This window comes from Salvelinus fontinalis, chromosome 4 (genome assembly GCF_029448725.1).
Source record: "Salvelinus fontinalis isolate EN_2023a chromosome 4, ASM2944872v1, whole genome shotgun sequence".
Taxonomy (NCBI): Eukaryota; Metazoa; Chordata; class Actinopteri; order Salmoniformes; family Salmonidae; genus Salvelinus; species Salvelinus fontinalis.
The window spans coordinates 42,024,761-42,087,330 of NC_074668.1; the positions used below are offsets into that span (position 1 = coordinate 42,024,761).

Below are 62,570 nucleotides of genomic sequence, written 5' to 3' on the forward strand. Positions count from 1 at the left end.
CTACAAACAAAAGACAATATCTAAACATAATAGGCTGGTTCCCAGAGCCAGATTAAGCCTAGTCCTGGACTAAATGGCACAAATACATTTTGCAGGTCAGGACTAGGCTTTTAAGATGGTTTTTGTATGAGAACCATCTAATCAGCTTGGAGTGCTAAGGTGTAATTAAGGTTAAAAGGAAAACAGACAGTTTATTTCCATTTTGCAATTACTAGCCTACTGACTCAACATCAATTAGGCAATGCACTATGACATGACGTCAGTAAGAGAGACGTGGTTAGGTAGTAGGCCTAATCACACACGAAGAGTTTACTTCTAAAAGGCTAAAGCCACGTTTTTTTTCTCATCAGGAATGATTGCTTATGGGTACCTTCATGTGTGTGTGTAAAATATTACTCTTCTCAGATTTGATTTTTTTTTTGCAAAACTGTCACGTTCCTGACCTGTTTTCCTTTGTTTTGTATTCATTTTAGTTGGTCAGGGCGTGAGTTGGGTGGGTTTGTCTATGTTTTGTATTTCTATGTGGGGTTTTGTGTTCGGCCTGGTATGATTCTCAATTAGAGACAGGTGTGTATTGTTTGTCTCTAATTGAGAGTCATACAAAGGCAGCCAGGGTTTCACTGGTGTTTTGTGGGTGTTTGTTCCTGTGTCCTCACAGGACAGTTGAAGGTTAGTCACGTTTGTTGTTTTGTAGTTTGTAGTGTCTTGTTTGCTGTTTGTTCATTAAAAGATGGCTTATTTCCCTCAATCCGCATCTTGGTCCTATCCATGCTCCTCCTCGTTAAAGGGGGAGAACAACATTGACTGCCTTTACAGAAACACCCACCACAACAGGACCAAGCGGATTGAGGAGAGAGAGAAAGAACTAAAGCAATGGAGAGAAGAGGAATGGAGTTGGGAGCAAATTTTCAATGGAGAAGGACCCTGGGCTAAGGTGGGAGAGAATCGCCGCTCTCGGGAGGAGAAGAAGGCAGCCACAGCCCAGGAGCGCAGGTATGAGGGTACGCGGCTAGCACGGAAGCCCGAGAGGCTCACCCAAAAATTTCTTGGGGGGGGGGCTAAAGGGGAGTGTGGCGAAGCCGGGTTGGATACCTGAGCCAACTCCCCGGGCTTGCCGTGGAGTAAGAGGGCGTCGTACTGGTCAGACACCGTGTTATGCGGTAAAGCGCACGGTGTCCCCAGTACGCGTGCTTAGCCCAGTGCGGGCTATTCCACCTTGCCGCACTGGGAGGGCTAGGTTGGGCATCGAGCCGAGTGCCATGAAGCCGGCCCAACGTATCTGGTCTCCAGTACGTCTCCTCGGGCCGGTGTACATGGCACCAGCCTTACAGGTGGTGTCCCCGGTTCGCCTGCATAGCCCAGTGCGGGCTATTCCACCTCGCCGCACTGGCAGGGCTACGGGGTCCATTCAACCTGGTAAGGTTGGGGAGGCTCGGTGCTCAAGAGCACGTGTCCTCCTTCACGGTCCGGTATATCCGGCGCCACCTTCCCACCCCAGCTCAGTACCACCAGTGCCTACACCACGCACCAGGCTTCCAGTGCATCTCCAGAGCCCTGTTCCTCTTCCACGTACTCTCCCTATGGTGCGTGTCTCCAGCCCGGTGCCTCCAGTTCCGGCACCACGCACCAAGCCTCCTGTGCGTCTCCAGAGCCCTGGACGCACTGTTCCTTCTCCCCGCACTCGCCCTGAGGTGCGTGCCCTCAGCCCGGTACCTCCAGTTCCGGTACCACGCACCAGGCCTAGAGTGCGCCACGAGAGTCCAGTGTGCCCTGTTCCTTCTCCCCGCACTCGCCCTGAGGTGCGTGCCCTCAGCCCGGTACCTCCAGTTCCGGTACCACGCACCAGGCCTAGAGTGCGCCACGAGAGTCCAGTGTGCCCTGTTCCTGTTCCCCGCACTCGCCCTGAGGTGCGTGCCCTCAGCCCGGTACCTCCAGTTCCGGTACCACGCACCAGGCCTATAGTGCGTCTCAGCCGGCCAGAGTCTGCCGTCTGCCCAGCGGTGCCTGAACGGCCCGTCTGCCCAGCTCCGTCTGAGCCATCTGTCTGCCCAGCGCCGTCTGAGCCATCTGTCTGCCCAGCGCCGTCTGAGCCATCTGTCTGCCCAGCGCCGTCTGAGCCATCTGTCTGCCCAGCGCCGTCTGAGCCATCTGTCTGCCCAGCGCCATCTGAGTCATCCGTCTGCCACGAGCCATTAGAGCCGCCCGTCTGTCCCGAGCCAGTAGAGCCGTCCGTCAGTCAGGAGCCGCTAGAGCCGTCCGTCAGTCAGGAGCTGCCAGAGACGCCCGCCAGTCAGGAGCTGCCAGAGACGCCCGCCAGTCAGGAGCTGCCAGAGACGCCCGCCAGTCAGGAGCTGCCAGAGACGTCCGACAGTCCGGAGCTGCCGTACAGTCCGGAGCTGCCCTACAGTCCGGAGCTGCCCTACAGTCCGGAGCTGCCCTACAGTCCGGAGCTGCCCCACAGTCCGGAGCTGCCACTCAGCCCGGACCTGCCGGAGTCCCTCAGCCAGGACCTGCTGGAGTCCCTCAGCCAGGACCTGCTGCCCCTTATCCCGGTGTTGCCCCTTATCCCGGTGCTGCCCCTTGTCCCGGTGCTGCCCCTTGTCCCGGTGCTGCCCCTTGTCCCGGTGCTGCCCCTTGTCCCGGTGCTGCCCCTTGTCCCGGTGCTGCCCCTTGTCCCGGTGCTGCCCCTTGTCCCGGTGCTGCCCCTTGTCCCGGTGCTGCCCCTTATCCCGGTGCTGCCCCTTATCCCGGTGCTGCCCCTTCATTTAGGTGGGGTTAGTGGGAGGGTGGTCATTGGGAGGGGGATAAAGAAGCGGGGATTGATTATGGTGGGGTGGGGACCTCGTCCACCGCCAGAGCCGCCACCGTGGACAGACGCCCACCCAGACCCTCCCCTAGACTTTGTGCTGGTGCGCCCGGAGTTCGCACCTTAAGGGGGGGGTTCTGTCACGTTCCTGACCTGTTTTCCTTTGTTTTGTATTCATTTTAGTTGGTCAGGGCGTGAGTTGGGTGGGTTTGTCTATGTTTTGTATTTCTATGTGGGGTTTTGTGTTCGGCCTGGTATGATTCTCAATTAGAGACAGGTGTGTATTGTTTGTCTCTAATTGAGAGTCATACAAAGGCAGCCAGGGTTTCACTGGTGTTTTGTGGGTGTTTGTTCCTGTGTCCTCACAGGACAGTTGAAGGTTAGTCACGTTTGTTGTTTTGTAGTTTGTAGTGTCTTGTTTGCTGTTTGTTCATTAAAAGATGGCTTATTTCCCTCAATCCGCATCTTGGTCCTATCCATGCTCCTCCTCGTTAAAGGGGGAGAACAACATTGACTGCCTTTACAAAAACGCTATAGATTCATTGATTAGCTGGAATGGAATGTTCGTATCCTGTGTGTTTGACTGTGATATGTGGTTCTCTCACCTAGCTTTCTTAGGATGAATGCATATTAAGTGGCTCTGGACAAGAGCATCTGCTAAATGACTAAAATATCAAATGTACATGTTTTACAGATCTCATCTTAATGTATTGAATCAGGTGATAGCTTTGGAACAAATACAAATATGTCATTGAACAACCTCATGCCATGATTAGATCATGAAAAAACACATGCAATCTCTTTCACCAATTTTTCTGAAAATGGATATATAGCATTTTGGAATAAAACTCCTCTCACTCACCCACCACACACACAACACTGTGCTCCACATTGGGCCGGTGTTCCATTACTGCTGACTAACTTGTGTGTGTGGTGTGTGTGTGCGTGCGCGTGCACGTGGAAAGCGTGCGTGAGAGCTTATATGCTTTAGCGTGTGTGTGTGTGGTGTGTGTGTGTCAGCAGCAGAGAGCAGTTTCTCAGGTCATCTGGGACAGAGGAACCAGGGAAATCTGGGCCTGTTCAACATGCTCCCTGAAACAAAACCTGGTACTACAGTGCTGAGTGTTATACAGCTAGTAGCTAATCACCCACTGCGAATATTCACCACTCACCTCTCCACTGTCATAGGCCATGTGTGGTGTGGCTGAGCTGAGTACGTGCTCCACATCAGTGGTGGGTGTGTTACTTTTTTCCCTAAAGACCTGTGGTAATCGGTCCTATCCAATTTCATACTACAGCATGTAGACCAAACGGGAGGTATTTACATAGTCAAGTGCACATACTATATACAGCTGAGTCCTAATTGCACTTTTTCAGATGAATGACAACTTCAGTCCCAATTTCATTACATTAAAGCAGCAATCCGCAGTAGAAACAATAACAACACGTCCTCCCCGTCCCTGTTTCAGTAAAAAGTGACGGGGCTTGAGAAATGTAACCACTCTCAAATTCGTAGACATAGCATGTTTTGAGGCTATATAGTGTTTGTTTACATTTACTTTGTTGACAAACATTGGAGTAAAAAAAACAACACATTTTGGGTTCTGATGGGGTGCGACAGTTGAACTAAGCTCGTGAGGCATTTCTAAGTTATATTCTTCAAGAATCGAGGGGTACATATCATGAAGTTCAAAAATGGATGCCGCAACTTCTGATTTGCCTCTTTAAATTACTCCTTTATAGCATGCAAAGTCATTGCAGTAAATTATACTAGAAAATGCGCTGTGCCACAAAACACCTTAGTGAAACAGAAGAGTGGAGGAGCATGTCACATAACGTATCTGCTTACCTTACCAAGTATGACGCCAGTTTTGGTTGATCAGAGTAGCTGGTAGAGTGTTAATGCGTGACGGTTTGAGGATATTACCGCCATGTCTTCCTTCTCTTCATTTCCTCCTACAAAAGACATTTCCCACTACACTCACATTCAAGGCTGCGTCATCATCTGAGCTAACACCTAATGAGGATGTACTGCATGGGGAATAACAGTGAAAAGTAATGATACAATCTCGTTGGACATTCAAAGCAAAAATAAGTCCCACCACATGCTTCTTTCATCATTGCATTTATTGCTGAAGGCTTTTATGAAGACGATAGCATCTGTACACTATCATATCAACACAGTGGCCATCTTAACTGAGGCCTGAGAGGGATGACCAGCAACGCCTCATTCTCATTGGCCAGCCTAATAAAGGCGAGGAGCGCCACAGAATAGACATACAGCACCGGAGTAGGAGGAAGTTGCCCCTGGTCAGGTGTATGATTTCCCCTTAATGTTAAAGTTAGAATTTGAGGTGCGTAAGCTGATCCCAGATCTGTGCTTAAGGGAAACAACTGTTCAGAGCCACAGTACCCCCAAGAGCTCTGAGAACAAGAGCAATAAAAACACAATAACACAATACAAAAAACACTACAATTAAAAACATGAATCTTTATTGTACAGTCTACTATTTACCAAGTATTTTCTTAGAAGTGTCATAGTAAAATGTTCGTTACATAATAGTTACCTTATCATTAATAATTCGTTTTTTTGGGGGGGGGGGATTCATTAAATCCAGCACCATTAAAGTAAGCGCCAGAAAATAGCCATTGTCACCACATAATTTATGTGTAAATACCAGGCAAATACCAGCTGAAAGGGGGTGTTACTGGCTGTCACCGTCATTTCTGTATTAGTGGGGGAACGTGGAATAGAAAACAAAATGCACGCCAAACAGGCTTTTACACAGCTTGACATTCTGACTGACATTCAACCGTATTGGAAAGCAGGTGGGACATGGGTGAGAAGTTCACATAACTATGTCTTTAGAGGCTGTTGGAGGCCTGATACCCTGGGTTACACAGTATGAGCTAGGAAGGTGCAAGGCTAGGACAAACTGCATACAGCAGCAATATACAGTACTTTAGCTTCTCGAATTCCCACCCCATACAGGTAACGGTCTGTTGGGGGTTATGACGATGAGGATGATGAAGAAAAGGCTGTTTCCAGCTGATTGCACTAGAGATGAGATCCGCCAATGGGATCGCAGTGTGGATGCCCTGTATGTATGCGTTCGAGGTCCATGAGGCAGGTAGTGCGGGTCAGAGTTACCCTCTACAGGTCATACAGCACTGTTTCTGGATGGACCTGAGGGAGCATCGGCCCAGCAGCTTCAGCTTGTCACAGAACCGAGACGACATGCTATTCTTCCTACACAGCGGACCTACACAGTCACAACGCAGGAGAGGACAGGACAGACCACTGGCTTAGTTCAACTGCAATATACTGTACGTCGATCAACAGCATACATGTCAAACAAATATAGCTTCAGTATGAACTATTTCTTTATCTTATGGTGAAATATCCTTGCTAAATAGCCAACAGGGAGGGATGGGTGTTTGTCTTACCAGTGTTAGTCTGACACTCCTGCATGTGGCATTTCCTGAGTGTGTCAGGCCTGCTGCTCTGCTCACACAGACTGTTCTCCACAGAGTCGGAGTCCTCAACAACACAGCGCACCACACGATGCTGCAACCCCTCGCCACAACTCACAGAGCACTGACACACGCACGGAAGACGACAGACATTACTAACACACACAGACACACTAGTCCCCACTGACAAATCGCACCATGCAATGCACACTCTGAACATGCAACAGTCACAAAGTTTGCACATACTGTAGGTAAATCAATATGCTGCAAGTGATGAACTGTAAGTAAATATGTTCCCTGGAACCTTTACCTCCTCCCAGTCCTGTGGGTCCCAGTAGCTGCAGGGCTGCAGGTTGCAGGTCTCTGTGTCGTTTGGCCTCTGGGTGGCGCTACAGCGCTGCGGCTCAGGGCAGTATACCAGCCGCTCCCTCAATCCACCACTACAGCTACGAGAACACTGGCGATGAAAGGAGTTCATATTCACAATCATATTCAAACTCATTTAATTTTATTAATACTAGAAAATAGCATATGGACCAAAGCCAGTCAGCATGTGTCAATATATGTGTCTCTCTGTGTGTGTGTGTGTGTGTGCGCATGTGTGTGTATATGTACCTGTCCCCAGGGGGAGGTTCTCCAGGGCTGGCAGGGTTGGGGACGACAGGACAGGGTGCTGGGCGGCCTGGAGGACAGGACTTGGCAGTGGAACGGTCTCAGTGGACGTCCCTTCTGCTCGTCCACACACTGCACCTCACGCTGCCTCCTCCCCACCACCTCACACCCCTTCGGACACTACAGAGAGAGAGGGAGAGAGGGAGAGAGAACGAGAGGGGGAGAGAGAGAGCCAGTATAATACCTTGTCTGTCCTTCTTATTATGTGATTTGTAGGCTTTTATTTTAGAGTGGTCCTCGACTCGGCATGTAAAGGACATCGCATTTCATATGGCCATGCAACAATGTCACTACTACACTTGTTTCTGCTTTAGCTGACGTGTTTCTGTAGTTTTAACAAGGCAAGTTGTAGAAAAGTTGCAGAAACTTGCAGTTGCTAGAGCATGGTGTATGCAAGACCAAGATTGTGGGTAAAACTCCCCGGGACCAGCCATATGTAAAATGTATGCACACATGACTAAGCCCGCTTCGGATAAAAGCGTCTGCTACATGGCATATGTTATTATATTAGCTATAGAAAGCAGAGACAGTCAGGTACAGTGTGTCCAGGCTACTGACCTTGCTCCAGTTGCCACTCAGCCAGGTGACACAGGGGCGCAGGTGGCAGGTGCGAGCTGGTTCTGGTCTCTTCAGGTTGGCACAGTCCGCTTCCTGCTGGGAGCTACACAGCACTGGCCTCCACACTGCCCCCAGGCCACACGACGTTGAGCACTGGCCCAGACAACAGGCGAGAAGAGAGAGAGAGGAAGACGGAAAGCATGTAGTACAGCATAGGAATGTTTCTGCCTTGTGATTGTTCACTATAAGGGTTACAGACTGTTACATCAGTGATTCTAATAACCAAAATGCATTGTATGATTATAGCAGGAATGGGCAACTGGCGGTCCACCCCACCATCAAAGGCCCTCGGATCAATTCCCACTACCCCCAAAATAAACCAATAATACAAATAAAACAAATGTAGGAACTCAAGTCAGTGTCTCAACGTACTGTTGTGAGTTAGAATAGTAGAATACGTAAGGTGCAATTTAGAAACGTGTCAACAGTTTATCTCTTGTTATTGCCAGTCACTGATAGTCAGTCAATTATCCCATGTCAACTAAATATTTTTAGATAAGTGCTAAGTTAGCTGGCCGCGAAACTATCTAAACTGGTTATCAGGGTCGAATTACCGTCCGGGGGGCCCCCATTGATTTTATTAGCCAGTTTCACTCAGATATCATATTTAAAATGGCAACCTATAGCAAAATGTGTAGAATTGCATGAAATTTGTTATACAATTGCAAAATCTTCTTTCCGCCCCATGTAAAAATGTGTAGAATTGCAGCAAACTTGCTTTAAAACTGCAAACATTTTCTCTACAGCCCATGGCAAAATGTGTAGATTTGCACGAAATGAACTATGGTATGGACGTGGGTACGCAGATCCACCAGCAACTGCGGCCCCTCATGATGAGTTCAGATTTTTGTGTGACCCCCATCCCTATACAAGTTGCCCAACCCTGGCCTACAGGGTCATCAACAAGCTCATAAACACAGAGGGTTATTTTCTCCTGTACTCACCTCGCTCCAATTACCCACCAACCAGAACACCTCCATGCTGATTGGCTCTTGGGCGTTCAGGTAACCATAATCACTGGCGAAGGTCACTACGGTACTCCCTGGTCTCTGCTCCTGACCTTTGTCTTTTGAATGAGGGGAGGGGCTTTTAGAACCTGAGGCAGGCCCTTTAGAATGTGGTCCTGGCTTTATAGAACGGGGAGCAGCGCTGACACTCTTGGGGGTCTCAATGGGCTTCTTCCGTTTAATGATCCTCACAGTGGGGCCGGGGGCCTCTGGGGTTGGGCTGCTGACGTACGGGGCATCGCTAGTGTGGGAAATGCCTTCTGTAATGGGATACAGTCCTTGTGTAGTGTGGTAAGGGGCTATAAGTGTACTCCTCATCCCTGCTGTGTGTGCCCGGGGTATAGGGGTGGTGTGGGGCACCCTGGTTGTCCGTTTGGTGAAAGGGTTGATAGAAGGGGTGGTGTTGGGGGGAGTGAGGGTGTAGCGGCTGGTGTTCATAGCCCAGTGCGCAGTGCTGGTTTGTGGGGTTGAGGGGGAGGTAGTGAGGGGTACTCTGGTTGTGTGTTGGGTTGTACGTGATGTTGTTGGGACGCTTGTGTGTGGTGTGGATGTAGGGTGTAACCTGGTGGTGGTCACGGTGGGCGGTGATTGGATGGGGGTCCTGAGAGAGGATTCCGTGGTAAAAATGTCCAGATCTGTAAGCCCCTCCTCCTCTGTAGTCACATCCTCCACCACATAGTCATACCCCGGGGTGTACGTAACCCCCAAATCTGGAAACACAAAATCAGCTGCACTCCCCTCCTCCTTTTCCTCATCCTCCTCTTCTTTCTCTCTCATGTCCCTCTCCCCGTTCTCTGTTTCAGTAGTACTGGTCGTAATAAACGCCCGGTCCTTATCCTCCACACGCCCATTCTTCACCACATGGTTATCGACGTCAATGATATCAGTGGCTGTGGAGGACCGTTGGAGGGGCTTGGTGGTAGAGGTGGTGATGGGGGTTGCAGTTCTCTCAGTCACTGTAACAGTGCTGGTTCCGGGTGTAGCGGTGGTGCTGGTGATTTTGGGGCCCCGGGTGTGCGTAACTGGCTGCCTGGTTGGGGGTCTCTTGGGCAGGTAGACACGCCGGTATTTAGGGGGTGGTCCCGGGCGCCGTCGGAGGCCTGCGCTTGGGCAGCTCTGCAGGGCACACAGCGACTTGGAGCGAGGCATGGTTTTGATGTCACACTTTTTTGGGGGTGCGGTCAGGCAGGTGACCGTCCGGGTGCGCACACTACCACCACATGTCACTGGGCACTGAGAGAGAGAGAGATTAAATAGGTTAAAAACAGAGCAAGGAGAGAGAGAGATTAACTAGGTTATTAACAGAACAAGGAGAGAGATTAAATAGGTTATTAATAGAACAAGGAGAGAGATTAAATAGGTTATTGATAGAGCAAGGAGAGAGAGAGAGAGATAGATAGATTAAATAGGTTATTAACAGAACAAGGAGAGAGAGATTAAATAGGTTATTAACAGAACAAGGAGAGAGAGATTAAATAGGTTATTAACAGAACAAGGAGAGAGAGATGAAATAGGTTATTAACAGAACAAGGAGAGAGATTAAATAGGTTATTAATAGAGCAGAGAGAGAGAGAGAGAGAGAGAGATAGATAGATTAAATAGGTTATTAATAGAGAGAGAGAGAGAGAGATGCAATAGGTTATTAACCGAGTAAGGAGAGAGAGAGAGAGATATGAAATAGGTTATTAACAGAGTAAGGAGAGAGAGAGAGAGAGATATGAAATAGGTTATTAACAGAGTAAGGAGAGAGAGAGAGAGAGATATGAAATAGGTTATTAACAGAGTAAGGAGAGAGAGAGATATGAAATAGGTTATTAACAGAACAAGGAGAGAGAGATGAAATAGGTTATTAACAGAACAAGGAGAGAGATTAAATAGGTTATTAACAGAACAAGGAGAGGGAGATGAAATAGGTTATTAACAGAACAAGGAGAGAGAGATGAAATAGGTTATTAACAGAACAAGGAGAGATATATGAAATAGGTTATTAACAGAACAAGGAGAGATATATGAAATAGGTTATTAACAGAACAAGGAGAGAGATATGAAATAGGTTATTAACAGAACAAGGAGAGAGAGATGAAATAGGTTATTAACAGAACAAGGAGAGAGATATGAGATAGGTTATTAACAGAACAAGAAGAGAGAGATGAAATAGGTTATTAACAGAACAAGGAGAGAGAGATTAAATAGGTTATTAACAGAACAAGGAGAGAGAGAGAGATTAAATAGGTTATTAACAGAACAAGGAGAAATAGAGAGAGTGGCAGAGAATGGAAGAGAAAGGAGAAGAAGAGAATAGTACCATGCTCCAGTTGCCCGCGGCCCAGTCGGGTCCACAGAGCTGGTCTCTGTTGCAGGGAACCACAGGTTTGGGTTTGAGCAGCTGTTTACAGTCCCCAGAGTGGAGCACCCTCTCCTCCCCGGCCACCGTGCGCACACACAGCACTGTGCGCTTCCTCACCCCTCCCGAACCACAGGTGGCAGAGCACAGCTGCCAGCGCCCCACCCACCACCTACACAGGGGGAGAGGAGAGAGAGTGTGAGATAAGGGCCCTGAACAAATTTGTGTTGGTCTGATTTGCTTCTGAAATGAATAGGTGTCAAAAAACAACAGGGCCAACAGTCAACAGACACTAATAACACCTGTTGAGTTAATGCGCTTTATAACTGTATTTATATGAGATCAGCATTAATATTGCAGATAGATTGTGGGTTCCATCAATCTACGGTACCTGTAGTTAAATAATTATACATATATTCCTAATTTCTTCTTTCTTCAAGTGCTGGATTTTCACCCACAGCGGCCAATCCACCATTCTGATCTTAACTCCAACCCTCCGATGTTCACTGACAAACCCATCTTTCCCAGTATAATGTCATTTTGTTATTTCATTTTTAATACATTCCTCCATTTTACTATGATGTCTTATTAGGGTACTGAACCTCCTTATTTGTAACATTACCGATATTGCCCTAAAAAAAAACACCTTACCCAAGAGTATAATGATATTTCCCATTGACGGATCGTGGTTTTTCAGATCCCGTAACAATACAGTTTGCTGTTCCATCTGAACCCTGATATTATGTATTATGACATAACAACCATGCCTGGACCCGACTCTGCAGTCTGCACACGGCTGACTGTTCAATGCCCCATATATTGAACATTATTTTTGTAGCAAGCATTTTATATAATAGCGTAAATTAAAACAAATGGAATTGTGTCAATTGTTGTTTTATATGTCAGTTCATAGACCTGTTGCCAAGGTATGAGGACATCAAAGACCTGTTTCCAACTGACTTCAATTTTATACAGCATTGCTGTTAAACCTTTTAACGTTAAGTGATTTATGCTAATCATTTTTAGCCATTTATGATTTTTAATGGGTGTCAGAGAGACTAATTATTTAATTCCTTCTTTAAGTAACGGTCTCTTCCAATTTTGTGGCAGAGCAGCTACCAATCAATCAAATGTATTTATAAAGCCCCTTTTACATCAGCAGATGTCACAGTGTTTATACAGAAACTCAGCCTAAAACCCCAAAGAGCAAGCTATGCAGATGAGTTGATTATAATGTTGTATTGAGCATACACATCTAAACACTGTTGTTAGTTGCTTGTATGACATCATTTTACCGTCCTTTTTAAAATGTCCTTCATAAATATTATACTCTTCTTGTACAATTGTGTCCAATATATATATATTGCCATATTATTTGCTGTAATACTTTTAAACATAGGATGGGCCTCTCTTAGTAGCTTGCTTGAAATCCAGTTTGGATTTAGATACAATGGAGACTAAGAAAGAGGTTTAATGCCTTAATATTTAATAGTTTTAACTCTCCAAACCCTAATGTTCGTTACATAAATATGTTCGTTTAACTTTGTCTGATTTGCCATTCCAAAAAAAGTGAAATATTTTTTCCTGATTTGAAAAACTATTATTCTGGAGTTGGTAGAGCCATGAATAAATATATAAACTGTGATATCTCTTGAGAATGAATCAGTGTAATCTTCCCGGAAATGGATAGGTGTTTCCCTCTCCACGGTTTCAAAATTCGATCTATTTTGCTAAGTTCGCTAGTTGCAAGATCGCTCAACTTTTCCTGGATATGTACACCAAGTACATAGACTTTACTATCCACCCATTTCATCGGGAGACCACATGGCAATTTAAAAGTTTATATATTTTAAAGATACAACCCATAATATAGTACACTTATCATAGTTGGGTTTGAGTCCAGAGAAACTGGAGAAATTATCCAGGTCCTCAATGAGGCCCTTCAAGGTTGAAGACTGAGGACTCAAGAGAATCACTTGAATCATCGTACATTGAGCCTTTTGTCTCTAATCCATACATTTTTAGCCCCTTAATGTTATCATTCGATTTTTAATGCTAACAGTTCCTAATAAATAGGTATGTTGACAGAGGGCAACCTTGTTTTATGCCTCTTGACAATTCAAAGTTCTCAGAGAAGTAACCGTTATTTATTATTTTACATAAAGGATTGTTGTACATTACTTTTGCCCATGATAGATTATCCATAGTTATTAACAATGTAACTGAGTTACAGTGTTAAAAACATAGAACTATAGTAGAAATAAGACAGGTGTTATAGAGTATTCGTCATAGTAATCGGGAAACTAAGGAACCTGGCGGGGCAGTCCATGTTCTTGCACTTGCGATGTCGGTCCTCTGGGCGGCTCTCTGGGTCACAAAGAGCCTCATCGACCACGCCCACCTCCAACTCAAAACACCTGACAGGCTGCTGCTGCTCACCTGGACGTCACAGAACACAGGCAGGGAAAGGTTTCGGTAGATGCTACGTGGGATCCTTGGGATGACCCTAACTTAAACCCTAACCTTAATCCCTACCCTTACCTAACCCTAACTTTAACCTGTTAAATGTAAACTTCAATGGAGTTGGTTCGTCCCAAGCATCCCACTTAGCATATAATAAAAGGTGTCTGTCTGAATAATCACACTGTATGCTCTGACACTCAATACTGCTCACCTGTCTGATTACACTGTAATAAGTCCAGACCATCAGAATCCAAAATCCACATCTCTCAACATATGATAAGTTAACACAGGGACTACAAATAAAAAGCATATCATAAGTTGTTTAAAAGACAACCCCTCACCTAGCCCACAGGTGGTGCTACAGTCTGTCCAGGCCCCATGCCTCCACCTGTACTCTGACTTGATGACCTCATTTCCTGTCTGGCGGTTCCTCTTGATGGTGTACTCATACTTTATACCTGGATTCTTTTCCTGGTACAGCAACTGGACAACAGGAAACACACACTAAATGGTTAGGCTGTGTGTATCATATCTGAATCCTGATCTAGCTGGTCAATATCTAGCTGGATTTTTTTCATGTGTATGGTGTGTATGGTGTGTATACCTGGATCATGACCGGTTGTTTGGTGGGTCCAGGGGAGGTAAGGTTCTCCAGGTTCCCGCTGCGCTCGTAGTAGAAGGTGGTTCCGCCTGCCTTGTACTCTCCATTCCATTGGATGATGTACTCGCCATTCAGGAAATACTCCTCTGACCCCTGACCCCGCAGAGCCAGAAAGTTCCCCGCCTCCTCCATTTCCTGGACCACAATGTCACGTGCCCCCTCTGGGATTACTCCCACGTCCACGTAGCCTGTGACAGGATGAAGGAGAAGAAGGCGAATCAGCTGTGTTAGTGCTGGGCTGGAACAAAAGCCTGAAAACCCTGTGGGACCCTAAACCTACAATGGTATCAAAGCTAAAGAAATGAAATGCAAGCAGAGGCATGACAAAGACACTGTTACACACAGAATGAATCATGGTTGCAGGTTGCAACGTGGGAGAGGCCAGAGCTTACAGAGGCCACCATGGCAGCCAGCTATATGGTTACACCACCATCCAGACTTCCAGACTCTCTGTGATCTTTAATAGAGGGTGGGAGAGTGGCGTGTGTGTGTGTGTGTGTGCCTTGGGTGGCGGGGTGGGTAACCCTGTCTCTCGTCTGTAACAGTGTGTGTGGGAGGGCACTGCTCTGGTAGGGTCTCTGGTTTTTAATAGTGTGTGGATGTGTGGGGGAGGTGTTGGTGTGTGTCTGTTTGTGAGGGTAAATGAGGGGGGGTAAGCATTACTTTGGATCTCAGCTCTGCCCTTTGAAGTTTCATACATCTGAGCCGGAGGGTGTCCGTAAAAGGGCACTGGAGACACACACAGACACAGACACACACACACACAGTGGATGTCTGGGAGGTAAGGTTGAGATCTGGGTCTGCATTCCAAACATAAAGCTCACTCCCTTCTCCCAGTCCTGGATGACTTGTCCTACCATATATGAAGGGATCATGCAGCCAGCACTGGAATGCATCTACCTACTACCTGCAGTTTGAAAGCTTATTTCCTGCAATTCTACACTTTTTGCCGTGGGTCAGAGAGAAAAAAATTGCTGTTTTATAGCTCATCTAATGCTATTCTTCACATTTTGCCATGAGGCTGAGAGAACATTTTGCTGTTTTAAAGCTAATTTCATGCAATTATACACAATTCTATATGCTATCTGGGGGGCCCACAATCCAAACCCCCCTCTCCCCCCCAAGAAAAAACATTTGGTTAGGGGCCCCGGGGCACCTGCCCTGGGTGCCCGTTTGGTAATCCAACCCTGTGCTCCGGAACTTCTTATAGTGAGTGGAGTTGTTGCCATATATTCAAGGCTTGAATGCAACATCTGAATGTGATATGTGAGGAACAGCTGCTTGGAGATTTATTATAAATAAAAACTGTGACTTCAGGTGAAGGGCGCAGATCAAGAATCTTTGTTGGAATGTGGCCCTCACAATCAACTAAAATAAATAGAGCAAATAATCAGGGAATGATTCTATTCTGTCATGGATGATAATAATTAATACTGACATTTGGTGGTGTGCAAACATATGATCATAATCCTTTTTCAGTTATTTTATTCTATAATATGGGATGGAATCAATGTTGATTTTATCTTTTGCAAACATTATGTCATAAATCAGTTAATCTATTCATTTCATACCTGCTCCCAAAAAGGCTCTTAAATTTGCATCTTCATTTACAAATCAAAACAAATTGCATGGATGGACATTTACAGGAATAAAACCTAATACTGACGCGGTTGTACAATTCTAATGCACCCTAACACGACAACTTTGATCCGCATAGATACTATAATCATCTAGGCCACAGGGATTGGTGGAAGTCACCCCCCCCCCCCCGCATTCATGTAATGATGGCACTGAAGCGGACACATTGAGCACACATTTGGCATGCCAAAGCTTGTTGTACTAATTACATACACCACCAACAAAGGTGATGGACACAATTTTGGATTTGAACTTTCCTGACCGGAACAGTCACTCAATACTGGAATATATTCAGTAACTGAAAGTATGGGGTGCACGTCTGTCACGTTCCTGACCTATTTCTGTTAGTTTATGTGTGTTAGTTGGTCAGGACGTGAGGTTGGGTGGGCATTCTATGTTTTCTGTTTCTGTGTTGGTTTTTGGGTTGCCTGGTATGGCTCTTAATTAGAGGCAGGTGTTTGGCGTTCCTCTAATTAAGAGTCATATTTAGGTAGGCGTTGTCACAGTGTTCGTTGTGGGTGATTGTCATCTGTGTCTGTGTCTTACACCACGCGGGACTGTTTACGGTTTGTTCGGTTTGTGTAGCCTATGTTCCTATTCGTGCGTTTTCTTGTTTTATGTAAGTACGACGTCTAGGTCTGTCTACACCGTTTGTTGTTTTTTTGTTAGTTTATCAAGTTCGTGTTTTCGTTAAATAAATATGTCTTTTCACTACGCTGCGCCTTGGTTCCCTCAATACTCCTCCTCTTCCGAAGATGAAGAGGAGGAGGAATGCCGTTACAGAATCACCCACCAAGAATCCAGAACCAAGCAGCGTAATTTGGAGCAACGGGGAAGTATACAGGACTTGTGGAGTTGGGAGCAAATATTTAACGGAGAAGGACCATGGGCTAAAGTGAATCACCGTCCATGGGAACAGCTGGAGGCAGCTCGGAGAGTGGAGGAAAAGAGAGAGAGGAACCGGAGTTATGAGGGAACGCGTCTTGCACGGAAGCCCAAAAAGCCCGTGAGTAACACCCAAAAATTTCTTGGGGGGGGGTAAGAGGTAGTGGGCCAAGGGCAGGTAGGAGACCTGCGCCCACTTCCCAGGCTTACCGTGGAGAGCGGGAGTACGGGCAGGCGCCGTGTTACGCAGTAGAGCGCACGGTGTCTCCTGTACGAGTGCATAGCCCAGTGCGGGTTATTCCACCTCCCCGCACTGGTAGGGCTAGATTGGGTATTGAGCCAGGTGTCATGAGGCCGGCTCAACGCGTCTGGTCTCCAGTGCGTCTCCTCGGGCCGGCATACATGGCACCTGCCTTACGCATGGTTTCCCCGGTTCGCCTACATAGGCCGGTGCGGGTTATTCCACCTCCCCGCACTGGTCGGGCGACCGGGAGCATTCAACCAGGTAAGGTTGGGCAGGCTCAATGCTCTAGAGAGCCAGTACGCCTCCACGGTCCGGTATTTCCGGCGCCACCTCCCCGCCCCAGCCTAGTACCTACAGTGCCTACACTACGCACTAGGCTACCAGTGCGTCTCCTGAGCCCTGTTCTTCCTCCACGCACGCTCCCTGTAGTGCGTGTATCCAGTTCGGTGCCTCCAGTTCCGGCACCACGCACTAAGCCTCCTGTGCGTCTCCAGAGCCCTGTACACACTGTTTCTTCTCCCCCTACTAATCCTGATGTGCTTGTCCTCAGCCCGGTGTCACCAGTGCCGGTACCACGCACCAGGTATAGAGTGGGCTTTGAGAGTCCAGTGTGCCCTGTCCCTGCTCCCCGCACTAGTATGAAGGTGCGTGTCCTTAGCCCGGTGCCTCCAGTTCCGGCACCACGCACCAGGTCTACAGTGCACCTTATCCGGCCAGAGCCATCCGTCTCCCCAGCGCCATCTGAGCCATCTGTCTCCCCAGCGCCATCTGAGCCATCCGTCTCCCCAGCGCCATCTGAGCCATCCGTCTCCCCAGCGCCGTCTGAGCCATCCGTCTGCAATGAGCCTGCAAAGCCGCCCGTCTGCCATGAGCCTACAGAGCCGTCAGCCAGACAGGAGCCGCTAGAGCCGCCCGCCAGACAGGAGCCGCTAGAGCCGCCCGCCAGACAGGATCTGCCAGAGCCGCCAACCAGACAAGATCTGCCAGAGCCGTCCGTCAGACAGGATCTGCCAGAGCCGTCCGTCAGACAGGATCTGCCAGAGCCGCCAACCAGACAGGATCTGCCAGAGCCGCCAGCCAGACAGGATCTGCCAGAGCCGCCAGCGAGCCATGAGCAGCCAGAGCCGCCAGCGAGCCATGAGCGTCCAGAGCCGTCAGCCTGCCATGAGCGTCGAGAGCCGTCAGCCTGCCATGAGCGTCGAGAGCCGTCAGCCAGCCATGAGCGTCGAGAGCCGTCAGCCAGCCATGAGCGTCGAGAGCCGTCAGCCAGCCATGAGCGTCGAGAGCCGTCAGCCAGCCATGAGCGTCGAGAGCCGTCAGCCAGCCATGAGCGTCGAGAGCCGTCAGCCAGCCATGAGCGCCGAGAGCCGTCAGCCAGCCATGAGCGCCGAGAGCCGTCAGCCAGCCATGAGCGTCGAGAGCCGTCAGCCTGCCATGAGCGTCCAGATTCGTCAGTCAGCCATGAGCTGCCCTTCAGCCAGAAACGGCTATATACCCAGAACTGCCCCTCAGTCCAGAGCTGTCTCTCTGTCCGGAGCTGCCTTTCAGTCCGGAGTTGCCCCTCCATCATGATCTCCCTCTCTATCTTGATCTACCTCTATATTCTGATCTATCCTTCTGTCTGGTGCTATCCCTCTGTCTTGATTTATCCCTCTGTCCCGGTGCTGTCCCTGTCATGGATGTTACTAAGAGGATTTTGTGGAGGTAAGATATGGGTGGACATTTTTAGGGGTAGATGGAGGCTAGGATTGATTATGGTGGGGTGGGGACCTCGCCCGGAGCCTGAGCCACCACCGTGGTCAGATGCCCACCCAGACCCTCCCCTAGACTTTGTGCTGGTGCGCCCGGTGTTCGCACCTTATGGGGGGGGTTATGTCACGTTCCTGACCTATTTCTGTTAGTTTATGTGTGTTAGTTGGTCAGGACGTGAGGTTGGGTGGGCATTCTATGTTTTCTGTTTCTGTGTTGGTTTTTGGGTTGCCTGGTATGGCTCTTAATTAGAGGCAGGTGTTTGGCGTTCCTCTAATTAAGAGTCATATTTAGGTAGGCGTTGTCACAGTGTTCGTTGTGGGTGATTGTCTTCCGTGTCTGTGTCTTACACCACGCGGGACTGTTTACGGTTTGTTCGGTTTGTGTAGCCTATGTTCCTATTCGTGCGTTTTCTTGTTTTATGTAAGTACGACGTCTAGGTCAACAAACACCGTTTGTTGTTTTTTTGTTAGTTTATCAAGTTCGTGTTTTCGTTAAATAAATATGTCTTTTCACTACGCTGTGCCTTGGTTCCCTCAATACTCCTCCTCTTCCGAAGATGAATAGGAGGAGGAATGCCGTTACAACGTCCAACTGACGTGAGATCGTGTGTGTGGTGTAACGTTATTCAAATAACCCCATGGAATGTCATAATAAAATGATAGGGATTATATTAATTATAAGGATAATAGATTGAAGATAGTATAAACTGCTGATCGCCTCATATGGGAGCAGGTAGCACAAATCTATTGATTTGTGCTAATGCTAGCTAGGTAGGTTTTGACATTTTGGTAGGGCCGTGCTAGTTCTAGCTAAATCTCAGAATATAATTCATTATAGGGCTAATAGATTGAAATTGGTATTAATTGCGGATCTCCTCTCATGGGAGCAGGTAGCATTATTAGTCTATGTTCACTAGCTAGTTAGTGTCATACAGGTTCAATTGTATCACTTTCCAAAAAGAATGATATGATACCAAGGTAAAAGGCAGTAAATGCTCCATTTACCTTGGTTTTCACAGTAACTACTGCTAATATGACCCCCATTTTCTCCAAAACACAATACAGGCAGGATACTAGTCCAAATGATTAAGCATGTATTTTATGTAGCGAAAATGACAACAACTAATGTTTTGACCATATGAGCAGTTACTGCCTTTAATGTCCTGCTCTGAAGAGAACCTATCAATCTATCGTCCTCTCTGGCTGTGAGGTCACGGAGGTCACTAGTGAGTCATTCTCTCAAAAATGCAGATGTACTGGAGTCAGACAGACAAATATGCCAAAGACAGCAAGACAAATAACTGTATACACACACACACACACACACACACACACACACACACACACACACACACACACACACACACACACACACACACACACACACACACACACACACACAGATGGAGGGTAGCTGCCAAAAACAGCAGAATAAACAGCTGTATACTCCCATACAGAGCGCTGCCATGACAACCACATGGCAACAACCCAATGACAATCCTGTAACCAGTGCGTGAAGACGTTGTGGGAGATGTTTTGGGGGTATGGGAGGAGAGATGAGACATCAGGGAGATATTTAGGAAGGAGATAGGAGACTCACCGAAGCCATCCCCCCCATCAAAGGTCATCTGGACAGTCTCACAGGAGGAACCATCGCCCAGACACACTCCACAACGATCCTCTACAGCGTTAGAGTCTATACCATAGTCACAGCCCACCTCCTACACACACAGGTCAAGAATTATGCACACACACACACACACACACACACACACACACACACACACACACACACACACACACACACACACACACACACACACACACACACACACACACACACACAGACACAGACACAGACACAGACACAGACACACACACACACGGATAAGGTAAAGATTCAAGGTAATCAGATCAGGTACACACAGAGATACACAGACGGAAGGAAAACAACGAACAGATTCCCTCTCAACTCCAACAGGCATAGACCCTATCTTAAATCTATCTCAGGCCCCATGCTCTCTTCTTGCAGAGACAGGACTTATGCTGCGGTCATAACATCTCGTAAATTGGTCAATATGAGCATACGACTGGGGAAAAAATCCCTCCAAATCGTAAATACTAGTAGAAAACTCATCTATCATCCCTGAGCGCCGACTTCTCCCACACGCTGACCTCTGACGTCACCTACTAAGGAAATGACCTCAGCAGTTAAATGCAACAACAAAACATTATTTATAAAAAGCATACTATTAATATGGTTTAAAACACTATCATTTGTTTACAAGCATGATAGCTGTACTTCTAGTTTATGGTTGAAGAGGCGTGTTTGCCATTAGCCAATCGGCACTTCTCAACGTGTTCAAAGAATGTGAATGCATCCAACTTGTATTTACGACTTCACAACTGGTAATTACCACATTACCACATGGTTATGAACGCAGCATAATACCTGCTTTCTTCCACCCTCCCCCTTCCCCCCTTCCCTCTGTCTCACTCTCTTACCCAGCCACACTACCTTGCACACTCCGTTGACACAGAGGCTTCTGGAGTTGTTGTTCATGAAGCAGGGAGTTCCATCTGTCACAGCATCCAGCATCTTCTCAGAGAAATGCTCATCCACAGGACGACAATGCAGCTCACACGGACTCGCTGGGCAAGGCACGGAAGAGATGAGGGATGGAACCGGGGGGAGGGGGGGGGGGGGGGGGGGGGGGGTTGGATCAGTGGAAGTATTGAAACATTTGATTCCCTTTTCAGTTTTGGAATAGTATTGGAAATGCATGTATATGCTGCCCCCTGCTGCTAGATACATATAATCACAACTCTTAGAATGATGAGGCCTGTGTATATATACACGTGTGTGTCTCGGTGTGTTTACTGTGGTATGTGTGTGTGATGATTTTAGCTCTTACATAGGCTGGCCACAGGGACCCACTCGTAGAGTTCGTTCTGGTAGGGCACTGTGTCAAATTCACTACACAGCATTTCTCTGAAGGTGGGTTTGGCCTTTTGGCATGGTTTGGTGTTACAGATATGGTAACGCCTCCTCTCGCCTGTACAGTACTTCCCACCAAACTCTGGTCTGAGGGAAACAAAGGACCACACATTTTAATCAAATATGGAAAGAGGGGAGGTGGAAAAAGGAAAAGAGGGAAGAGGAGATGGAGGAGAGAATAAGCGAGGATAGGAAAGGAGGCAGATGTGGGATCAGTTCTTACTTGGGGTGGTTACACTCCCTGTGAGCAGACTGCACCCCGGCCCCACATGTCCTGGAACAGTGAGACCAGCTACTCCACTGTCCCCAGTTCCCATTCACTGTCTCCGGTAGCTTCCCTACGATAACACACTCCCCTGAGATACACCACTGACAGAGAGAACACATACACACATAAGAGAGGACATTCTAAACACCATCGCAAACTTGCCAGTGAAACAGTGCCCCGCAACACACACACACACGTACAAACACACAGATACCCACAGCCTCAACCTACCTTCTCAGGGCCACAGCTAGTGCCATCTATGGGGGAGTCCAGTTTAGAACGACAGGACCCATTCACTGAACACCACAGGATCTGGCACACATTCTAGAAGGAAGACAAACCCAGGCTAAGTAAGTTCCCATCCAGACTAGGAACTGGTGGTGGTGTGTATGTGTGTGTGTAACTCACGTTGATTTCGTGGCAGTAGGTGGCATTGGGGCCGTACTGTAGTTGACACTGGTGCTGTGTGGTGTAGCGGACCCCCAGACGGGCCAGTGGGGTGGTCAGACCCTTCTTTGAGGGACGGTCGTCCAGACAGAAGCCCCAACCACGACTAGGGAATCAGAGAGAATCACCTCATCCACGTTAGCATCAAACAATTACACAGAAGTGAGAGGGTGAGACAAAGAGAAGGAGAGAGAGGAAGAGAGAAAGATAGAGAGAGACAGACACACAGACAGCAGACAGGGAGAGAGACAGACAGACAAACAGCAGACAGGGAGAGATACAGACACACAGATAGCAGACAGGGAGAGAGACAGACAGACAGCAGACAGGGAGAGAGAAAGACACACAGACAGCAGACAGGGAGAGAGAAAGACACACAGACAGCAGACAGGGAGAGAGACAGACACACATACAGCAGACAGGGAGAGAGACAGACACACAGACAGCAGACAGGGAGAGAGACAGACAGACAGCAGACAGGAAGAGAGACAGACAGACAGCAGACAGGGAGGGAGACAGAGACTCACTCTAGGAAGCGTGTGATGTAGTCTTTGGAGCAGGAGGACCAGGTAAGTGGGGAGGTGTCGTACATTAGTTGTCTGGACATGATGAAGGGGTGTCTGCCGTCCAGCTCACAGTCATTCCCCTGACCATCATGGTGGATCCCAAAGCTGAGGAAAACAAAGAAGAGATGGTCCTTTAGAATTTGATCTATCGAAGCAATAGGCTTAGATAAGAATTGTTAGATAGTCTTGACTTAGATCGAAGTAGAAATCGGTGAGACACACACACACAGCCACAAACCTGTGTCCCAGCTCGTGTGCGATGGTGAAGGCTACAGGTAGTCCTGAGTCTTCGTTGATGTTGCAGCTACGGTGAGGCTGGCACATCCCTGACAGATGGGACAGACCAAGGGTCTCACACGGCTCGTTGAGCCCTGCACAGATGTCCTTCCTGGTGGTCGAAATTCACACACACACACACACACACACACACACACACACACACACACACACACACACACACACACACACACACACACACACACACACACACACACACACACACACACGGACCTTAGCATCGTCATACACAATCCACAGTTGTACAGTGTAGTATATGGGTGTTCATGTGCGTACGGCTGCAGTCTTGCCTGGTGACCAGCACTGCCACGTCGTGGTGAGCAGGGTGTGTGTCACTTAGTGGGTTGAGTTTCTTCTGCCAGGCACAGAAACTGGCCAGAGAAGTGTCTGCATGGTGGATGATCTTCAGCCCTTTCTAAAGTAGACAACATGAACAACACCATCATCATAGAGGCACAGATAAAAGGCAACACGACACATCAGCTGAAGACTTGTATGTTTGAGTTGTTTTGATATTGTGCATTTCCATTTTAGTCATTCAGCAGACACTCTTGTCCAGAGCGGCTTACAAGCGCAATTAGGGTTAAGTGCCTTGCTTAAGGGCACATCAACATCATTTTTTCTAGTCAGTTCATGGATTTGAACCAGCGACCTTTCGGTTTACTGGCCCAAAGCTCTTAAACGCTAGGCTACCTGCCGCCCAGGTGCACTCCTCTTATATGAATTATGTCAATCCTAGAAGTTTAGGATTATATGTCAACAGACATCATATGCTGGGCTCTAATTTGCTAACTGGCTAGCAAACCTAGCTGGCTAAAAATCTGTTAACTTGCCCAGTATGGTTTAAGAAAGCACTGGAAGAAAGAAAAGGGACTGGATAGCTAGCTCAAAAGATGGGATTCCAAAAGGCCTAATACATTTATCTGGTGCTCCTATAGACTACTGTTTGGTGCTCCTAACTTGTTTTTGCCAATGAAAAAGTTCATTAAGAGCCTTCATCGTATGTCTGGGTTAACGTGAAGTGTTGATTACCTCCTCGCCCTGCAGGAGGATCAGGCGGACCAAGGTGATATGGATGGCATTTCCTATACTGGCATCATGGAATATCCCTGCCACCTGACACAGACACACACACACACTGCTGTCATGACATGACACTGTTGCTGTGTATATGTCTTGTGTGGACGGAGTGTCAGGTAAAGGGTTGATCCTCCCTACTCACCATGTTCATGATGGTGAAGATGTAAGACTCAACGTTGTCACTGCCGTGGTAGTCGATCAGTTTAGTGTCTGCCACCACCATGGTCTCTACCCACCTTCAAACAGGACAGAGAAACACAAAGAAAGAGATGTCAATTTCAGTTACAGACGATGATCAAATCAAATCTAACAACAGGTGTAGACCTTACAGTGAAATGCTTACTTACAAGCCATTAACCAAAAAAATACCTAAAAAAATACCTAAAATTATAATAAATAAAAGTAACAAATAATTAAAGAGCAGCAGTAAAATAACAATAGCAAGTCTATATACAGGGTAGAGGTCGACCGATTAATCAGAATGGCAGATTAATTAGGGCCGATTTCAAGTTTTCATAACAATCGGAAATCGTTATTATTATTTTTTTACACCTTTATTTAATCTTTATTTAACTAGGCAAGTCAGTTAAATTCTTATTTTCAATGACGGCCTAGGAACGGTGGGTTAACTGCTTCGTTCAGGGGCAGAACGACAGATTTTTACCTTGTCAGCTCGGGGGATTCAATCTTGCAACCTTACAGTTAACTAGTCCAACGCTCTAACCACCTGATTACATTGCACTCCACAAGGAGACTGCCTGTTACGCAAATGCAGTAAGCCAAGGTAAGTTGCTAGCTATCATTAAACTTATCTTGTAAAAAACAATCAATCAATCAATCATAATTACTAGTTAACTACACATGGTTGATGATATTACTAGTTTATCTAGCGTGTCCTGCGTTGCATATAATCGATACGGTGCGTATCGTTGCTCCAATGTGTACCTAACCATAAACATCAATGCCTTTCTTAAAATCAATACACAGAAGTATATATTTTTAAACCTGCATATTTAGCTAAAAGAAATCCAGGTTAGCAGGCAATATTAACCAGGTGAAATTGTATCACTTCTCTTGCGTTCATTGCACGCAGAGTCAGGGTATATGCAACAGTTTGGGCCGCCTAATTTGCCAGAATTTTACGTAATTATGACATAAAATAGAAGGTTGTGCAATGTAACAGGAATATTTAGACTTATGGATGCCACCCGTTAGATAAAATACGGAACGGTTCCGTATTTCACTGAAAGAATAAACGTCTTGTTTTCGAGATGATAGTTTCCGGATTCGGCCATATTAACTTCTTCTGGCTGCAGAGGCAGTATTGAGTAGCTCTGATAAAAGGTGCCCATTTCAAACGGCCTCGTACTCAATTCTTGCTCGTACAATATGCATATTATTATTACTATTGGATAGAAAACACTCTCTAGTTTCTAAAACAGTTATCATGTTATAACTAAGTCTATGATTTGATAGAGCAGTCTGACTGAGTGATGGTAGGCAGCAGCAGGCTCGTAAGCATTCATTCAAACAGCACTTTCGTGCGTTTGCCAGCAGCTGTTTATGACTTCAAGCCTATCAACTCCCGAGATTAGGCTGGTGTAACCGATGTGAAATGGCTAGCTAGATAGCGGTGTGTGCGCTAATAGCGTTTCAAATGTCACTCGCTCTGAGACTTGGAGTAGTTATTCCCCTTGCTCTGCATGGGTAACGCTGCTTCGAGGGTGGCTGTTGTCGTTGTGTTCCTGGTTCGAGCCCAGGTAGGAGCGACGAGAGGGACGGAAGCTATACTGTTACACTGGCAATACTAAAGTGCCTATAAGAACATCCAATAGTCAAAGGTTAATGAAATACAAATGGTATAGAGAGAAATAGTCCTATAATTGCTATAATAACTACAACCTAAAACCTCTTACCTGGGAATATTGAAGACTCATGTTAAAACGAACCACCAGCTTTCACATGTTCTCATGTTCTGAGCAAGGAACTTAAACGTTAGCTTTCCTACATGGCACATATTGCACTTTTACTTTCTTCTCCAACACTTTGTTTTTGCATTATTTAAACCAAATTGAACATGTTTCATTATTTATTTGAGGCTAAATTGATTTTATTGATGTATTATATTAAGTTAAAATAAGTGTTTATTCAGTATTGTTGTAATTGTCATTATTACAAATAAATAAATACAAATCGGCCGATTAATCGGCATCGGCTTTTTTTGGGTCCTCCAATAATCGGTATCGGCGTTGAAAAATCATAATCGGTCGACCTCTAATACAGGGGGTACTGGTACAGAGTCAATGTGCGGAGGCACCGGTTAGTCGAGGTAATTGAGGTAATATATACATATGGGTAGAGTTATTAAAGTGACTTATGCATAGATAATAACAGAGAGTAGATGCAGCATAAAAGGAGTAAGGGGGGCAATGCAAATAGTCTGGTTAGCCATTTGATTAGATGTTCAGTGGTCTTATGGCTTGGTGGTGGAAGCTGTTAAGAAGCCTCTTGGACCTAGACTTGGCGCTCCGGTACTGCTTGCTGTGCGGTAGCAGAGAGAACACTCTATGACTATGGCTGAAGTCTTTGACAATTTTTAGGGCCTTCCTCTGACACTGCCTGGTATAGAGGTCCTGGATGGCAGGAAGGTTGGCCCCAGTGATGTACTTGGCACTTGTTGTGCCTTGCGGTCGGAAGCCGTGCAGTTGCCATACCAGGCAGTTATCTTCTTATGGCTGCAGGGGGCGTATTGAAAAACTGGAAAATATGTGCACATTTTCAAACGGCCTCTTAATCAATTTTTGCTCTTACAATATGCATATATTTTCTACTATTGGATAGAAAACAGTCTCTAGTTTCTAAAAACGTTTGAATTATTTCTCTAAGTGGAACAGAACTATTTTTACAGCCCATTTCTTATCCGGAATTGAGATTTCCAAATGCGAGGTCTCTCTTCAAGACCTTGTCTATAAAAGGGCATGTCACTTAGGACTGTAGAAACACGTCATACGCCTTCCTCTGGGTGTCATGCGGAAGTGAGAGCAGAAAGGACTTGAATATCTCGTCCAGGGACTGAACACAACCTCTTGGAGTGAGACCTGCGCACTTTATTTTTTTTTCTGGGCACGAAGTAGAACCTGGACTCGGCTCCTGGAATGCGCTCGTTAAAGGTGAATATGATCTCTGGCTTCGATATTATTTGATACATGTCACAATATCATCCTAAAGTACACTGCTCAAAAAAATAAAGGGAACACTTAAACAACACAATGTAACTCCAAGTCAATCACACTTTTCTGAAATCAAACTGTCCACTTAGGAAGCAACACTGATTGACAATAAATTTCACATGCTGTTGTGCAAATGGAATAGACAAAAGGTGGAAATTATAGGCAATTAGCAAGACACCCCCCAAAACAGGAGTGATTCTGCAGGTGGTGACCACAGACCACTTCTCAGTTCCTATGCTTCCTGGCTGATGTTTTGGTCACTTTTGAATGCTGGCGGTGCTCTCACTCTAGTGGTAGCATGAGACGGAGTCTACAACCCACACAAGTGGCTCAGGTAGTGCAGTTCATCCAGGATGGCACATCAATGCGAACTGTGGCAAAAAGGTTTGCTGTGTCTGTCAGCGTAGTGTCCAGAGCATGCAGGAGCTACCAGGAGACAGGCCAGTACATCAGGAGACGTGGAGGAGGCCGTAGGAGGGCAAAAATGCCTCATTTTCAAAGAATTCCAGGGGGAAAAAAGATGCACCAGTCGCCTAGTTTGATTCCTACTGGCATAAAATGTGTCAATAGAAGCCAAACTCATTTCTGCCACCCGACCCGCCTATATAATGGTAGGAGAAACAATGCTGTGCACCTATCTCTGCTGACGGAGCGTTGGGAGCGATGTTGAGCCGTCTCCTCCTCTCTCTCCCTCTCTTCCTCCTGCTGTTCCCTCTCCCAGTCCTCTCTTTCCCTCTCCACCACTAGGGAATCACCTGGTGCGTCTGCAGGATGGACAGCAGCACAGAGATATGAGGTAAAACAATCTAGTGTATTAGACAAGCGGAAAAATAGGACCTTGAGCACTCCTCATGCTCATACAAAACATTTACAAAAGCCAAACCAATCTAACAAAACAAACTCTATTCGATTATATTATATTTAATTGTGTTCAAGTCTATTTAATTGAGTTATGTTCTAATATATTCTACTCACCTCTGACCCCACAGGGGCTGTGTGTGTCCCGGGCCTCAGAGCTGCGTCGGTATCTCTGTGGTGCCGTGGTTACGCTGGGATAGACCACATGGGGCTCGGGTCCCTCTCTTTTGACAGCCCCATCAGTGGACCCCTGGACTGGCTGAATGAAGTGGGGTCCTTCAGGCAAGGTAAAGAGACCTTTCTGTGGGGGGGAAACACCCACAAACGGTATACAGTATATGTACACTGCGTGTGTGTGGACAAGCTAAACACCTTCTCCGGACAAGCTAAACACCTTCTTCGCCCACTTTGAGGATAACACAGTGCCACCGACGCAGCCCGCTACCAAGGACTGTGGGCTCTCCTTCTCTGTGGCCGACGTGAGTAAGACATTTATTCGTGTTAACCCTTGCAAGGCTGCCGGCCCAGACGGTATCCCTAGCCGCGTCCTCAGAGCATGCGCAGACCAGCTGGCTGGAGTGTTTACGGACATATTAAATCTCTCCCTATCCCAGTCTGCTGTCCCCACATGCTTCAAGATGGCCACCATTGTTCCTGCAGCCAAGAAGGCAAAGGTAACTGAACTAAATGACTATCGCCCTGTAGCACTCACTTCTGTCATCATGAAGTGCTTTGAGAGACAAGTCAAGGATCGTATCACCTCTACCTTACCTATCACCCTAGACCCACTTCAAATTGCATACCGCCCCAATATATCCACAGAAGATGAAATCACCATCGCACTGCACACTACCCTATACCATCTGGGAAAGAGGAATACCTATGTAAGAAGGTTATAGTCAACCTGTTCATTGACTATAGCTTAGCTTTCAACACCATAGTACCCTCCAAGCTCATCGTTAAACTCGAGGCCCTGGGTCTGAACCCCGCCCTGTGCAACTGGGTCCTGGACTTCCTGACGAGCCGCCCCCAGGTGGTGAAGGAGGGAAACAACACCTCCACTTCGCTGATCCTCAACACTGGGGCCCCACAGGAGTGCGTGCTCATCTCCCTCCTGTACTCCCTGTTCACCCATGACTGCGTGGCCACGCACGCCTCCAACTCAATCATCAAGTTTGCAGACGACACAACAGTAGGCGTACACGTCACGGACAAACTGAAATGGTCCACCCACATAGACAGTGTGGTGAAGAAGGCGCTACAGCACCTTTTCAACATCAGGAGGCTGAAGAAATTTGTCTTGGCACCTAAAACCCTCACAAACTTTTACAGATGCACAATTGAGAGCATCCTGTCAGGTTGTATCACCGTCTGGAACGGCAACTGCACTGCCCGCAACTGCAGGGCTCTCCAGAGGGTGGTGCGGTCTGCCCAACGCATCACCGTGGGCAAACTACCTGCCCTCCAGGACACCTACAGCACCCGATGTCACAGGAAGGCCAAAAAGTTAATCAAGGACAACAACCACCCGAGCCACTGCCTATTCACCCCGCTATCATCCAGAAGGCGAGGTCAGTACATTGCATCAAAGCTGGGATCGATAGACTGAAAAATAGCTTCTATCTCAAGGCCATCAGCCTGTTAAATAGCCCTCACTATCACCTTAGAGGCTGCTGCTCTATATACATAATCTTGAAATCACTGGCCACTTTAATAAATGGAACACAAGCCACTTTAATAATGTTTACATATTTTGCATTTAAAAATGTAAATAAAGGAGAGCCACACACTCTAGGAGCTCAGATGCAAAGATATTTATATCCAACGTTTCGACAGATAAGCTGTCTTCATCAGGGTATAATGACAAACACTACAGTATGACTCATTTATATAGTGTCAAAAGACACACACAGGTGTCTGTGATAATGGCCGGGTGTGGCCTGATATCATTGGTTAATTCTCATGTCTTAAAATAGCATACAAAAAACTCTGCTAGCCAGCACCTCGCCTAAATAGGTGTGCGTTTCTTTCGCCTCTACATATTTTGCATTACCCATCTCATATGTATATACTGTATTCTATACTATCTACTGTATCTTAGTCTATGCCGCTCTGACATTTCTCGTCCATATATTTATATGTTCTTAATTCCATTCCTTTACTTAGATTTGTGTGTTTTATTTATTTATTTCACCTTTATTTAACCAGGTAGGCTAGTTGATAACAAGTTCTCATTTGCAACTGCGACCTGGCCAAGATAAAGCATAGCAGTGTGAACAGACAACAACACAGAGTTACACATGGAGTAAACAATAAACAAGTCAATAACATGGTAGAAAAAAGAGAATCTATATACAATGTGTGCAAAAGGCATGAGTTAGGCAATAAATCGAGTAATTACAATTTAGCAGATTAACACTGGAGTGATAAATCATCAGATGATCATGTGCAAGAAGAGATACTGGTGTGCAAAAGAGCAGAAAAGTAAATAAATAAAAGCAGTATGGGGGGTGAGGTAGGTAAATTGGGTGGGTAGTTTACAGATGGACTATGTACAGCTGCAGCGATCGGTTAGCTGCTCGGATAGCAGATTTTTAAAGTTGTTGAGGGAGATAAAAGTCTCCAACTTCAGAGATTTTTGCAATTCGTTCCAGTCGCAGGCAGCAGAGAACTGTAAGGAAAGGCGTCCAAATGAGGGTTTGGCTTTAGGGATGATCAGTGAGATACACCTGCTGGAGCGCGTGCTACGGGTGGGTGTAGCCATCGTGACCAGTGAACTGAGATAAGGCGGCACTTTACCTAGCATAGCCTTGTAGATGACCTGGAGCCAGTGGGTCTGACGACGAACATGTAGCGAGGGCCAGCCGACTAGGGCATACAGGTCGCAGTGGTGGGTCGTATAAGGTGCTTTAGTAACAAAACGGATGGCACTGTGATAAACTGCATCCAGTTTGCTGAGTAGAGTATTGGAAGCTATTTTGTAGATGACATCGCCGAAGTCGTGTATTGGGTATATGTTGTGAAATTGTTAGATGTTACTTGTTATTACTGAACTGTCGGAGCTAGAAACACAAACATTTCGCTACACCCGCAATAATATCTGCCAAACACGTGTATGTGACCAATAACATTTTATTTGATGTGTGTGTGTGTGTGTGTGTGTGTGTGTGTGTGTGTGTGTGTGTGTGTGTGTGTGTGTGTGTGTGTGTGTGTGTGTGTGTGTGTGTGTAGAGACAAAGTACCAATCCAACATATTGTAACTTGCTATGACTAAAAAGGAAAATGTGAGGTACAACATTCCTACAACTCTGACATATAATTTCTGAGCCATGAAAGTCAGTAAAGAAGCTAATGATGCAGTTCTGTATCTTCATCTGTATTCTTTACGTCCGTTCATTAAACAGCTACGGTCAGGGCAGAGTTAATTACTTGAGGGAGGCATCCACCACTGCCCTGGGGCACATTCCCTCATGCAGAGAGTGCAAAGTGTCAAATGTATGTACTAACAAGCCCAAACTGAACATGGGTGTGCCCTTCTCTGCATCTCCAAATCAACATGCAAAAAAGAAAATGAGGGAGCGAGAGAGAGAGGGGGGGGGGGGGGGGGGGGGGGGTGCAAGCGTTGCCATCCACTCAAGTCCACTCATCCAAGTGCTGTTGCTGTTCTGCTCTTACGCATCCTGCAGTCTACTGCACGTCTCTGACTAGAAAATCTGCTATTCTCTCCAGCCAAGTTTATGTCTCAGGAGGCTAGGTTTGAGTTTCTAGTTACTGTGCGCTGAGGGTTCAGCGAGTGCAAAATACTTTAGGCAATAGTCCCTCAGCAACCACTATGTCAGAGCACCTGGCTCTGTGCTCTGACAAACACAATCACAGGTGAACCATGGTCAGAGAATCGTATAAAGCAATAGCAATCCATTCACCCATTCATAATGACTGTTTCAAATGTATTTCTGATTCTAGCGGTTCAGGTTGTCAGTTCGGTTGCCAATTCTGTGAACTGCTATTGGTCAAAGTTAACTAGAAAGGATGCAGCCTGGTCACCTGTGATACAAGTCAGTATTAGACATCCATCCATGTCCGAGGACGTAGGGAGATGACGTGGAAACCGGCCACTAGGGGCAAGCGCTGTTACCTTCAAATAGGGTTCCCTTTAGCTAGGGTGTTGTGGACAGGGATTATTATTTCATCCATTATTTTACCAGGTAAGTTGACTGAGAACACATTCTCATTTACAGCAACAACCTGGGGAATAGTTAAAGGAGAGAGGAGGGGGATGAATGAGCCAATTGTAAACTGGGGATTATTAAGTGACCAGGATGGTTTGAGGGCCAGATTGGGAATTTAACACCCCTACTCTTACAATAAGTGCAATGGGATCTTTAATGACCTCAGAGAGTCAGGACTTCTGTTTAACATCCCATCTGAAAGACTGCACCCTACACAGGGCATTGGGTTATTTTTTAAACCAGAGGAAAGAGTGCCTCCTACTGGCCCTCCAATACCACTTCCAGCAGCATCTGGTCTCCCATCCAGGGACTGACCAGGACCAACCCTGCTTAGCTTCAGAAGCAAGCCAGCAGTGGTATTCAGGGTGGTAATGCTGCTGGCATACCAGCAGATGGGATGGCGGATGGGAGTAAGCATCTGTCTCTGGTGCTAAAGGTTGCATGTGTGTTTTAAGCCTATCCCAGACCTTAACCCTTACCTTAACCATTCAGAGTTAATGCCTAACCTTAAGATTTCAGAGTTAGGCCTCCCGAGTGGCACAATGGTCTAAGTGCTAGCTGTGTCACTAGAGATTCTGGGTTCGAGTCCAGGCTCTGGCGCAGCCGGCCGCGACCGGGATACCCATGGGGCGGTGCACAATTGGCCCAGTGTCGTCTGGGTTAGGGGAGAGTTTGGCCGGCAGGGATGTCCTTGTCCCATTCTGACTCGTGTGGCGGGCCGGGCACAGTGCAAGCTGACACAGGCGCCAGGTGTATGGTGTTTCCTCTGACACATTGGTGCGGCTGGCTTCCGGGTTAAGCGAGCGTTGTGTCAAGAAGCAGTGCGGCTTGGTTGGGTTGTGTTTTGGAGGATGCACGGCTCTCGACCTTCGCCTCTCCCGAGTCTGTACGGTAGTTGCACAGATGAGACAAGACTGTAACTACCAATTGGGGTATAAATAAAAGATTTCAGAGTTAATGCCTAAACTTCACTTTGAAATTTGACCCTTTGAACAACTTTGAATTTTGATATTTGTGAAACATGGATGATTGTCTAATTCTGACGTGAGTCTGTGAGAGCTTGTTGAGGCACGGACATGGCTCTCACAGAATTGTGTCATCTGGCACCATGACACTTTTTGATTGGAATCACAATGGTCAAACCATAGATACCTTAATCTTTATTAATTTCTCTGGGCCAAACTCTCCATGTATATATGGCTCTGACTGTGTTCTCTCTGATTAGTGGTTAGATCAGCGTTTCCCAAACTTGGCCCTGGGGATCCCAAAGAGGTGCACATCGTTTTTTGCCCTAGCATCACACAGACGATAAAAAAAAAAAAACTAGTCATCAAGCTCAAAAATCAACTAACCCCACTTCTTGGAGTCCCCAGGACCGAGTTTGGGAAACGCTGTAATGGTTAGACCATGGGAGTGATTCAGTTCTACCCAGGACTCTGCAACACTGAGCCAAAGAGAGTGGAAGCAAGCCAGGGCTCTCACAGCTCAGTGGACTCATTGAGAAAGCATGCAGAGACTCACTCGGTCATTGTTACATGGTCAGTTACGAAGCCCAGATGACTGCTGGTGTTTTGACTGTTTCTCTGTGTTGTATCTATTTCTATAGATACCAAAATAAACACTTTATAGACTAATACATGCTTGTTTTTTTTTACCTCCTTCCAACAAGAAGATGTGGAGTGCACTCCATATCTATCTGGGTTATGGATTGGAGGCTGTTTCCTCTCGATGTTTTCCTCAGTCAGTTATTATTTCAGTCCCAAAAGAAAAAACTAGATGGAGGGTTGCAGATCAGCTGGTAAGGAATCAAGAGAGGCCCATCCAAACATTCACCCTGACTCAGAAGTGATCTGCATAGGGATCAATGCATGATACTACCTGTAATCCTTAAACTACCATCCACAAGCTGTCAAGGCATCTATTACTCCACTAACATTCAACAACACAGAACACGAAAGGAAGAAAGAAAGAAAAGCTATGTTCCTCATTCAAAGTGCCTTCAATATACTTTCAGAGAATTTCAGGAAACAAACATGGATATTGAGAACAAACAAACAAAGAGATCACCTCAGAAAGTCCTAAACTAATTAGGACAGACTGGGAGTCCTAAATTGCTCATTGTAAGTTCTGCCAACTGACCCAGCCTGCCTTCTCTAAGCGTCCCCATTTCCTCCTCCTCTTCCCCCTCCTCCCCCTAATCCTCCTCCTCCCATTTGAGTGTCTGAGAGGAAGTGTGTGTGTTAGTGTGAGGTGCCAGAGCCAGGGAAGCTGTAATACAGTAGCCATGTGGAACTGTTTTAGCTCTGTTTCCTGCTTCTGCTGGGCTTTGGAGTGCAGGCCAAGAGGGCCAGGCGGCCAGGGGTAAGCTGCCTCCTGCCTGGCTGGCTGCTTGACTGCTGTAACAGAGTGTGTCTGTGGCCTTCCACTCCTTACTGGGACACATGGGGAGGGGAGGTGGGAACAGAGGAGGGAAGGTATGGACGATGAATAAACACACAACTTTTCTTTCCAGCTCACCATACCCAGCTAGCACATGAAGTTCTGAGAACTATATGTTTCTTAGAGCTTGGCGAGAGCATGGTTGTCCTATGGTTATTTTACATACCACCTTCCCACAACTTTCTGGGAATGGTGCAGGATAGTTGCTTGACAAAAAAACTTTTCGTATTTCCTATTGTCCTTACTTTAACAGAACGTTTCCTAAAAGTTCAAACATTTAATTTTGGTAATGTTCTAGGAACGTTCTCCAACTGGTTTGACATTGGGAATGTTGTCTGTCACACCATGATCGGTTTCACCTGTCTTTGTGCTTGTCTCCACCCCTCTCCAGGTGTCGCCCATCTTCCCCATTATTCCCTGTGCATTTATACCTGTGTTCTCTGTTTGTCTGTTGCCAGTTCGTCTTGTCTCATCAATCCTACCAGCGTGGTTTTCTTACTCCTGTTTCCTTGAGCCCAATTTCTAGTTTTCCGGGTTTTTGATCATTCTGCCTGCCCTGAGCCTGTCTGCCGCTCTGTACCTTTAGCCACTGCCCTGGATTACTGACCTCTGCCAGCCGCCGACCCTGAGCCTGCCTGCCGCTCTGTACCTTTCGGACTCTGCCCTGGACTACTGACCCCTACCTGCCCTTGACCTGTCCTTTGCCTGCCCCGTTTATATAATAAATGTCCGTTATTCGAACTGTCTGCATTTGGATCTCTTCCTGAGCCGTTTCACTCATACCCATTTAGAGGGTAAAAATTGCATATTTGGACACTGATAAGCACCTACATTTGAATGCTGTAACAGAGTGTGTACTTGAAGACTCATGAGACCATAGACTTACTGGTAAAATGCACATAGGGGTACTACAGGGGTGCTCCGGGCAGTACTCCGCGTACTCTGGTTGGGAACCACTGCTATACATGACATCAGAGCTTAGTGTCTCCACGCTCTATATGGGTTTTGACTGATAGCCGTTCTGAACTTGAGCACAACGCGTGACAAGAAGTTGCCCTCATCCCTCCGCTAATTGGACTTTTGCAAATGTTTTGTTGTCCAAGTGAGGGAAATGCTGTAAATTACAACGATTGTAATAAATACCACTTTGATGTCATACAAGCAAGCCAAGCACCCATAAGTTCAAATGTGCACTTCACATTTCCATATCATAAAACTCATGTATTATAGAGTGTTAATGTTTATGATAACTATGTTTGATGTACAGTTACAACATGACATGGCATTATACCCTGGGTTGTCCTGAACAGAATGAGCCACGCATCTGAATGTACTCATGACTCCATTTTATGCGCACCAAAATGATGATCTGCTTCTCTTCTCTGCCTTGTGAAAGTCTAACACTATAAGATCATATTTTATAAATGTCGCTAGTCATGTTGGCAATAGAACAAGCTTTCAAATTATGCCCACCTGACCCAGATTGCAATTTATAATGGACCGTTTTGTGGATCGCATAAACAACAGTAATTGTGTAAAAGCGTTAAAACAACTCCAAGTGTGCTTTCTCTAGTTCCTCAATAGCACAACTATGGGAGCTCAAAAAAGCACCTTATAGTTGAAGACTCTAAGGGAACAACAATGACCCCCCCCCCCCCCCCCCCCCCCCCCCCCCCCCCAGATGATCCCACAAGTGAAGAAGCCGGATATGGATGTTCTGGCCCGGTGAAGTTACACGTGTTCTGCAGTTGTGAGGCCAGTCATTCTCTAAAATGACATTGGAGGCAGCTTATGGTAGAGAAATTAACATTAACACAATGACACAGACATCTGTGTCATTGTGTTGTGTTACAAAACTGCACATATTAAAGTGGCATTTTTTTCCCCCAGCACAAGGTGCACCTGTGTAATGATCATGTTGTTGAATCAGCTTCTTGATATGCCACACCAGTCAGATGGATGGATTATCTTGGCAAAGGAGAAATGCTCACTAGAAAACAAACTTTTTGTGCGTATGGAACATTTCTGGTGTTTTTTTTTCAGCTCATGAAACATGGGCCAACACTTTACATGTTGAGATTACATTTTTGTTCTGTGTAGTTTCTACCATGGTTATGCATATGCATTCCATATTTCTTCTGTAAGAAATATTTCAATTTAACCCTATCCATATAGTCCAATTCGCCAATTCCCACGAGTGTCAATAAGCTCTAAATTCCATTCTCAGAACTTGAAGAAAACCTTCCATTAAAACCACAAGAAAACTTTAACATTCAGAGAATGTTCTAAGAATGTCATTAAAAAACATATATTCCATTCTCAGAATGTGAATAAACACAGACCTAGTAAGCAACAATAGATGCTATACGAACTGATTACACCATTGAAACAAAAAACTAAGAAAATAAATAGAAAATAAAAATATATGTTGAAATTCGGGTTGGAGATTTTGAGGTGAAAATTCAAAACTTCAGAGGACTTTAAACCTGGAATACATTGCAAATTTGCCCTTGCAGTGCCACCATCAGATCGTTCATTTAGATAGGTTTAAAGTCATAGGCTAACCCTAACCTTAACCACACTGCTAACCTTATGCCTAACACTAAATTCAGCACATTTTTGTTTTCATGAATTTTTACAATAGCCAATTTTGATTTTGCGACTGTGGTAACTAGTGACAACCGTGAGAAAGGGAGGATGATTTTGATAGTTGGCACTGGTCTGAATGACTCGACTGCCCCTGCATGGAGAAAAAGATAACTTTTCAATTAACATATCTAAATCAAAAGGCTCATTTGAATTTCCTGATGTGCAGGATCTTTGTCTGTGACAAAAGAGTGATCAAATTAAGATCCGACATCTGTAGCTCCATCCTGGTGGCGCAGTAGACTAATTCCATGGATAGAGAACACAAGATCATACGTTCGAATCTCACTGATGCCTTGTCACAATAAAAAATAAATGTGTTTGCATGATTAATATCTAAGGAAATTAATTTCCATGTGTACTATATGTGCTTAGAGTTGAAAAAAGTTTCCCAAAATAATCTAGCAGTGTAATTAAGTCTTATTTGAAGATTCAGTTAAAGTATTAAGGAAGTTATTCAAAAACCTCCAAAGAACCTATAATTTCCAATCTCAGAGCGTTAATAAAACCTCCTTGCAACCTAAAAATAAACATTCCCAGAACAGGTGTAATTTTCACTTCTGTTCTTTGAACGTTTAAAAAACGTTCCGTTTTACCGGTCAGGAAATGTATGGCTTCATTCCAACATCCAATGTCAAACCAAAAACATACATTCCCTACAATGTCCAAGGAACAAAATGCGCTAGCTGGGGAATTAATATGTGGCGTTAGACAGCATGAGGAGCAAAAGACAGCATTTCACAAAAGATAATGTACTGAAATAATGGCACTGAACATGCAAATACTTGTTCCTTGTTGTGCCTTGGGGCGACCAACACCTCCATTGAAAAAGCATTGGGTTTGGTTTGACAGCAGAGCTGGAACACAATTTTTTTTTTTCAACGGCTATGTCCTATGAATGTTTCTATATGACATTGCCTGCCTTTACAGAGACAGTCCAATTCTGGTCTTTTGCCAAATTATTGGTCTTTTGACTAATCAGATCTGATCTTTTCCAATAAATGGGCAAAAAGATCAGAATAATTTTTCAATTAAGGAGTTGGTCGCCAGGGTTCGTTTATTTTTTAGGTTGCAGGGAGGTTCTGAGAAAATGTAACTCTGGTTCCTTCATAGTTTTCCTGAGAAGTTTTATTAACACTCTGAAAACAGAAATTATAGTTTGAGCTTTTTTAAAACTTCAATATGACTTTTAATAACACTGCCAGCGTACAATTTTTTTCAACTTTAAGCACAGATAGGACACATGGAAATTAATTTCCTTAGATATTAATCATGTTATACTAAAACCCCTTCAACTGCTAGTTCAAGTTGGTTGTGCCCATTTGACCAGCCTGGCCTCAGAGCCATACAGAACATATTTTACGTATTTCTGAGCACCGCCAAGAAGTATGATCCCTACAGAAACGAAAGTAGGGAGGTTTGACAGGGAGGATGGGTGGGTGTTTTCTGCGACTCTCTAGCAATAAAAGGTTGCATGTTCAAGTCGTGTCGGGGACAACTGTAGCATTTTACACTGCCACTTATCCCGAACGCTACAGCCTGCCTGGTTTTCAACCTTCCCAAGTTCTCTCATGTCATCACGCTCCTCCGCAACACAGCACTGGCTTCCAGTCGAAGCTTGCATCCTCTACAAGACCATGGTGCTTACAGAACAGCAGTCTCTACACATCTTCCGAATACATCTGAAACCCTATCTCTTCAAACAGTATCTTAAATAATCCTCCTCCTCACCTTGACCCCCCCCCCCAAATAAAATACAAACTAACCCTAACCCTTATTCTAAACTTAACCCAATTCACCTAACCTGCTACGTAAAATATCCTAACCTTTGTCATTAGTTCACCTAACCACCAACATAATCAAGCAAGCTGGTCTCATCCAAGATGTATGATAACTTACATCATCCAATTCGTATGTTATTGTACGACCGCTATTCATAATGTAACATAACCTAACATATCATTATAAATGGAGTGTCCGAATTACATACAGAAAAATACAAATTGCCCTGAGACCATGTGGATTTGACTTCATCTGGTCATTATTTGCTCTACCAAAAGAAGTGGGCTGGAATCAGAGGTTGCAGGGTGTTCATTTAGTAACCACGCTGTATCTTTTTTGCATTCCAGAGGCATGTATGTCCCTGTGCTGTCGCCTGGGCTGACGCCTAGTCCATGCCAAGCTACACGCATTCCATTCAGTTCACCAATCACAACTAACCCTCAAAAGCATTACAACCAATAAGCATAAAGAAAAACCAGGCCTTCTCTTACTGTAGATCAAGGCAGGTATGTAGCTATTTCCTAGGCAGTTGTGTTATGCAAACATAGCTCAGGGTGATGTGTTTTACCATGATGGAAGTGCACACTATGAGCACATTAACATTACATGCCGACTACACCAGCCACACGCGTGCCTCCGCCATCATGCACATGTTGATTTTGTCTGTACCCACTAGACGTGATAATGACACGAAGGTTTAAATACCAAAATCAACTGTGAATCAATGATAATAAATTTGGGGCAGTTCGAAACACACATGAAGAATTCATGGACATTTAGCTAGCTAGTTTGTCCTGGGAGATGAGCATTGGTTTGTTACTTTACCTGACATGCACATGGTCCTCTTTTTAGCTGGTTCTTTGTAGAATTTTAAACCGGAGTCATACAAAATCGTGTGTTTGTCTACTCTGACGATTAATCCACAGATAGAAATGGAAACTTAGACAGTTTTCAGTAACATCTTTAATACATCTCTCCTCGTTTGTTTTTCCAGCATCCACATGGGTTTGTGTCATCCTGATATCCAATATTGAGGGGACTTGTAGAGCGTCTCAAATAGAAGTTATATTTTAGTGCTGGATTAAGCAGTTGTGCGAGCAGTGTAAGTGAAATGATTGAATAACATGTATGTGTACATTTATTTTGCAAGGCTCGCACATTCACCGTGGCCGGTGTGGTTTCCTTGAGACTTTCTTGATAAAACTGTTTCATTGTTTTCTTTCCTGAAAACAGAAAATTGGAAAGTGGAGCAACCGCTTGTTAAATCTGGCCCATCATTTCATACTTGGAGAAGTGGCTCTAGTGCCTCAGTGTCTCTCTGGAGAGTGCTCATAGCCACTACTGCAGCTTGGACCTGGCAGTGTTTCCTCCCACAGCTGGCTGCCTGCCCTGTGGTCTAGTCATTCCCTGACCTCCTTCCTTACTAAGGAACACTATAGTAGATTAGCCCTGAGGATTAAAATGGTGGCTGAAGACTAGCTGTAAAAAAAAATGATTAAAGTTGCACACCCTATATTACTAGTTTATTTGTTCACTTAAACATTTTGGCCAAACAAAAACCACTGATTTCAACATTTTTTAATATTACCCCCTTTTCTTCGTGGTATCCAATCGCTAGTAATTACTATCTTGTCTCATCGCTACAACTCCCGTACGGGCTCGGGAGAGACGAAGGTCGAAAGCCATGCGTCCTCCGAAGCACAACCCAACCAAGCCGCAGTGCTTCTTAACACAGCGCGCCTCCAACCCGGAAGCCAGCCGCACCAATGTGTCGGAGGAAACACCGTGCACCCGCCCACCTCGGTTAGCGCGCACTGCGCCCAGCCCGCCACAGGAGTCGCTGGAGCGCGATGAGACAAGGATATCCCTACCGGCCAAACCCTCCCTAACCCGGACGACGCTATGCCAATTGTGCGTCGCCCCACGGACATCCCGGTCGCAGCCGGCTGCGACAGAGCCTGGGCGCGAACCCAGAGACTCTGGTGGCGCAGCTCTAGACCACTGTGCCACCTGGGAGGCCCCAACATTTAACAAACTAATCTCTATGTCTCTATGTACAAGGACTACTTTGAACAATTTACACAGACCATTTCACAAAACCACATTTACTGGAAGAACTGTGCAGACGCAAAGTTTGGTAACAGAATTCCGGCAAAATCTCCCTCTGTTTTTTATTGGGAACACATATTCCCAAAACGCTGTTAAATATCTTCTCCGAATTAAAGGCCAGGTTGCACGATATATTACCACAAACCTAAAAACGTAGATTGATGATATTCAATCGAAATGGTCTTTATGCTAAAGTAAAAATGTTATTATACACTTCTATTTTCTCAATTTGAATTACATTTATCAAAAAACTCTTATATACGAACAATACATTGTGGCTTTGATGTCCGGAGAGGAACGGCCTGGTGGTTCAGGATATCATGGTAGCCAATGTTTGTGTTAGCCATTATCTGGAACTACTCCTGTTAGTAGTAGGACTCATGTTAGCATGTGGCTAGCTACAGTTGAAATCAGAAGATTACATACACCTTACATTTAAACTCAGTTTTTCACAATTCCTGACATTTAATCCTAGTAAAAATTCCCTGTCTTAGGTCAGTTAGGATCACCACTTTATTTTAAGAATGTGAAATGTCAGAATAATAGCAGAGAGAATGATTTATTTCAGCTTTTATTTCTTTCATTACATTTCCAGTGGGTCAGAAGTGTACATACACTCAATTAGTATTTGGTAGCATTGCCTTTAAATTGTTTAACTTGGGTCAAACGTTTTGGGTAGCCTTCCACAAGCTTCCCACAATAAGTTGGGTGAATTTTCGCCCATTCCTCCTGACAGAGCTGATGTAACTGAGTCAGGTTTGTAGGCCTCCTTGCTCGCAAAAGTTTTTTTCAGTTCTGCCCACAAATTTTCTATAGGATTGAGGTCAGGGCTTTGTGATGGCCACTCCAATACCTTGACTTTGTTGTCCTTAAGCCATTTTGCCACAACTTTGGAAGTATGCTTGGGGTCATTGTCCATTTGGAAGACCCATTTGCAACCAAGCTTTAACCTCCGACTGATGCCCTTGAGATGTTGCTTCAATATATCCACATAATTTTCCTGCCTCATGATCCCATCTATTTTGTGAAGTGCACCAGTCCCTCCTGCAGCAAAGCACCCCCACAACATGATGCTGCCACCCCTGTGCTTCACGGTTGGGATGGTGTTCTTCTGCTTGCAAGCCTCCCCCTTTTTTCTCCAAACATAGCAATGGTCAATATGGCCAAACAGTTATATTTTTGTTTCATCAGACCAGAAGACATTTCTCCAAAAAGTGTGATCTTTGTCCCCATGTGCAGTTGCAAACTGTAGTTTGGCTTTTTTATGGCGGTTTTGGAGCAGTGGCTTCTTCCTTGCTGAGCGGCCTTTCAGGTTATGTCGATATAGGACTAGTTTTTCTGTGGATATAGATACTTTTGTACATGTTTCCTCCAGCATCTTCACAAGGTCCTTTGCTGTTGTTCTGGGATTGATTTGCACTTTTCGCACCAAAGTAAGTTCATCTCTAGGAGACAGAAAGCGTCTCCTTCCTGAGCGGCATGACGGCTGCGTGGTCCCATGGTGTTTATACTTGCGTACTATTGTTTGTACAGGTGAACGTGGTACCTTCAGGCGTTTGGAAATTGCTCCCAAGGATGAACCAGACTTGTGGAGGTCTACAATTTTTTTCTGAGGTCTTGGCTGATTTCTTTTGATTTTCCCATGATGTCAAGCAAAGAGGCACTGAGTTTGAAGGTAGACCTTGAAATACATCTACAGGTACACCTCCAATTGACTCAAATTATGTCAATTAACCTATCAGAAGCTTCTAAAGCCATGACATCATTTTCTGGATTTTTCCAAGCTGTTTAAAGGCACAGTCAACTTAGTGTATGACAACTTCTGACCCACTGGACTTGTGATCCAGTGAATTATAAGTGAAATAATCTGTCTGTAAACAATTGTTGGAAAAATGACTTGTGTCATGCACAAAGTAGATGTCCTAACCGACTTGCCAAAACTATAGTTTGTTAACAAGACATTTGTGGAGTGGTTGAAAAACAAGTTTTAATGACTCCAACCTGTCCAAAGTGTATGTAAACTTCCGACTTCAACTGTATATCTAACATTGGCCAACAGAGTTTAGTCAGTTTTGTTACAGACAATCAATGTCTACTATGATGGAAAAGGTTTATCTTGATTTTTGTGTAACAGTACAAGAAATGCTGATGTGCTGAACTGCTAATAAGTGATGTGTTTCAAGGCGGTTATCTAGTCCCCGCAGCAATGTTCCAACATTGCTGCGGGGACTTGCTTCCATTCAGCCACAAGAGCATTAGTAAGGTCGGGAACTGATGTTGGGCGATTAGGCCTGGCTCTCAGACAGCGTACCAATTCATCCCAAAAGTGCTCGATGGGGTTGAGGTTTTGTGATCTGTGCAGGCCAGTACTTCCACACCGATCTCAACAAACCATTTCTGTATGGACCTCGCTTTGTGCAGGAAAGGGACTTCCCCAAACTGTTGCCACAAAGTTGGAAGGACAGAATCATTTAGAATGTCATTGTATGCTGTAGGGTTAAGATTTCCCTTCACTGGAACTAAGGGGCCGAGTCAGGACAATGAAAAACAGCACCAGACCATTATTCCTCCTCCACCAAACTTTACAGTTGGCACTATGCAATCGGGCAGGTCGCGTTCTCCTGACATCCTCCAAAACCAGATTTGTCCGTCGGACTGCCAGATGGTGAAGCGTGATTCCTCACTCCAGAGAATGCGTTTCCACAGCTCCAGAATCCAATGATGGCAAGCTTTAAACCACTCAAGCTTACGCTTGGCATTGCGCGTTGGTGATCTTAGGCTAGTGTGCGGCTGCTCGTCCATGGAAACTTATTTCATGAGGCTCCAGATTAACAGTTATTGTGCTGACGTTGCTTCCAGAGGCAGTTTGGAACTCGGTAGTGAGTGTTGCAACCGAGGACAGACTATTTTTTACGCGTTACACGTTTCAGCACTTGGCGGTCCCGTTCTGTGAGTTTGTGTGGCCTACCACTTCGCGGCTGATCCATTGCTGCTTCTAGATGTTTCCACTTCACAATAACAGCACTTACAGTTGACCAGGGCAGCTCTAGCAGGGCGGAAATTCGATTAACTGACTTGTTGGAAAGGTGGCATCCATTGACGGTGCCACATTGAAAGTCACTGAGCTCTTCAGTAAGGCCATTCTAATGCCAATGTTTGTCTATGGAGATTGCATGGCTTTGTGCTCGATTTTATACACCTGTCAGCAACGGGTGTGGCTGGAATAGCCAAATCCACTAGTTTGAAGCGGTGTCCACATACTTTTCTGTATATATAGTGTATATGGTTATTATTCTACACACAGGCTTATATTCTATGCACACACACTGGTCTCTACCTACACACTCACACATACTTACACTGACAGACACACTACATACATAAATACATACATAAATAAGCTGCTGCTACAGCTCAGTCTATTATCTGTTATCTGTCCTGTTGCCTAGTCACTTTACCCCTACCTATACGTACATACTGTAGCTATCTCAATGACCTCGTACCCCTGCACATCGACTTGGTAATGTTTTTTTCCCCCTGTATATAGCCATGTTATTTTTTACTCGTTATTGTTTTTCACTGTGTACTTATTCCTCCTGTTACTATTTTTATTTCATCTTTAACTCTACATTGTTGGAAAATGACACTTAAGTAAGCACCGGACCAAAAATCGACAAACATTTTTAACTACTTTTCAACGTCCATGGACGTTTGGTGCTCAGTGGGTGCGGATACTGGTTACAGTAAATGGAAAGAGAGGGGGCTTATATGGGTAGGTGCCAGTAAGCCGGGACAGGTAACATTAACTGGAGAGAGAGAAAAGAGAGAGGAGGGAGGGAGGGGTTGTCCAGACTGTTTTCACACTCTCGCTTTGACCACCAGATGACAGAAAGAGAAAGAAAACATTTATGAGCTGAACATAACATTATGCCAGTGGAAGGGAGGACAGTAGCAGGAGACCCTATGAGATTAACATAACAGTATGCCAGTGGAAGGGAGGACAGTAGCAGGAGACCCTATGAGATGAACATAACAGTATGCCAGTGGAAGGGAGGACAGTAGCAGGAGACCCTATGAGCTAAACATAACAGTATGCCAGTGGAAGGGAGGAAAGTAGCAGGAGACCCTATGAGATGAACATAACAGTATATCAGTGGAAGGGAGAACAGTAGCGGGAGACCCTATGAGATGAACATAACAGTATGTCAGTGGAAGGGAGGACAGTAGCAGGAGACCCTATGAGATGAACATAACAGTATGCCGGTGGAAGGGAGGACAGTAGCAGGTGACCCAACTGTGGTTTGTGACTACTATGAATTCCCATTGTAGCCAATTAATTGCAGTAATTCCGTTACTTGTAATTATGTTGCCGAATTACGAGTTTTAATCACTTAATAACACATAAACAAAAACGGATATCAGTAAAAACACTATTTGGTAGGTCTACCTGAACTTGCATTATCCTCCCTCCTCATGAGGGAGAGAAATGAGAAAATATCTTAAAGATATGTGGGTTTTGGTAACGGAATTACAAGGCACAAGCAAATGTTTCTTAAACTTACAGAAGGTAAATAATTTATTCAAATTATTCAAGTGTTGATATTAGTTGGCAGGGGTCTTTACTTCAACATTATTGTGTTTTGATGTATTTCTAAAACCTTTTTAGACTTTTTCTGGTAGACGTTTTCTATGACCCCTTTTCCATCAGTTTGACCAGAAATCCAAGCCATTACTTTTAAGCCTAATGTTTAAGAAGGAAAATGGTTGAAAAATGTATCTATGCCTTCATTTCCCAGAAATATATACTCTTAGCTTTCATTAAACACACAATTGAATATGCTTCTGTAACCGATGTGAAATGGCTGAACATTCCCCTTGCTCTGCAAGGGCCGCGGCTTTTGTGGCGCGATGGATAACGATGCTTCGTGGGTGTCAGTTGTTGATGTGTGCAGAGGGTCCCTGGTTCAAGCCATTGACCCGGATCACTGGTTGCTGCGGAAAAGGAGGAGGTCAATTGGGGGGTGAAATGGCTAGCTAGTTAGCGGTGGCGCGCGCTAATAGCGTTGGGTAACGATGCTTCGAGCGTGGCTGTTGTCGATGTGTGCAGAGGGTCCCTGGTTCGAGCCCAGGTAGGGGCGAGGAGAGGGACGGAAGCAATACTGTTACACTTCTATGAACTTCACATATTGGTTCTCATGGGTCCTTTACATGGAAATGAGTAAAAATGTCTATGAAGTGAAAGTAGGTAAGGGTTAAGGTTGTTAAAACAGAAAAAAGTTGACGGTTATGCATAAAAAAACGTAACGGTTAAGTTTAAGTAATGGTTAAGGTATGGGATAAGGTTAAAACAGGAAGAAAAAACATTACGATTACCCGGCACCGGGATTGAACCTGCGATCCTCAAAGCTGACGCACATGGTTCAAGCCCATCCTCTATCCCCATCCACAACACTGTAGCAAGCCGCGAGCCTACTAGATGGTCCCACGGGGGGACCAGGGTTCAATTCCCACGGGGGGACCAGGATGAATATGTATGAACTTTCCAATTTGTAAGTCGCTCTGGATAAGACCGTCTGCTAAATGACTTAAATGTAAATGTAATGTAATACGCGCTCACATTGCCCCTAGTGGACAGCATTGATGGCATCTCCTAACGTCCTGGGGACCTGGAGAAACGTTGAATAGTGAAGTCTATCTGGTGTGATCTCACTGGGGTCACAGCCCAGGAACCCTTTAGGAGCAACTGGATAACAAATGCAGGGAGGTCTTTGCACACTCCCTGTCTATTTGCTCTAACCCAAACGCATTCACAATCACAACAGCTGTATATACTCAATGACATGTATTTACAAGGTTTGGCTTACTGAGCGACTGCAAACCAAACATGACTGACAGACACTGAGACAAGACCTTGCAGCAGTGGCATTCCTGATGTGACGAGAGTAAACACTGAGAGACATCCATCACAGGCCATTTACTGACAAGTCTGATCAAATACAGAGGGAAGTTCCTCCTCTTCCATATCCTCTTTGTAATTCCACTACAGTAAATAAATCAGGGACAATACGGAAGTCTCCCCTTTGTCGCTCTCTGCTGTGCAGCTGTTTTCTGGTCAGCAGACAGAGAGAAAAACTCAACTGTCATTGTGATAAAAATATAAGTCTTCCTTTCCTTTGTAGATAAAAGTAGGTTTCTTATAAGAAACATACAAGAATTCTAAAAATACTGCCGCCTTGTTTGTGTGTGACACTAATCCAAGTTTTACTTCCGCCTCTTTGTAAGTAGTAGCCATAGAAGCCACATTCTCAAACGTACTCTCTGTGGTCAAACAAAGAGAAACATAACACTGTAGATCCAGGGAGAGAGAGAGAGAGCTGAGAGTAGAAGACACATTTGGGAGAAGAAGGGTGAGACGGGAGAGAAGGAGGAGAGAAAGAGCATGCAAGAGAGCCAGAGTCTCCCAGTAGACCGAGGAGAGGCGGCAGATGCGGACGTTTGGGGGCTATGAAGCTAAAGTCTTTCTGCAAACAGTCAGGAAATCTTTGAAGGCCGGACCAACAGACAAAGTACTGTCAGTCTGAAGGGTTGCTCAACTGTGACCAGCCAGACCACATCCTCTTCTGCATATTTTAGTACTTCTCTGAAGTCTCTCTCCTGTATATTTTAAAGAAGTTAGTCTGACCTTGGGGAGGCAGCCGCTTCTATAATATGTGAATGGTAAACAGGGCAAGAAATTACACATACGAAAAGTCCTATCTAAGCTAAATCAATGTGGCTAAATCATAATGAGGGTACATATCTCCTTATTTCAGTTATCTTTACCTGCTTCTCAATGTGGTTAATTTGTGAAGCCTTATATTGATCACTGAATCACAGAGAAAAGTATAAGGATGCATTGGAGAAGGATTACACTGGCCTAACTACTCAGACAGTGCACATACACCTCCCCGATGTCGGCCTGGCAGCGGTATATTGTTAGTGGATTGCGTTCCATTTAGAAGGTTGGCGGGAGGGCGGCTGTGAGTGTAGGAGGTCGAAATGCATTCGCGCTGCACCGTCACATGGCCTCTCAGCATCACAGAGTTGGCCGTAGATCTTGTAGACATCAGAATTGGGACCCAGATAGCACACATACAGTACCAGTCAAAAGTTTGGACACACCTACTCATTCCATGGTTTTTCTTTATTTGTACTATTTTCTACATTGTAGAATAATAGTGAAGACATCAAAACGATGAAATAACACATATGGAATCATGTAGTAACCAAAAAAACGTTAAACAAATCAAAATATATTTTATATTTGGGATTCTTCAAAGTAGCCACCATTTGTCTTGATGACAGCTTTGCACACTCTTGGCATTGTCTCAACCAGCTTCATGAGGTAGTCACCTGGAATGCATTTCAATTAACAGGTGTGCCTTGTTAAAATTTAAGTTGTGGAATTTCTTTCCTTCTTAATGCGTTTGAACCAATCAGTTTAGTTGTGACAAGGTAGGGTTGGTATACAGAATATAGCCCTATTTGGTAAAAGGCCAAGTCCATATTATGGCAAGAACAGTTCAAATAAGCAGACAAACGATTCCAAATTTGATATTTTTGGTTCCAACTGCTGTGTCTTTGTGAGACGCAGAGTAGGTGAATGGATGATCTCCACATGCATAGTTCCCACCGTGACGCATGGAGGAGGTGTGATGGTGCTTCGTGACACTGTCAGTGATTATTTAGAATTCAAGGCACACTTCACCAGCATGGCTACCACAGCATTCTGCAGTGATACACCATCTCATCTGGTTTGCGCTTCGTGAGACTATCATTTATTTTTCAACAAGACAATGACCTAAAACACACCTCCAGGCTGTTTAAGGGCTATTTGGCCAAGAAGGAGAGTGATGGAGCGCTGCATCAGATGACCTGGCCTCCACAGTCACCCAACTTCAACCCAATTGAGATGATTTGGGAGGAGTAAAACCGCAGAGTGAAGGAAAAGTATCCAAAAAGTGCTCAGAATATGTGGGAACTCCTTCAAGACAGTTGGAAAAGCATTCCAGGTGACTACCTCGTGAAGCTCATTGAGAGAATGCTAAGGGTGTTCAAAGCTGTCATCAATGCAAAGGGTGGCTACTTTGAATAATCTAAAATATATTTACATTTGTTTAACAATTTTTGGGTTACTACATGATTCCATATGTGTTATTTCATAGTTTTGATGTCTTCACTATTACTCTACAATGTAGAAAATAGTAAAAATAGAGAAAAACCCTTGAATGAGTAGGTGTATCCAAACTTTTGACTGGTATTGTACGTCTGCCCAAAGTAGTCACGATGTATACATGATACATAAGGAAGATGTAGTATGGAGAGCGTTAGCACATTGACAAGATGTCTTGCAGATGTTTATATGTCGGCCAGGCTTCAACATTCTATTCGAATGTCTTGGGTGTTGTCTTGACAATGTGCAAAAACGCTCTCTAAACGATATATTCCCTACGCATTTTGATACGCCGGCCAAAAGAGTGCGTGCTGACAGGGGAGGAGTGTCACAAAAGAACAGTTGGTTTTTTCTTTGTATTATCTTTTACCAGATCTATTGTGTTATATTCTCCTACATTCAGTTCACATTTCCACAAACTTCAAAGTGTTTCCTTTCAAATGGTACCAAGAATATGCATATCCTTGCTTCAGGGCCTGAGCTACAGGCAGTTAGATTTGAGTATGTCATTTCAGGTGAAATTGGAAAAAAAGGGGCGGATCCTTAAGAGTTTTAACATGGTATAGCAATAGCCTAATAAACTTGAATCTTCTCTCTTCAGTTTACCCCCAAACAAAATCACTTATAGTCCCCATGTAGCTCAGTTGGTAGAGCATGGTGCTTGTGGGTTCGATTCCACGGGGATAAGTATGAAAAATACAAAAATGTATGCACTCACTAGTAAGTTGGGTCGGCTAAATGACTAAAATATAAAGCTTATTGTTTTCATTATTGCTAGTATAATTTAACAGCTTTGACATGCATCCTCCAAACAGCGCCTGAAGGGCAAATGCGATCTAATGCCGCCATCTTGCCAATGTGCAAACGCTCTCCATACTCCATACTCCATTCCTACGCTGGTTTGTACTTGGGTAAATGGGAAAATTACTTCATTTTGGATCCTTCTAATAACCATTTCTTTGACCGGATGATATGGTGGCGACGCTATATTGATGATGTTTGCCTGTTTTGGTCCGGCTCAGAAGATGAACTTATTTCCTTCCACCAATACCTTAACAGCATTAACCCTAACATCAAACTAACTATGGAACACAGCAAGGATAACATTCATTTTTTGGACCTCGACATTAGTAAAAATGACAAAGGTTGTTTGCACACATCAATCTTTAGGAAGCCTACAGATGGGAATACCATTCTGAGGGCAGACAGCTTTCACCCCAAAAGGCTGAAAGAGAATATTCCATATGGCCAATTCCAAAGAGTCTGCAGAATTTGCAATCAGGAAACAGACTACAGTGTCAAATCTGCTGAATTGGAGAATCGCTTTTTGAATCGGGGCTACAGCGTTCAGGTCCTGAAAGATGCAGGTATAAGGGCTGGATTACTTGACAGAGAGAACTTGTTACGAAGGGGAGTGCCTCGTGATACATCAGAGAGTGTGTATTTTGTTACAAAATACAGCACTGAAGCAGAGAACATCAAAAGAATCATTAAAAATAATTGGGGAATCATCCAAAGTGATACGCTACTACGCCAAGTCTTTCCTGAGCCACCAGTCATAAGCTATAAGAGATGTCCTTCCCTAAATGACAAATTAGTCCACAGTTATCTTCCGGGTGACTCTCAAAAAACTTGGCTTGACCACAAACCCAAGGGCTCTTTTAAATGTAACCATTGCAACCATTGCAGGAATATTGCACAGAATAAGTATTTTGTTGACACAGCTTCAAAAATTGAGTATTACGTCAAGCATTTCATTAACTGCAAAACCACTCATGTCATCTATAGATTGGAATGTCCACAGTGCAAGGTGTTCTACATTGGACGGACAAAGAGACGCCTTCAAGACCGCTTGGCGGAACACAAGTACGCCATACGGGTAGGCAATGAAGACTACCCCATGGCAAGGCACTACAAGTCCTTACACCATGGCAACCCTGCCTCCCTACAAGCTATGGGTATTGATCATATTCCGGCCTCTATTAGAAAAGGGGACCGTCTTAAACAGTTAAACCAAAGGGAAAGTTTGGGGATTTACAAACTACAGGCCATTAAATACCCTGGTTTAAATGAAGAGATATGGATTTCTCACCCTTCCTGTAGGGTCGTGATAGATCCATTTGCTGTCATCTAGTGGACATTTTGCTCAATTGCCCTCAGCTATGTTTAGACTGTTGTTCATGTTTTGCTGTGTTCTAGTGTACTATGGAATATATTGCTTTCTTATTCTTGACACTTCTCCCAGTCATATTTAAGGTTAGAACTACCTTTCTAAGTGTTCTGACACTTCTAGCTTGGAGTTGTATGTTTATGATAACATAGCTACAGTATTTCACCTTTTAATGTGTATATTATTGCTTACTAGGTGTGTCCAATCAATTTTGTAACCACTTTCACTTCCAATTAGGGCTAATTGGAAAAGCTGTTCAAAAGAGGACATTCTATTCTCTTTTTTTTTGTTTTTGTACTCCCTGATGAAGGCCATGCAGCCGAAACGCATCGGTTTTTAAAAACTTTGTTTCTATTGAACATGCCATACTAATAAAGGCATTTTAATTAATTATATGAAGAGTGCCTTGGTCCTCATTTCTTTTTGATGACCAATTTACCCCTTTTACCAAAGAGCACCTTCTATCTACCAAAATGTACTATTGTGTACCTTAGTAGCTCTTCCCTTCCTCCTCTTTCTACTAGCTCTCCATACTACATTTGATTTTTATTTATTTATGTAACGTTTATTTTACATCAGCCCGATGTATCATGTTACATCGTGCCGACGTCGGCGAGACGTATAAATCCTGTCTGGGGTATGTCTTAAAATCAGTGAAAATAATTAAAGATGACATGGAGTTAAATTCCAATCATGGTCAGTATCCTGGTTTCTTACCAAGCCTTCACAGGTGCTGATGGCGGCTGTCCCGCGCGCATTAGTAGGATCCGTCACGGTGCCGATCAGGTGGCACGCATTCTCCCCTGTGGTACGGTGCTCAGTCCGGTTCAGACTTCCGTTTCGCCGCTCCAGAACATATTTGTTCGACACCAAATAGTTGTTGACTGTTAAATTAAAAACCAAATTGCGACCTTTGTAGGTCACCTTATAATAAACGCGTCCCTCCAAAGGCCCCAAGTCTCGCTTGTGCCGCACGCGCTCAAAGCCGTGTGCTAGAGAGTGGGAGAGAAACTGTCCATCACTGTCAACTTTGACTGGATGGACAATGGACACATCCGACTGGGACTGGAGAAAGCGACCTGAGGATAACATGGAAAAGTAAGAACATTAGGCCAGTTGGATACACATATCCACTACACTGAATTGATCCAATACTTACAATATAATTCCCAGATCAATCAGTTAATCATTTATCAAATTATAAATTAATTGATCAACCTGCCACTTGGCTAAAATGATGCACAAATGCATGCACTAACCTTGTAATGGCTAACTACGATGTGTGCCGTTGCATTGAATCTATGCATGTAAGTGAAATTGCTAAAGTAAAATCGCAACATTGTTGCAGCAATTATAACCTAGGCTAGTTGTAACAACTAAGACACACTGACCTTGTTCTTCGTCTGGAGAGAGGAGGCTGCCAGGCAGCGAGAACTCGACATGGCTGGCAGCCAAAAACAAAACAGAATGTAGCAGAAAAAGAACCCGGCTCACACGCGGACATCGCATATTTCATCTAACCAAAATCAAGAGATTGAAAAATATTCACTGGCATTGAAGTTTCGATAATGCTTTAGAGGCGGTCCAGCGACCTGTTTGTTCCATCAACGGCCAGCGTCATGATAAGGAGGAAAACATAGGCTGCATCGAAGAAGACCGGGTATAGGCTACAGAAGAACACGGTAAAAGTGGGAGAAAGCTCCAAGTTTGAGAGGGAGGGGAGGAGTGTTGTGAGGATAGTGTCTCATTTCTTTCCAGGGGCGAGAGGGGAGCAGGAGCAGTGTGGTTTGCAGCTGCGACGCAGTGGGAGATAATTCAAACACAGAATAGGCTACAGGCGGCCCCGAGCCAAAACCGTTCCAATATTGATTTTTTTTTCACCAATAATTTAGTAAATCTGTAGTTACAAATATTCCTACAAATAAAAAGAGAGACTTATGTGATCATGTCTCAATGTAATCAAGTTATTAAATGTTTATGTTATTTTAAAATACAATCTATTTTTGGGCTTACTTGTGGTCAATTTGCTGCAAATTTCTATAATTATGTTCAAGGCCCTCTGACCATCCGCTCAGACAAAAATAATCTAGTTGCCTACCACTGGACTATGCCATCTTCTCCCTAGTTGAATAATGTACTAAAGGAGACTAACATTCCTCCTTATAGTCCTAGGACCTTACATGTACTGTTGAGAGGCGAATTGGCTCTGGAAAACAAAACAGCCAAATAGTCCATCTAAACGCGAATCGATTCACAATTGCGGTATGGTTCTAGAAACATAAAGCCCTCTACTTACATATCATATTAAAATAACTTCACAAAATGCCAAAATCTGTCTCGGTTTTAACAGTTGCAACCAATAATATTTTTCAGTGACAACACGTTTGTTCTGAGACGCAGATAGCTAATTAGCAAAGGTACGCCTCTGTATTCCGTCAATTTTTCTGTAAACAAGTGCTGTAACATGGGAAAATGACCGTGTGGGAACCCTAACCCTAAAAAGGTGTGTAGTAATTTTACCTTTTTAAAAATTATTATTATTTCTTACTGATATTAAAGATACGTTCCTTATGTTTCCAAAACCATACCGCAAGCGATGCATTTTAACGTTCAGAACGAGCGTCGGGGCTCCTAATTAACACAAGTGTAAAGGGATAAAGAATATGTACATAAAGATATATGAATGAGTGATGGTACAGAACGGCATAGGCAAGATGCAGTAGATGGTATCGAGTACAGTATATACATATGAGATGAGTAATGTAGGGTATGTAAACATAAAAGTGGCATAGTTTAAAAGTGGCTAGTGATACATGTATTACATAAAGATGGCAAGATGCAGTAGATGATATAGAGTACACTATATACATATACATTATATTAAGTGGCATTGTTTAAAGTGGCTAGTGATACATTTTTTATCAATTTCCATCAATTTCCATTATTAAAGTGGCTGGAGTTGAGTCAGTATGTTGGCAGCAGCCGCTCAATGTTAGTGGCGGCTCTTTAACAGTCTGATGGCCTTGAGATAGAAACTGTTTTTCAGTCTCTCGGTCCCTGCTTTGATGCAGCTGTACTGACCTCGCCTTCTGGATGATAGCGGGGTGAACAGGCAGTGGCTCGGGTGGTTGTTGTCCTTGATGATCTTTATGGCCTTCCTGTGACATCGGGTGGTGTAGGTGTCCTCCCCTCCTGCTCCGTGGCTCGACGACTCATTGCGAGCTCACAGAACAGGGCTCCGGGCAGCCGAGCGGAAATGGAGGAAAACTCGCCTCCCTGCGGACCTGGCATCCTTTCACTCCCTCCTCTCTACCTTCTCCTCTTCTGTCTCTGCTGCTAAAGCCAATTTCTACCACTCTAAATTCCAAGCATCTGCCTCTAACCCTAGGAAGCTCTTTGCCACCTTCTCCTCCCTCCTGAATCCTCCTCCCCCTCCTCCCCCCTCCTCCCTCTCTGCTGATGACTTCGTCAACCATTTTGAAAAGAAGGTCGATGACATCCGATCCTCGTTTGCTAAGTCAAACGACACCGCTGGTTCTGCTCACACTGCCCTACCCTGTGCTTTGACCTCTTTCTCCCCTCTCTCTCCAGATGAAATCTCGCGTCTTGTGACGGCCGGCCGCCCAACAACCTGCCCGCTTGACCCTATCCCCTCCTCTCTTCTCCAGACCATTTCCGGAGACCTTCTCCCTTACCTCATCTCGCTCATCAACTCATCCTTGACCGCTGGCTACGTCCCTTCCGTCTTCAAGAGAGCGAGAGTTGCACCCCTTCTGAAAAAACCTACACTAGATCCCTCCGATGTCAACAACTACAGACCAGTATCCCTTCTTTCTTTTCTCTCCAAAACTCTTGAACGTGCCGTCCTTGGCCAGCTCTCCTGCTATCTCTCTCAGAATGACCTTCTTGATCCAAATCAGTCAGGTTTCAAGACTAGTCATTCAACTGAGACTGCTCTTCTCTGTGTCACGGAGGCGCTCCGCACTGCTAAAGCTAACTCTCTCTCCTCTGCTCTCATCCTTCTAGACCTATCGGCTGCCTTTGATACTGTGAACCATCAGATCCTCCTCTCCACCCTCTCCGAGCTGGGCATCTCCGGCGCGGCCCACGCTTGGATTGCGTCCTACCTGACAGGTCGCTCCTACCAGGTGGCGTGGCGAGAATCTGTCTCCGCACCACGTGCTCTCACCACTGGTGTCCCCCAGGGCTCTGTTCTAGGCCCTCTCCTATTCTCACTATACACCAAGTCACTTGGCTCTGTCATATCCTCACATGGTCTCTCCTATCATTGCTATGCAGACGACACACAATTAATCTTCTCCTTTCCCCCCTCTGATAACCAGGTGGTGAATCGCATCTCTGCATGTCTGGCAGACATATCAGTGTGGATGACGGATCACCACCTCAAGCTGAACCTCGGCAAGACGGAGCTGCTCTTCCTCCCGGGGAAGGACTGCCCGTTCCATGATCTCGCCATCACGGTTGACAACTCCATTGTGTCCTCCTCCCAGAGTGCTAAGAACCTTGGCGTGATCCTGGACAACACCCTGTCGTTCTCAACTAACATCAAGGCGGTGACCCGTTCCTGTAGGTTCATGCTCTACAACATTCGCAGAGTACGACCCTGCCTCACGCAGGAAGCGGCGCAGGTCCTAATCCAGGCACTTGTCATCTCCTGTCTGGATTACTGCAACTCGCTGTTGGCTGGGCTCCCTGCCTGTGCCATTAAACCCCTACAACTCATTCAGAACGCCGCAGCCCGTCTGGTGTTCAACTTTCCCAAGTTCTCTCACGTCACCCCGCTCCTCCGCTCTCTCCACTGGCTTCCAGTTGAAGCTCGCATCCGCTACAAGACCATGGTGCTTGCCTACGGAGCTGTGAGGGGAACGGCACCTCCGTACCTTCAGGCTCTGATCAGGCCCTACACCCAAACAAGGGCACTGCGTTCATCCACCTCTGGCCTGCTCGCCTCCCTACCTCTGAGGAAGTACAGTTCCCGCTCAGCCCAGTCAAAACTGTTCGCTGCTCTGGCACCCCAATGGTGGAACAAACTCCCTCACGACGCCAGGTCAGCGGAGTCAATCACCACCTTCCGGAGACACCTGAAACCCCACCTCTTTAAGGAATACCTAGGATAGGATAAAGTAATCCTTCTAAACCCCCCCCCCCCCCCCCCCTTAAAAGAGTTAGATGCACTATTGTAAAGTGGTTGTTCCACTGGATATCATAAGGTGAATGCACCAATTTGTAAGTCGCTCTGGATAAGAGCGTCTGCTAAATGACTTAAATGTAATGTAAATGTGTCCTGGAGGGCAGGTAGTTTGCCCCCAGTGATGCGTTGTGCAGACCTCACCACCCTCTGGAGAGCCTTACGGTTGTGGGCGGAGCAGTTGCCGTACCAGGCGGTGATACAGCCCGACAGGATGCTCTCGATTGTGCATCTGTAGAAGTTTGTGAGTGCTTTTGGTGACAAGCCGAGTTAGTTAGTCTATGAATGGGTTATCTCCTCCTGCACTTTTAGAAAGTAACCGCTGCAAACTTCACGCTCTAAACTGTTTATTAAATATTTCTTTTGAATTCAATGTTTTAGTAGGCCTATAATTTGTATTATAACTGTGTAAAATTGCTTCCCTTTTCATTCTCAGTATGCTTTGCTGTTAAGTCCCTGCAGAGTTGAATTTGAGAGCTACTCCTCCACCCAATCAAGAGTCAGCGTGGTGTTTTATGCAAATTGATAAGTCCTGGCCTAGACTACACAGTGGGATGTGCTACATTCCCAACATACTCACCTGTCTGTCGAGCAAGAAGCCCTGTTAATTGTTAAATTTATGGGGTCTGTCTGGAGGAGTGTGGGGGTGGAGTGTTTTTGTGTCTACTCCGCATACACACACACACACACACACACACACACACACACACACACACACTCTCTCTCTCTCTCTCTCTCTCTCTCTCTCTCAGTAAACCACTGGGGGATTCCAGTCCACAACAGCCACTAAACAAATGTACATCTGTCGTAATAAAGACATTTTATTGAGACATTTATGTAATGACAGTCCTGGTAAGAAGTGGAGTGGTAGCCTACCACACCCACATACTCAAAGCTGGGCAATAGAGATTGTCACGTTCCTGACCTGTTTTCCTTTGTTTTGTATTCATTTTAGTTGGTCAGGGCGTGAGTTGGGTGGGTTTGTCTATGTTTGTATTTCTATGTGGGGTTTTGTGTTCGGCCTGGTATGATTCTCAATTAGAGACAGGTGTGTATTGTTTGTCTCTAATTGAGAGTCATACAAAGGCAGCCAGGGTTTCACTGGTGTTTTGTGGGTGTTTGTTCCTGTGTCCTCACAGGACAGTTGAAGGTTAGTCACGTTTGTTGTTTTGTAGTTTGTAGTGTCTTGTTTGCTGTTTGTTCATTAAAAGATGGCTTATTTCCCTCAATCCGCATCTTGGTCCTATCCATGCTCCTCCTCGTTAAAGGGGGAGAACAACATTGACTGCCTTTACAGAAACACCCACCACAACAGGACCAAGCGGATTGAGGAGAGAGAGAAAGAACTAAAGCAATGGAGAGAAGAGGAATGGAGTTGGGAGCAAATTTTCAATGGAGAAGGACCCTGGGCTAAGGTGGGAGAGAATCGCCGCTCTCGGGAGGAGAAGAAGGCAGCCACAGCCCAGGAGCGCAGGTATGAGGGTACGCGGCTAGCACGGAAGCCCGAGAGGCTCACCCAAAAATTTCTTGGGGGGGGGCTAAAGGGGAGTGTGGCGAAGCCGGGTTGGATACCTGAGCCAACTCCCCGGGCTTGCCGTGGAGTAAGAGGGCGTCGTACTGGTCAGACACCGTGTTATGCGGTAAAGCGCACGGTGTCCCCAGTACGCGTGCTTAGCCCAGTGCGGGCTATTCCACCTTGCCGCACTGGGAGGGCTAGGTTGGGCATCGAGCCGAGTGCCATGAAGCCGGCCCAACGTATCTGGTCTCCAGTACGTCTCCTCGGGCCGGTGTACATGGCACCAGCCTTACAGGTGGTGTCCCCGGTTCGCCTGCATAGCCCAGTGCGGGCTATTCCACCTCGCCGCACTGGCAGGGCTACGGGGTCCATTCAACCTGGTAAGGTTGGGGAGGCTCGGTGCTCAAGAGCACGTGTCCTCCTTCACGGTCCGGTATATCCGGCGCCACCTTCCCACCCCAGCTCAGTACCACCAGTGCCTACACCACGCACCAGGCTTCCAGTGCATCTCCAGAGCCCTGTTCCTCCTCCACGTACTCTCCCTATGGTGCGTGTCTCCAGCCCAGTGCCTCCAGTTCCGGCACCACGCACCAAGCCTCCTGTGCGCCTCCAGAGCCCTGGACGCACTGTTCCTTCTCCCCGCACTCGCCCTGAGGTGCGTGCCCTCAGCCCGGTACCTCCAGTTCCGGTACCACGCACCAGGCCTAGAGTGCGCCACGAGAGTCCAGTGTGCCCTGTTCCTGTTCCCCGCACTCGCCCTGAGGTGCGTGCCCTCAGCCCGGTACCTCCAGTTCCGGTACCACGCACCAGGCCTATAGTGCGTCTCAGCCGGCCAGAGTCTGCCGTCTGCCCAGCGGTGCCTGAACGGCCCGTCTGCCCAGCTCCGTCTGAGCCATCTGTCTGCCCAGCGCCGTCTGAGCCATCTGTCTGCCCAGCGCCGTCTGAGCCATCTGTCTGCCCAGCGCCATCTGAGTCAGCCGTCTGCCACGAGCCATTAGAGCCGCCCGTCTGTCCCGAGCCAGTAGAGCCGTCCGTCAGTCAGGAGCCGCTAGAGCCGTCCGTCAGTCAGGAGCTGCCAGAGACGCCCGCCAGTCAGGAGCTGCCAGAGACGCCCGCCAGTCAGGAGCTGCCAGAGACGCCCGCCAGTCAGGAGCTGCCAGAGACGCCCGCCAGTCAGGAGCTGCCAGAGACGCCCGCCAGTCAGGAGCTGCCAGAGACGCCCGCCAGTCAGGAGCTGCCCGCCAGTCAGGAGCTGCCCGCCAGTCAGGAGCTGCCCTACAGTCCGGAGCTGCCCTACAGTCCGGAGCTGCCCTACAGTCCGGAGCTGCCACTCAGCCCGGACCTGCCGGAGTCCCTCAGCCCGGACCTGCCGGAGTCCCTCAGCCCGGACCTGCCGGAGTCCCTCAGCCCGGACCTGCCGGAGTCCCTCAGCCCGGACCTGCCGGAGTCCCTCAGCCAGGACCTGCCGGAGTCCCTCAGCCAGGACCTGCCGGAGTCCCTCAGCCAGGACCTGCCGGAGTCCCTCAGCCAGGACCTGCCGGAGTCCCTCAGCCAGGACCTGCCGGAGTCCCTCAGCCAGGACCTGGAGTCCCTCAGCCAGGACCTGCCGCCCCTTGTCCCGGTGCCGCCCCTTGTCCCGGTGCCGCCCCTTGTCCCGGTGCTGCCCCTTGTCCCGGTGCTGCCCCTTGTCCCGGTGCTGCCCCTTGTCCCGGTGCTGCCCCTTATCCCGGTGCTGCCCCTTATCCCGGTGCTGCCCCTTATCCCGGTGCTGCCCCTTCATTTAGGTGGGGTTAGTGGGAGGGTGGTCATTGGGAGGGGGATAAAGAAGCGGGGATTGATTATGGTGGGGTGGGGACCTCGTCCACCGCCAGAGCCGCCACCGTGGACAGACGCCCACCCAGACCCTCCCCTAGACTTTGTGCTGGTGCGCCCGGAGTTCGCACCTTAAGGGGGGGGTTCTGTCACGTTCCTGACCTGTTTTCCTTTGTTTTGTATTCATTTTAGTTGGTCAGGGCGTGAGTTGGGTGGGTTTGTCTATGTTTGTATTTCTATGTGGGGTTTTGTGTTCGGCCTGGTATGATTCTCAATTAGAGACAGGTGTGTATTGTTTGTCTCTAATTGAGAGTCATACAAAGGCAGCCAGGGTTTCACTGGTGTTTTGTGGGTGTTTGTTCCTGTGTCCTCACAGGACAGTTGAAGGTTAGTCACGTTTGTTGTTTTGTAGTTTGTAGTGTCTTGTTTGCTGTTTGTTCATTAAAAGATGGCTTATTTCCCTCAATCCGCATCTTGGTCCTATCCATGCTCCTCCTCGTTAAAGGGGGAGAACAACATTGACTGCCTTTACAGAGATATAATCTATTATACACATCATAGAGAGATGATGTGGCATTATTGTTTTGTAATGTCCTGCTGATTATGAAGTGTGTCATAGGCACAGGATACACATGGTACAGTACAATGACAGGCTTATTTGCAGGTTCAATACTTTCAATATCTAGTTTGACTGGCTATACATTGAGTTGGGGCAAGGGGCCAACTTGGTGAATTTGTTGGTTTGATATGTTGTTTAAACTTTAGACTAAATAACCTATGATCAATTGCTTGCCTAAACAAATAATTGTATGTGTTTAGGCTGCTTTCAATGAAAACCATTATTGTTTTATGTCCATGGAATATATTGTACTGTAACGACCTAAATGGCAGCCGTACTTGGAATTCAGTTGAAACTTGATCCTCTGCCAAGGCACCAGATTCTGTCTTATCCCATAGCAATATATCTAAATATATGTGTCTGTCTTATCCTATAGCAATATATCTAAATATATGGCTCTGGCTTATCCTAAAAGGTTTCTCAAGTCAGAATCAGGATCACAGTATTTTTTTATTATCAGTCCCAGAGCTGTTTCCCAAACAGACCTCCAAAAATCTGCTGTTTATTGTGCAACAGACTACAATGTGTAGAAGTGTGTGTGTGTGTGTTAAATCAATGAATGAATGACATTTTATTTTTGTGTCAAATCGGCAGTTAGTGACCCATCCCTTACAGGATTAATTGACACATAAACAAATGTTAACTGATACAACATTACGAGGATTTACAGTAATAACTCTTCTGAGGCTTCATTTATCACTCATGCATTGGCACAAATATGTGTGTAAACCATGCGTGAGCTCATTTCAATGCAAAATGTGAGGTTTATCAGAGAGGAAGAGGAAGAGTGGCCCAACTCGGTGGAAAAATCTGTCTCTCTCCAGCATTTTTGTTGTTTGGTCCAAACCAAGCAAGGAGTTTTTATATGGAGGTCAATGAGAGTGTCGAATTCGGTCAACAAACAAATGTATTGCTTATTTGCTACTTTAGGTTTATTTGATCGAATAGAAGTTTTGTAATGCTTAAGTTGTTACGAGTGTACTGACATTCTGTAAGTAGTACATGTGACATCCCAGAAACTTTGAGAAAAAAACCTTTATATCAGAGTTGTCTCAAGATGGCTATGCATATTCATGAGGCTAGTAGCATAGCCTCTCCCTCCATCGAATACAGTCGGTTGGCGTCAACAACCCTAAAAAAATTATCACAATAATGAGATGTATCCACCAATCCAAAGAAAGGATAGGCGGGAGCTAGACAGCCTGCTGTGCTGCTTTGTGGACAATGACTCCCATTGTTATGGCAGAGAGACATCTATCTTGTCAGTATATCCGTAATCTTTGGATTTATCAATATAAATGTTTGCTTGAGTGTGTACGTACAGACATTACCATGTGTACGCACAGTACCAAGTGGTGGAATAAAGGAACTGCTTGTCAACTATAGAATAGGGAAAATATATGTTGAAATTGTGAGAGTAGGCCTAAGAATTAAATCATTTTCCAATTTACTTGTACTCCCAATCAGTGAATTTTTACGATAATAATCCATATAAAGTACAGTCATTTGTTAAATTACAG

General features: G+C 45.6%; 1 protein-coding gene across 1 annotated transcript; it reads right to left on the reverse strand.

The window, feature by feature from the left end:
- Positions 1-5,277: 5,277 nt before the first annotated feature.
- On the reverse strand, positions 5,278-53,691 carry LOC129853803 (A disintegrin and metalloproteinase with thrombospondin motifs 12-like). Its single transcript, XM_055920217.1, has 25 exons — positions 53,286-53,691; positions 52,612-52,973; positions 28,425-28,608; positions 28,084-28,213; positions 24,362-24,455; positions 24,172-24,255; positions 23,430-23,554; positions 23,081-23,230; positions 22,804-22,947; positions 22,238-22,382; positions 22,061-22,153; positions 21,785-21,930; positions 21,479-21,648; positions 21,082-21,215; positions 20,164-20,284; positions 13,989-14,233; positions 13,726-13,867; positions 13,234-13,360; positions 10,883-11,093; positions 8,515-9,810; positions 7,511-7,663; positions 6,896-7,072; positions 6,591-6,737; positions 6,254-6,404; positions 5,278-6,069 (listed from the first exon to the last, which is right to left on the reverse strand). Exons 1-25 carry the CDS (start codon positions 53,401-53,403, stop codon positions 5,954-5,956), a joined length of 4,965 nt encoding a protein of 1,654 aa, XP_055776192.1. The 5' UTR covers positions 53,404-53,691; the 3' UTR covers positions 5,278-5,953.
- Between the last annotated feature and the right edge of the window lie 8,879 nt (positions 53,692-62,570).

Excerpts from the sequence above, each read along its gene's own strand:
- LOC129853803 (XM_055920217.1), bottom strand. The coding sequence starts at position 53,403 with ATGCGATGTCCGCGTGTGAGCCGGGTTCTTTTTCTGCTACATTCTGTT. Across the intron at positions 24,456-28,083 it reads CGCTCCGTCAGCAGAGATAG|GTGGGTAGAGACCATGGTGG; the intron begins GTGCACAGCATT and ends TCCTGTTTGAAG. Across the intron at positions 11,094-13,233 it reads AACATGGACTGCCCCGCCAG|GTGGTGGGTGGGGCGCTGGC; the intron begins GTTCCTTAGTTT and ends CCCCCTGTGTAG.